This window comes from Delphinus delphis, chromosome 1 (genome assembly GCF_949987515.2).
Source record: "Delphinus delphis chromosome 1, mDelDel1.2, whole genome shotgun sequence".
Lineage (NCBI taxonomy): Eukaryota > Metazoa > Chordata > Mammalia > Artiodactyla > Delphinidae > Delphinus > Delphinus delphis.
In genome coordinates, this window is record NC_082683.1 from 144,121,014 (window position 1) to 144,181,961 (window position 60,948).

Genomic DNA, 60,948 nt, shown 5'->3' on the forward strand with positions numbered 1-60,948 from the left:
AAAAACAGAACTAGGGAGATAGGGTTTTAAATGCATTAGGGCAGAAGCTCCTGACTGGAAAAGATAGAAAACTAGGGGAGGTCTCACAGGGCACTAGGGGATGCTCCCGGAAGACTCAGCTCAAACAGCAGCTCTACCCCGAAGCCTTCCCTCCCCAACTCCCTGCCCACCGCACCGGCACCTCCGCCCACAGAGTTCATCCTGGCTAATGTGCTTCAGTGCGCGGCACAGATCCCCTCCTTAGCACTTTCTCACCATTAAAATTCTCCATACCAGACTATGAAAACTGGCATCAGGTCTTGCTTGGCTCTGCAACCCATCCACTGGCCCAACGTACTGTTTAATGTTTGTTGAACGAATAAACAAACAAATCCCATAATTAACCTGTGAGACAGAAACCCAGAGAAGATCTTGAATTTTAAGAGAGAATTTAAAGAAGAAGAAAAAAATGGAAGTCTAATCATACAATTCATTATCCTTATAAATAATAGAGGGAAAACATAAACAGGCAGAGGAAGGGTTAGGCAAACTTATACTTGAGAGTTCTAGAAGTGAATATGTAATTCAGGGAAGTGGTTGTCTTGTGTGGGTCTGACCCAGTGTGGCCATCCCAGATCACTATGTGACTCCTAGACATTAAAAATCAAGGCCACAAGCATCGCTTTCCCTCCTCTAGTCTCTCGGAAAGAGGCTGTAGCATCAAGCCTAGGAGGTTGCCCTGTTGCGAGTGGTGGGTTTTGCACGCAGTTTCTGGGGCAGAGCCTCTTCTCTCCTTTGCTATCTTTTCTCCAAACCAGGTAAGGGTGATTCTTTTCTTTTTTTAAATTTGTTTATATTTGGCAGCACCAGGTCTTCCTTGTGGCATTCGGGATCTTTAGTTGTGGCATGCAGACTTCTTGGTTGCGGTATGCATGCGGATCTAGTTCCCCGACCAGGGATCGAACCCGGGCCCCCCGCGTTGGGAGCGTGGAGTCTTACCCACTTGACCACCAGGGAAGTCCCGGTAAGGGTGTTTCGTGCCTCCCTCCCTTAGTGGCTGCGGGAACAGGGTGTGTGTTAGTGCTGTCTTCACCAGGGAGAAAGCAGCTTTCCTGGAAGCTGGTTTTTCCAACCCTCCTTTCCTTGAAGCAGAGTCCTTCGCTCGCATCTCAAATCCACCCTGTTCTCTGAATTGGTCCAAAAGCAAGGGGAGGGGAGGAAGATAAACGTCTGATTGGGAAGAGCGCCAGCCGACACTCTCCAGGGACCAGCCTGGCCCTCCCCGTGTCTCCTGTGGGTGCTCGGCTTGTTTCTGCACAGAAGCAGGTGCCTGGTGGTGGCTTGTGTCCCGGGCAGGCTGGAGATGGGCCCCCTGCGCCATCTGCGTGCCTTCCCTCCGCAGCCACAGATGCACCCGCCCGCCTTGGAACTGTCCAGGTGGCTAAGAAACCTAGTCTCTACCTTGTTCCTCTTCACCAGGGGAAAGAAAAAAGCCTCCCATCCGGATCATGAAAGAAACAGTCGGGGCCTGTTTCCAGTAAGGCTGGAGGAAGCATTTCTGGGGCAGCCAGGGGACGCATGCGTGGGGAGGGAGTGTTGAGCCAGGGGACGCCCCCCTGAAGAGGTGATGTGCGCTCAGCCCACCCAGGGACGCGAGGCCAGAGGCAGCTACTGTAGGGTGGGAGTTCTCAAAGAGTGGTCCCCAGTACTGGAACCAGCATCTACATAACCTGGAACTTGTTAGGGACACCAATTCTTGGGCCCCACCACAGACGGGCAGAATCACAACCTCTGCAGTGGGGCACAGCACGCTGTGATTTAACAAGCCTTCCAGGGGATTCTGAGGCAGGCCCGGATTGCCGGGCCCCCGGGTAAGGTCTGCCAGGATAGGGAGCCTGAGCCCTGGTGAGGGAGGCAGGGCCAGGGGCTAGGGGTCCCCCCAGGGGGCCTCCAGTCAGAGCAGTCTCAACCATCTGTCCCAGTGTGTTGTACAAAGAGTATCCTTTTCTAGGTGTGCTGGCAGGTGAAAAGCGTTTGAGAGCCCACTGAGAAGCACATGACAGGGAGAAACGCTGAGGAAAGCCACCTACTGAAGGATGCCTTCCCTCTTCCAGGTACAGATGACCGTTTATCCCAACTTGGAGAATGTGTTTCCACAGATTCCCTGGTAACCTGGCTTGGAGACTAACAGTGTGTGCAGATCCTTTTGCCCAACATAAAGCTGTCGTGTTTCATTCAGCACAGGCCCGCTACTTCTTGATATTTGGTCAGCAGGTGTGGAGAAGGGAGAAAGCCCACGGCCAAGCTGAGGGGTGTCAGTGGAAGGAAGCCCACCATTGGGCTAGCGGGCTGGGTCTGGAGCAGTGTGGCCAGAGGTACCCCGAGGGCCACTGGAGCAGCCTCCAGTGAGAAAACACTGTGGTCTTCCCAATCTTAAAGAAATTGTGCAGGACAATTAAGAGAAGTCAGCACGTTCACCAACCATCCCATTATTTGGCTTGGAAGCGTCACTAAAAGTATGAGAGATTGTTGTTGCCCCGTGATGTGATGTGTGTGTGTGTGTGTGTGTGTGTGTGTGTGTGTGTTTGGGTTAAGTGACTCCTGCTGGCCTGGATATGGTTGAAATGAACCCCGCACATCCTATCCCCCACTCCCCAAACAGCGAGATTTCTGCATTGCCTGAAACGGTTTGTGAGACCACCCAGTAGAGGGCGTGCTCGCCCCAGTTTGGGGCGGAACCGGCTCTCCGGGCCCTGAGCCCGCTATGGGTCTAGCAGGCAGGCTTTCAGTGCTAAGGAAAACCGAGATTGACTCAGAGGTCAAAGAGGTACCAGCCTAACGCAGAGTGACTTCAGGGACACAGGGAGGTACAAAGGCTCGCATAGTCTGTCTTCCCAGACAGTTGAGACTGTCTGAGGTTTATGCATTTAAAATGCAAATATAACCCAGGATTACACTTCATGGCTTCCTGTCTCCTTGAGATGGAGGGAGCTGAGTGGGTTTTGACAAACTAGAAAGTGAGGGTGAGTGAGTGCTGGGGTGGGCAGAGAGGCGTTCGGGGCATAAAACAATGAGATTGGGACCTCGCAAGCATCACAATCCTCTTCTGTTCCAGAGAAAAGAAAAGCCTTGTGTGGTTCCCAGGGTGAGAGCTGAGTCTGCCTGGGTGTCTGCGTCCCTCAGGAGGGACGCCACCTCCTTGCGGGTCCATTATTATTTGCACGTGGACAGTCTCTGATCAAGTGCTGTGGATCCTGATGATTTATTGTCCTGCCTTTGAGCATTATGAGAACGGGACACTGCTTTGTATTTCTAGCTCCTGTCATAAACCCTGACACAACTGTAAATGTTCAATAAAAGTTGACTAAATGAACAAATGAATGGCTACGAGCAGGGAACCGTTAAGTAAATTATGGTGTATCAGCCTTATTGGAATATTAGTCAGTGATTTAAAATAATGGTTGTTTCAGGGACTTCCCTGGTGGTCCAGCGGTTAGGACTCCACGCTCCCAATGCAGAGGGCCGGAGTTTGATCCCTGGTCAGTGACCTAGATCCCCCATGCCGCAACTAAAAGATCCTGCATGCTGCAACTAAGACAGGCACAGACAAATAAATAAATAAATGTTTAAATAAATAAATAAAATAATGGTCATTTGAGAATTGCTAAAAGAGTAGCTCTTACAAGAAAAAAAGATTGTAACCATGTGAGGTGATGGATATTAACTAAACTTACTGTGGTGATCATTTCACTGTATATATAAATCAAATCATTATGTTGCACACCTTAAACTAATACAGTGTTAAATGTCAATTATATCTCAATAAAACTGGAAAAAAATAAAATAAAATATTGGTTACAAAGGCCATGTAGCAACATGGGAAATGCTTATGATATTATGTTGAGTATACAAATTGCTTTATATCTACGGAAGATTACACTTTCATGTGAACAAAAAGAGAACAAGGAGAAATGGAGAGTTGTGGCAGGGCAGTGGACTTGTGGGTAGCTTCCTTCCTAGCTTGTGATTTAATCTCCTTTGTTGTGGGTTGTGCAATAAACATAAAAACCTTTTTTTCCTGCTCACAAGAGCGTCTCAGATTTGTTCTTTGGTGCCAAAGTACCTTGACTCCCATCCTGTTTGCTCAGATCTCTGTCTCTTCAGAATTCATTTGTTCCGTGTGCTGGTCACAATGCCCGGGGCTGCACCCACATGCACACAGAAGTAACTAAATCCTTTGGATGTTAATGATTTTATGGCAGCTGCTGTGAATAACATTGAGTTCAAACACTTAAACAGAAGTTCTCCCAAATCAGTCAACTGCTTCTCAAGTGTTATCTGTAGCAAGTCCCTATATGCCCCATTTCTCAATGAGAATAATAATGGATCTGAGTTTTTCAGAAGCTACCATGTGGCTTCTACATAAATTTAATCCTCACCACAAACCTGCAAGCAAGGAAATATTATCCCATTTCATAAAGGAAGAAACAGAAATTCAGAGGGTTTCAATTACTTCCCCAAGACCATAGGCAGTTGGGTTTCATACCTCAGACTAGGCTCCCAAAGGCTGTGCATGTTTTTACCCACCATACCATGAGGGATGCTTTCAAAGGGCTCACAGTGCAGCAGAGGCAATAAAATAACACACATGAATAATACAGCCTAACTATACAAGAAAACTGTCATGAATAATAGTACCGAAAAAAATAATAATAATAGTACCGAGCACTGCATAGGTTTGGAGGCAATGAGTCTATGCCTATGGGTAATGTCTCCAGGGACCCCTTCTCTAATACTGAGCTGCTGATTGTGTAACAGGAAGCTCTGTCCACTCATAAATCGCGCCCTAGCTGATGATCTGGAGCTTAACCTCTCTTGGTTTTCGGTCAAAGTATGTTTTGAAGGATTAGGCTTTTCACTGAAAAAGAAATCACTGTCACTCTTTTTATTTATTTATTTATTTATTTTTGGCTGCGTTAGGTCTTCACTGCTCTCTGCGGGCTTTCTCTAGTTGTGGTGAGCAGGGGCTACTCTCTTCATTGCGGTGCACGGCTTCTCATTGCGGTGGCTTCTCTTGCTGCGGAGCACAGGCTCTAGGCGCACAGGCTTCAGTAGTTGTGGCACTCGGGCTCAGTAGTTGTGGCTCTTGGGCTCTAGAGCACAAGTAGTTGTGGTGGACAGGCTTAGTTGCTCTGTGGCATGTGGGATCTTCCTGGACCAGGGCTCAAACCGGTGTCCTCCGCATTGGCAGGCGGATTCTTAACCACTGCGCCACCAGGGAAGTGCCCACTGTTACTCTTATTTCAGCTTCACTCCTTTGCATTCTGAAGCGTTATGAAAATTTATTCTATCCATTCATCTCAGGGGGTTAGGGGTCACTTCAATCCCTGGAGGAATCAGATGTTTCCCTGAGAAAGGTGTACTCAAGCAGCATGTGTCAACCGAAACCTGGAGGCTGCAACCAGAAATCAAGGGTCTACTGGTTTCTGACATTTCTCTTTAGAGTGACCATTTCACCATGGGCTTAAAATAATAGGAATGAAGGGAAAAGTGCAAATGAATACATGGAACAGAACTGGACAGAAGCCTGATCTGTCATTTGTCTAAATAGGAAATGAAGCTCATATACGTTTTTTCCTCTCTCCTGAATCTCATTCTCCTCTTTTCTCAAGGCTCTAGGGCCTCCAGACCCATGTCCTCCTTCCTCCAATTCAAACCTGCTCACAGGACATCTATAGATCTTAGTACAGATTTAAGATAAGGTATTCTTCCTTGATGGTCAGTGCACTTTGACACCTTATCTCTCTTTAGGAACCCAAAGGTATTTTATCTCCTGTGAGATATTAAGAATCTGCCTTCCAATGCAGGGGATGCGGGTTTGATCCCTGGTCGGGGAACTAAGATCCCACATGCCACAGGGCAATTAAGCCCGCATGCCGCAACTACTGAGCCACAACTAGAGAGAGGCCCGTGCACTGCAACAAAAGATCCCGCATGCCACAACTAAGACTCACCACAGCCCAAAATAAATAAATAAATAAAAATGTTTAATTCTAAAAAATATTAGTTTTTAATTGGCCTTGGCCTGTTTCAGCTCCGCAACGCTGGGTAGGGACGGAGGTGACGGGACCCGAAGAGGTGCGAGAGGAGGAGCTGTCCCTGCGGCATCGAGGCGGGCCTGAGGTTCGGCGACGCCGCTCAGGGTGCCCCGCGCCAGGCCCGGGAAAGGGACCGCCATGTCCGCGTCCCGCCTCCTCTCCCGCCGCTACCGGCCCCGCTCCGCCCACAGAGTCCGATGACGGCGGCGGCGCTGAGGGACCCGCCTGAGGGCAGTGTGACTTTTGCAGATGTGGCCGTGAACTTTTCCTTGGAGGAATGGGGTCTCCTTGGTGAGGCTCAGAGATGCCGGTACCATGATGTGATGCTGGAGGACTTGGCACTTACAACTCCCCTGGGTTGTTGGCGTGCAGAAGAGGATGCGAGGCACTATCTGAGCAGAGTGTCTCTGATCAAGGAAGCTCACAGATCAGAATTGTTAAGGCGGGTCAGTCTCCCCAGAAGGCCAACCTCTATGAGATGTGTGGCCCGATCTTGAGTGACATTTTTCACTTGACTTGGCTGAGTACCAGGCAGCACGCTGTGGGCAGAAACTACTCGCGTGGGGCCTGTGAGAAACCATTCTATTTCAGAGCAAACCTCCATCACCAAAAGCAGCACACTGTAGACAAGCCATTGAGAAGTGATGTGAGGAGAGCACTGTTTGTGAACAGCTGCAAATTCTATGTATCAAGGAAGCCCTTTACCTTTGGGGATGTCAGGAAGGACTTCCTGGGCAACTCAGGATTTCTTCACCAACAGGCCACATGCACCTGGGAGAGAAGTCGAATAGTGGAACTGGGGCTTCCCTGGTGGCGCAGTGGTTGAGAGTCCGCCTGCCGATGCGGGGAACACGGGTTCGTGCCCCGGTCTGGGAAGATCCCACGTGCCGCGGAGCGGCTGGGCCCATGAGCCGTGGCCGCTGAGCCTGCGTGTCCGGAGCCTGTGCTCCGCAGTGGGAGAGGCCACAACAGGGAGAGGCCCGCGTACCGCAAAAAAACAAACAAACAAAAATAGTGGAACTGAGCGTGAGGCTCCCTTTCCAAGGGGAAAAAAATCATTATAAATGGGGAGTCTGCCCAGAAACTTTCAGTGGCAAACACACTTGTTCAGCACCAGAGAGTCCTCACTAGAGGAAGATGTTACACGTGCAGCGAATGTGGGAAATCATTTAGCAAAAGCTCCCATCTCATTAGACATGAGAGAGTTCACACTGGAGAAAGGCCTTATGAGTGCAGTGAATGTGGGAAATCCTTTAGCCAAAGCTCTAACCTCATCACACATCGGAGAGTTCACATTGAGAAAAGGCCTTACAATTTGGGGAATATGCTGAATTCTTTACCTACAGTTCCAGTCTCTTCAACCACTAGACTGTTCACACTGGATCAAGGCCTTGTTAATGCAATGAATATGATAAGGCCATTAGCCCAAGGTTTTGACTCTGGAACCGCAGATTTCAGAAGGAAAAAAACATCTTACATGTGCAGGGATGTACAATTTCCTTTTTCAGTATATCCACACTTGAGATCCCTCCTTGTGGTACCATCTGAATTGAACCTCATACATCCAAACATCTGCAGACATCCCAGGCATGTGGGAGCTGCACTGTACTTTTTAACCTGCCCAGGCCCCTTGCCAGATTTCTGTCACTGCCAGTTTCTGTGGCCAAGCCATTTCACCTCTCCCACCTGGCAGGTACTCACAGTGCACAGCATTGACCCACCACAGTGTGTTCAGGAAAAGAAACCTTGGTTTTTCCCATTCACAGGAGGGACTGTGAGAATCCTGAGCACTCACTCCTTTCTCATGTTTTTGATGAGTTAAGTCACTGACCTGACCCATTTTTGGCCCAAAGGACTCTGCTTGTGACTTGCAAAAATGGACGACCTTATTCAGGGATATTGTTGGCCTCACATTAACTCCTATGATAGGATTTTCTAGCCATCAAGTCACCAATCCAGGAGTAGCTTCCCTCCCATTGCTCTGGTTTGTGCAATTATAAAGGTCTCACTGTTTAAGCCACATTAAATCTTGAGGTTCCATTCACTGTATGGGATGATTTGAAAACAGTTGGGTTCTGCTAACGTAAAGGAGTGATCAGCTTTTGTTGGGAATCCCATGCTTTGTGTGCCTCAAGGGCACAGTATGATAGCAGATATACCTCTCTCCATTTTGGCCTTGTTTGCATTATGGCCCAAGGCTTCCAAGGGAAGCCTGAGTGCCATATTTTCTTGGTTCAGAGGTCAGCCTGGGGAAGGAGCAATTGTTGTGACAACCTTCGTTGCTTCTGAGAGTAACATAAAATTATTGTCTTGTTCACAGGGGATATTGCCTTGAGCTCAGCATTAGTGAGGAAAATATTCTCCTAGGTCCTTCAGTAGAGCCATGTGCCCTTATGTGCAGAATTCTGTAGCATAGCACCACTGGTTGTAAGATTATAGGGGGAATGATAATTGTTACAGAAAACATTGGATTAATAGTGGGAGGAGGACACTATTACAAGCTGGCTGGAATGTGCCTCATTTAAAGGGGCATCCACAATGACAATGTTCCAGTCATTGTGGCTGTGAAGGATGAGCATGTATAGAAATTCTCAGATCTCCTGAATTGTGAAGCTTGTATAGCAGAGGACATTACAAGAGAAAATAATCCGAAGGTTTTGTGGATTTCTGTAGCCTCTGTGGGCTATCCTCCTCAAGGCCATTTCTGTGCAGACAGAAAAATGAGAATAGAGAGAGGGGCTATCTTTTCATCGAGTAATGGACTTTGTGACCCAGACAATATTCTTGTTGAATCAGGTGAGAACAGTCTTCATTGCTTATATATATATATATATATATGTTTTTGTTTGTTTGTTTTGTTTTTGCGGTACGCAGTCCTCTCACTGTTGTGGCCTCTCCCGCTGCGGAGCACAGGCTCCGGACGCGCAGGCTCAGCGGCCATAGCTCACGGGCCCAGCCGCTCCGCGGCACGTGGGATCTTCCCGGACAGGGGCACGAACCCGTGTCCCCTGCATCGGCAGGCGGACTCTCAACCACTGCGCCACATGGGAAGCCCTGCTTATTTATATTTTTGACCACTGAGGCAAGGTGACCCTCCCAGGGGGTGTGGCACAAAGTGGTGATGTCAATATAGGGGATTTTACAAAAACAGTAAGAAATCCAGATTTTTATTTTGGATAATATTTTTAAGCTTTAATAAGGTATAAATACATGCAATAAAATGCACATGGTTAAAATAAAAAAATATGTTAAAAAAGAAAAAAAAAGAAATGTGCTACTTACCTATATATCTTTGCCTGCTGTGGAAAATGAGAATGGTATTTTTTTTCTGAAAGGAAGTCTTTTTTTCCACTGAAAATCTAAATGTAATTTTAGCGCTTTTCAATAGGATCTAAAAAAGGGCTTAGATTTTGAAGTCTCTGTTTATTATAGGGTAACTAATAAAACTACCCAGTTCTGCCTTTCTTTCTCACAGACTCTTCTGTCTCCAATGATTCTCCTTTCTTCTGTCTCCTTATTAGACACCTTTGATCCTTGACCCCCTCTTACTCTCCACTCTTCCTTTTTTCTCACACTGTCAATCATTGATTGAAAGCCAATCTCTTTTCTAGAACAGTGGTTCTCAAAGTGCGGTTGGCAGAAACTTGGGAGTCCCCAAGACCCTTTACAGGGAATCCATGTCAAAATTCTTGTAATAATAATAATACAAAGAAGTTACTTGCATTTTTTACTGGGTGACATTTGCAAAAAGCGGTAACTGGTAAAACTGCTGGCATCTTAGCCCGAATAGGGCTGTGGCACCAAACTGTACTACTGGTGGCCACTGGATCCTTCACCACCACGCATCTGCAGTTTAAAAAAAGTCAGTTTCGCCTAAGAATATCCTCAGTGAAGGAGTAAGAGCTATTGAATCCCGATCCTTGGGTATATGACTTTTTAATATTTTGTGATGACATGGAAAGTATGCATAACACACCCTGCCACACACCAGAGTATGAAGGTTGTTTCGCAGAAAAGCACTTGTACAGTTATTTGAGTTGCAAGCTGAACTAGAGCCTTATTTTCACAGAAAATCATTTTCACTTGAAAGAACGATTGACATAAATTACGGTTACCTAGACTTGGGCATTTAGTAGATATTTTCTCAAGAGACAATGAAGCGAGTCACTTCAAGAAACAACTGACAGAATATTTTTGCCAATGATAAGAATCAAGTTTTCAAACTAAAATTAGTGTTTTGGAAATCCTGCCTCTGCCAAAACAAGGTTCAGAAGACTTGTATGAACTTGACTGCTTCCCAATACGTGAAAGACTTTCTGATGAGATCAGAGGTGATCTGTCTGGCATCATATAATGAAATATATCAGTATTTGGAAGAGCTGCATAATTCAGTGAAATCCTATTTTCCAAATGTCAATGCATAATATTACAAAATCATGCATGGTTATAGATCTCTTTAAACAAGAAGACAGACCATTAGATTTTAATGTAACAAAGTTTCAGATTCCACATAGCAACTAACTTTTAAGACACTACCAGTTCGAATTTTGGTATAGTATTAAAGAATATCCACAAGTACCTGAAAAGACTAGTACGTTTCCCTTTCCAGCTCCAGATACCTGCAAAGCTTTCCTTCAAACATGTCAATATAGCGTATCTTTACAGATTGAACCCAGGATCTAAGAACCCAGCTGTCTTCTATAAAGCCAGACATTAAAGTTTTGCATTCTTTAAACATTTAAAAGAGTCACTCTTCTCACCACCTTTATTTTGGGAAATAGTTATTTTCATAAAGATGTAATTCATGTTAAGATATAATGAAGTTATTTTTAAATGAATAAAGTAGTTTTGTTTTAGTTTCTAATATGATACATATTGATTTTTAAGTGTAAAAGAATTTTGAGATCAAAACCTTTGGGAGTCACTGCCCTAGACCAATCTTTCATCTGGCCTCCAGTCTCTATTACAGTTTCCTTAATAGACACTAACCCATTTATTAGTACACAAGACTAGCTTCGGGAGGATTTGGAGTGGGCAGCACCCTGCCCGGTTTGATTTGAATGGTGCAGGCCATCACTTCCCTTCTCCCCAAATATCTTCTCTGTTGACCCTCCACAGGACTTCAGATTTTCCTCATTGGTATTCTTTTGATATGTCACTTGAATGTCTCTCTTCAAATTTAAATACATGTAAGTGGTAGTCGTTGCTAGTTACCAGTCATTAATGTATTAGAATAATGCCCCTTTTTAAAAAAGAAAAATCTTTTGGCTGCACTGCGTGGCATGTGGGATCTTATTCCCCGACCAGGGATCGAAACTGCACCCCCTGCATTGGAAGTGTGGAGTCTTAACCACTAGACTGCCAGGGAGGTCCCAATACCCAACTTTTGAGTGTTGACTATGTCAAGCTTAATTCTAAACACTTTTCATGTATTATCTCACTTAATCTTATGAAGAATGAACATTTATCCTATCCTATTTTCAACAAATAAACTTGTAGATTGATATTATTACATTAATCAGCAAGGCCTTGAGGAACAGTGACACATACTCTAGGATATAAGGTCCCATACAGGCACATGCTACCAGGAGAAAAAGGCAGAGAACAGTCTGGAGCTTAGATGTAGTGTCCATGATGGCTCATGGCGGGCCACCCATCTGGCCAATGAGAGGCAGGCACCAAAGTAAGGGGAAGAGATTGAGCCCTGGCTACTTTGCTGGTTCAGCCCTGAACCTGATCTGGACCCTGACCCTGGTGGGCTTTGTTACCTTGTACAGTTAAGTCCCCTACATACAAACCTTCAAGTTGCGAACTTTCAAAGATGCGAATGTGCATTTGCATGTCCAATCACGTGCTTTTGTGCACCTTACTGTACAGTACTATATAGAGTACAGTAGTATAGCGTATTTACTTCAAGCCTAGGATGTCTGGAAGCAAGCGTGAAAGCAGCAGGGATGTAGCTGGTACTACTGCTAAGAAGCGCCAAGCAATAACAATAGAAACAAAAGTGAAAATAACTTTGTTGGACTTACAAACAAATTGGACTTAGGGATGAGCTCTGGGAAGAGAACTCGTTCATATGTAGGGGACTTACTGTATTCCACAAACCACCTCTCTCCCTTGGCCCATTCTGAAATGTTATAATCCCTTTCCATTCCCCATGTGTACTAAAACATCATAACTTAAAAAGAAAAAAGCCACACAAAATTAGCCTTAAAAAAATAAATTTATCTCAAGTCTGAAATAACTGAAGAACAAGAATACAGCTAAATAGTACAAAAAGCAAAAATCAGAACATGAAAAATGACTTAAGACCGACAGGCATTCTTCTGGCAATACTCTATGTTTACACATATTTTTAAAACACATTTTTAAAGACATTTCTCCAACATTCACAAAAGGCAAAAGCTATATTTGCAACATTTATAAATACAAGAGCTTTTGAAAGCATCCAGTTTCTTTCTAAAATCACTTGATTAAAATTTACACAAGTGATAGTTACCAACTCCATATTCCAAAGCTACGACATAGAATTACATGACATTCTTGTTTGATGTATTACAGACAAATTTAATTCAAAATACAGAAAAATTATCAATTCATTTTGTGTTTTGTCACATCATATTTCATTCTTTTTCTAATCAACAAGGAAAAATACATATGACATATATGTATATATGCTTTTTAGAAATAAAATATTCCAACTTTTATCTGTAATTTATTCAAACCTCAGGAACTTGACAAGTATATGATTATTTGAAATAACATTGACTGTTTAAAAGTAAAAACAATTATTTAGAGGAGGTACCTTAAAATATATTTTTGGCCATAAAATCTGTGACGTAAATATCTAAGGAAGTTAATGATTCAGCATATTCTGCCTGAGCTATCACCAACTGAACAAAAAGGCTAAAAACAGATTTGATTTTATTTTTTAAAAATTTTGTCATGCATATTTTTTAAATTAATTTATTTTTGGCTGTGTTAAGTCTCGTTGCTGCGTGAGGGCTTTCTCTAGTTGTGGTGAGCAGGGGCTACTGTTCGTTGTGGTGCACAGGCTTCTCATTGTGGTGGCTTCTCTTGTTGCAGACACAGGCTCTAGGTGCATGGGTTTCAGTAGTTGTGGCTCGCGGGCTCAGTAGTTGCAGCTCGCGGGCTCTAGAGCACAGGCTCAGTATTTGTGGTGCACGGGCTTAGACGCTCCACAGGATGTGGGATCTTCCCGGACCAGGGCTTGAACCCATGTCCCCTGCCTTGGCAGGCGGATTCTTAAACACTGTGCCACCAGGGGAGTTCTAAAAACAGATTTTAAGTTCCCTGTATCTACAAGGTAACAACCACAGTTGTTTATTCAACTGTCCAGGGAATTTTTCTACAGCTAGATTTAAGTTCCTGTGGTACAATGATTTGGTCTATCCCCCCATGAGTGCATTTAAAATTCAAAAAAGATCTCTGAGATCAAATTTTACACATTCATTATACAGATGAGGAAAGTGCTGCCTGATTTACAGGGAAACTAGAAACAGATCCAGGACATAGACCTGAAGTTCCTGATTCCCAGCTAAGTTCTTCTGGTAACACGTTCTCCAAGGTAAGATTCCACATAATTTACTGTCGTTTGGTTACAGAGAATGTTATAATTTCAGTATAAAGCGATGCATATAGTACACCCAAATCAGAATTGCTAATTCACTTCAAGGATATTCAAGGGAATACCTGATTGGCTTTTTGTGTTTCTGTGGACATAATATAAATATTATGGCTGTTTAAATGCCATTACTCTAAAGATATTCCCTATCAGCTTAGAGAGCCAGGACATGAACAACATTGAGATTCTCACTGTAAACAAAACGCAGTGGTAGGCACTGTGGAAATGCATTTGGTCCTATTCTCCTTACCCTGAGCATGTAAAAGAGCAGATGTTCCAACAGTTTGGAGCCTATGCACATTCTGTGGTGAAGAAAAGAATCCACTCCCCCAACACACTGAGGGAGCACAGACCTGGGCACAGGATTCCTCAAAGAATGATAAAGATTCCATAAAGAATGATTTTCTGAATTAGAACAGACAGCATTTCAAGAGGTCTCCACTAAATGGGAATACCTAGGCTACCTGAAGTTATTACAGAGTTCCTTATCTCAGGAATCTTCAAGGCAAAAGTATAAGGTGTGATACAAAAAATCATGAAAAAGCCAGTAACACATAGGATGAAATTTTCTTACTAGAAAGTTATATATTGAAGAAAAAAAGAGTAAAAAAAGGTAGTGGATACAAAACTACTCTATATCAAGTTGGAGTGGAAAAATATAGTGTTAGCATTCTTACGATGAATGGGAAGGCAGCACAAAGAAGAACTCAAGGTAATGAGTCTGTCTGAGCTACTTCTTCGCTTAATGAGAACATATGCCTAAGACCAAAGTTATGGGTTCCGTCTGCACACAGAAAAGTTTTTATGGTCACTGACAGTACCTGTTACAAAGTATTTTCTAACAAGAATGTAAGAAATGGGAAAAATCTTAAGAGGTCATCTGGAAGTCTCATCCCAATAGTGTCATTTGGTGGGTTAGAAGTGTCATATTCGTAGACTGTATTCACACTGAGGGGGCTTGGACAGCTGGTCTGAACAATGGAAAGGGAGATAATTAGGAATACGTTGTACACTTGGTTCCACTGCATAGTTTTATATAAAAAAATTGCATGTACTCCTATGTGACCTGAAGGGATTGGACCTCCATATGATCATTTTAGAAAGCCTTCTAAGCTTCCATTTTCTACAAAAAGAACATTCACTTTTAAAAACCAAATGTCAAGAAGCTTACTTTTAGGTCAATAATATAAGATGGGACACTCATTAGATAAATGGTAGTGTTAAAATGAGGTAAACAAAAGTATTTTAAGCAAAATATTGCTTAAATTAACAAATAAGAACAGTAACTGAATACAGGAGTCATACAATAATTTTCAAGTAAGTGTCCATTCCCCACAACCTATAAACTAAGCTTTATTACTCAATTATCACATGATATTAACTTTTCCTTTCACCTCAAATTGCTGATTCTGATTGCTTGGACATCAGAATAGTTTTTGATTCTTCATCTGTGGGGCTATCAACTGGTACCTGTAGAAAGAATAAGAGGATAAAAAATTTACAGTACGTATCTGGCATATGCCATTATGACAGAGCCACAGGAATTAAAAAAACAGCTGATGGGGCAGACGGGTTTATACTCACTCTAGGCACACATTTCCCAATAGTATAATCATAAAAATATTCACTACTTACAGCTTTAATATCGCCATTTGTAATTCCTTTATTTATATTGTGTCTTTTCAGATCGGACTTGATTAATGCTGCAAACAGAGAAGCATCAATGGAGTTACCGTAGAGTATGTATAAATATACTTTTTTCTAAGCAGTACAAAATCTTTTTTGATACTGTCAAATTTAGCACTCTACAGTACCATAATATGCCATAACATTCTTGTAGCCTGAAAAAATAACAGTATCTCTCTAAGCCATTAACTTAATTAGCAAGTCATTCATTAGTGAACAAATACAGGATGCTAAGAACCAAGACACAAAGATGAAAAGCACCATTCTTTCCCTAAAGGACACTCCAGGCTAGGGAAACACTGACATGCAAACAATTATAACACTGTATAACAACTCCAATAATGCAGGCATGCACAGTGTAGCGGAAGTGTGGGGAAAAAAATGCCTATGTCAGAAGGAAATCAGGAAAGGCTTACCAGAGGAGATATGTTTGAACTGAAACTTGAAAAATGAGTTGGAACTTGTCAAGCAGATAAGAGGAGAGGGGAAGGCATTCTAGGCAGGCGGAAACCAGTACATGCCAAAAGACCAGGACAGGAAGAGTACAGCCTATTCTTGGCACTAGAGGTAGTTTGGGATCATTGGAACATCAAGTACAAGAGGCAGGTGGCAAGATGGGAGGCTGGGTTGGCAGGATGACATTGCGTCTGAGTAGAGGAGGACATGATCAGGTCTGTGCGTTAGGGAACTCAGTCTGGCAGCTGTGCGGGGGATGTCATCAGCAACAAGGCTAGAGGCAGGAAGGCAAGTCAAGAGGCTTTCATCCTGCCGAGAGGTGGGAAAGCCTGCATGTGTGAGAAATGGTGATATAAGGACAGGTTTCAGAGATATTTTAGAATCAAACCAATAAGACTCAGTGGTTTGAGGGACTTCCCTGGTGGTCCAGTGGTAAAGAATCGCCTTCCAATGCAGGGGACACTGGTTCGATCCCTGGTCGGGGAACTAAGATCCCACATGCCGCGGGGCAACTAAGCCCGCATGCCAGAACTACTAAGCTCGTGCGCCTCAATGAGAGAGCCCGCGTGCCGCAAACTACAGAACCCACATGCTCTGGAGCCTGTGCGCCACAACTAGAGAAGAGAAAACCCGCACGCCACAACTAGAGAGAAGCCCAGCGCCGCAACGAAGAGCCCGCATGCCTCAGCAAAAGCCCTGCGTGCCTCAAATAAGACCCAACGCAGCCAAAAAATAAATAAGTAAATAATATTTTTTAAAAAAAGACTCAGTGGTTTGATAGGATATGAAAAATGGGGATTAGGGAGGGGGAAGTGGGTGACTTGCTTGGGCAATTGAATGGATGGAGGTCCTAGTTATTGAAACTGAAAATACAAGACGAATTGGTGTGCTTGGGAAGGTGGTGAGTTCAGTTCTGCATAGGTTGAGTATAAAATCCCATGGGACATCCAGGTCCAGAGATAAATAGATGATTAGACATATTGGTCTGAAATGTAAAAGCGATCAGGGTCTGGAGGTACAGATTAATGTGGTAGTTAAGGCCACAGACTGCAAAAAGAGAGTGTAAAACAAGAAAAGATAAAAGTTTGTGGGTAGTTAACTAATCTAATCAGTCATAAAGCAAAGTCTGAAAGGTGAAAGTAAAATCAGTCTTAAAAATTAGACTAATGCTTCTTTAGAAATCCACACTGCCCCTTAGAATTCTGTTCCATTACTGATACCAATATTTTAGAAATTCAGATATTTACACTGAACTAATTGGACATATGTAAAATGGCCTTTCTGAATGCATTTAAATGATTTTAAAGTGATGTTGTATAACAAGCTCATATTTACAAGCAGCTTGATATTAAAACGGCATGCTTTAAATTGCAGCAATGATCGATATCGGCTGATCCGTTCGACACTGTTGTATAATCCACCAAATCAAAGAGGCTACTTAGGGGGAAACTGTGGATTTCTTTACCATTAATATTAATCATAGAATTTAGAAACACTGTGAAGTGTTTAGAAACTTTTTTTAATGGACATAAATGGGCTAAGGAGCCTATATAATAGACTTTACAGAGAGCTGTCAATACTGGAAAAGCAGAATGCACTGCATTTAAATGGTAATTCCCCTGTCAAAACAAGATCTGCCAACAATTCTCAAAAAAATGTAAAAAGAAAAGGTACCACCTTCACCACACCTCAGGAATTTCCCAGCCTTCTTTCCTCTGTTTAAACAAATAACTACTGGATATAAATCCATCATCTCTCTCCAGTAAAACATTCAACATATGAGAGACATTAATTAGCATTTTTAGGTGGCAAAAGTATCAATGTAAAACTAATTTTAAAGATCTTTTTTTCACTTCTTAATTAATTTTCTGTACTTCACCTGTTTGAATGAACATTTATGAATCTTACTATAAGATAATGTGAAAAGAGAACACAAAACTGTTCCCTTTTTTGGTGCAACAGAAACACTCTATTTGATAGCTAGGTGTTACTTCCCTGGAAATTAAGAATAAATATGGAATTATTTATGACAGATCAGTAGTTAAGACAGTTAATGTATTAAATTACATACATTCAGTTACAGAACATTCAGTTTTGTACGCTTTGTTTTACTAACTGAAGAGAATAAGAAGAAAACACTTCCGTGGTAGGATGTTTTTCTTTGAGGAAATGGTACATTTAGTCCCTTTGAGTGTAATGAATGAATGATAGTGACCTTAGGTGGTTGTGTATTTCCAAAATAAGTGCTTATCACTGGTAAGCATTTATCATATTGGGGGTTTCAAAAAGAATGATCAGGTATTCAAACGAATATAAAAAGAAGCCTTGATTCATATCTTTCTGCTAGATTCTATCCTTGAATCAAGTTATAGCAGATCAAAAAAATAATCCCTCTTCAAGTCTCCATGGTTTCTGTCTCTCATGTTGACAAGGGGACTCTGAAAGAAATTAACAAAGTGAAATAACAGTTGAGGCCAACATGGGCCTGGAAGCACTACTGGATATAAATCTTGCTTTTTTTTTTTTGGCCACGCCCCACAGCTTGTGGGATCTGTGCTCCCTAACCAGAGATCGAACCCGGGCCCCGGCAGTGAAAGCTCAGAGTCCTAACCACTGGACTGCAAGGGAATTCCCTATAAATCTTGCTCCGAAATTCATCCTTACACCCGTGTGCCTGGACAAACTATGGATAAAAGTTCTTTTACATGCTCTTTTTCTGGAGATCGGGCACTCTATTCTCTTTCCTGCCCATGTCTATTCTGACTAAACCTAAGAAGAACTGGCAAATAATTCCACACACTATTTCCACCACCACCATTTGACTTCGTCCCATGGTTACCACATTATAACAGCCTGGGACTTCCCTGGCGATCCAGTGGTTAAGACTTCGCCTTCCAATGCAAGGGGTGTGGGTTCGATCCGTGGTTGGGGAGCTAAGATCCCACATGCCTCGCAGCCAAAAAAACAAAACATAAAACAGAAGCAAAAATTCCATAAAGACTTTAAAAATGCTCCACATCAAAAAAATCTTAAGGGGACTTCCCTGGAAGTCCAGTGGTTGAGAATCTGCCTTCTAATGCAGGGGACATGAGTTTGATCCCTGGTAAGGGAACTAAGATCCCACATGCCACAGGGCAACTAGGTCCATGTGCCGCAACTACTGAGCACACAAGCCACGGGCCACAACTAGAGAGAAGCCAGTGTGCTGCAACAAAGAGCCTGCACGCCACAGCGGAGGATCCCACATGCCACACAACTAAGACCCGACGCAGCCAAAAAAAAAAAAAAATCTTAAGAAAAAAAAAAGCAGGGCTTCCCTGGTGGCGCTGTGGTTGAGAGTCCGCCTGCCGACGCAGGGGACACGGGTTCGTGCCCCCGTCTGGGAGGATCCCACATGCCGCGGAGCGGCTATGCCCGTGAGGCGTGGCCACTGAGCCTGCGCGGAGCCTGTACTCCGCAATGGGAGAGGCCACAGCAGTGAGAGGCCCTCGTACACCCAAAAAAAAAAAAAAAGCAGCCTATGTGATACATGATCAGGCATGTCCTAGGTGCCAGACACTATACTAGGAGCTCTTCATCAACCATCTCAGTTAATCCTCACAGCAACCCCCTAAGGCAGCCTTTTTTTGTTATTGTTTATTTTTTATTCGTTGCTCTAGGGAGTACACTGTGCATCTTTAATTTATCACAATCTTCTTAGACTTTATATAGAATTACTTCAAGAAAGATGTAGAAATCTTGCAATAGTATAGTTGCATTTCCCCCTTTCTTTTTGCTATTTTTACCATATTTATATTACATCTATATACATTTTTTTGAGATACAATTCACATATCATAACATTTACCCCTTTAATGTATACAATACAGTGTTTTTAAAATTATATTCAAAAAATTGTATAACCATCATAAAGCAGGCTTTTAATACCCTATTATATAAATGAGAAAGGGAGGATGTGAGAGGTTGAGTAACTTTTCAAAGTCACACAGCTAGTGAGCAGCAGAATCACAACTTGAGGCCAGGTCTGTCCATTCCAGGCCTTTACTGACACTTGTTACAATGGTTTTATTTTCTATGCATAGTAATTGCATTGAATTTGAAACCCGAAAAATGAATTCATAGATTCATCTCCTTGAAGGGAAACAATAATATCCTGCTTTTTATCTCATTTTTTCCTTGAGTTCTGTCAAGCCTTGAGAAGCAATATAAATGAAAATTAAATATAAAGACAACATGACACGAGTACTTTGGCAGGCAAATTCCCTAATTTACCTGTTAAAATGATGCCTACAAACATCCAAACACAGAGGAAGATGTTCCCTCCCGTAGGACTATAGTCTGATGTGAGCTTTCCTTGTGCCAATGTGAATAAAATTCCAAATATCTAAAATAAAGTAAGAGAAATATTTTTATTGTTTGCTTCTTTAAAACAAATATAATGTTTTCCCCAGAACTTTTCTTAACTATTTTATTCAAATGATTTGGCTTCTAGAAACATGCATTGAAAGGTAGAATTTTTAAAACAAAAACTATGGTCAAACTCATTATCCACTAGACTATTTGGTAAACTAATGGTCTCAGATTTAAGAGAAATCAGAGGTTTACCTGTGCAGCAGCATTAAGAAGACCAGATGAAGTACCTTCAGACTCAGGGTAAGTGATTTCAACAGCAAATTCAAAACCCAAGGGGAGGTAACCAGTCATGAAGAAACTAAGAAAATAAATCCAAAATCACAGAAAGAATCATTAAAAGGACAATATCACATATTGATGCAATTGCTTAACTTCTCAGACCTATTCTAATTACCAAGTAAGTGAATGTTTTGAGGTTGGTATGTGAAAGGAAGGCACTATGATGATTCACCAATTAACCCAAGGACATGAGAACTGAGAAGCAAAACCATGAACTAGGAAGCAAAACAGTTTCTAATTTTTTTTCCTGAGAAAAATTTACCCCTAGTTTTCTAAGTCAGTTGTCTTTCTAGCCAAGTAAAGTTACTTGGATTAAGTAAGGCTTATCCATTTTTCACCTACAGTATAGCAAAAAAATAATTTTAAGCTAATTTTTTATAGTTGTAAAGAACTACACATTGACGTGCACAAGACAGATTTTTAAAGTTTAAAATATTAAAGAACTTTTGAGCAATTATACTCCAACAAAGACGTTAAACAAATAAAAATAAAAAAATAAAATATTAAAGAACTTTTGGATGAACTTAAAAAAGTTAAAAACCACCGTAGTGGTACTTCAGAATTATAACAGCATGCTATCATTCCTCCTAAATACATGTGATGCTTACCCAAGCAACCCTCCAGTGACAAACACGATGATAATGTGTCCAAGGTTTAGTGTGAAAGTAAATATAACCATTCCAACAAAAGACAAAATGTAAACTGTCAAAGTAGTATGTCTAAAACAAAAACAACAAAATTGTTAGTAATTTGTCCGATTTTCTTAGGCATATAAAAATCATGTCTAGCTATGCTCTGTCCATACGGTAATAAATTGTTCAGATTTCAAGATTAACCCCTTCTTATCTATGGAAAATGTTTCCACCAAGGCATGGACTTGAAAGATTAAATTTAAGTTTCAACAGCAACAGACAACAAAACTCACATCATATCCAATGCTCAGACAAGAAGGAAAACTCATAAGGATAAAATCATTTTTGTGCCACCAAATGGGATAGTTCCCTATCCGTATTTCAAGATACAGATCAAATTCCGCCTCTTCCAAAATGCTTTTCCTAACCACTGCAGCTTACAAGATTCTCCTTTCTTCCAAACTCCCTAATCATTTTCTATCTACATAATTGGCACTTGACATCTATTTTAGTCTGTTATATTATTATTTAACTGTACATATGTGAACACCTTATCAGGAACACCTGATCCTAAGGACAGGGATCAAATATTACTTCCCATTGGGCTTCCCTGGTGGCGCAGTGGTTGAGAGTCCGCCTGCCGATGCAGGGGACGCGGGTTTGCGCCCCGGTCCGGGAGGATCCCGCGTGCTGCGGAGCGGCTGGGCCCGTGGGCCGTGGCCGCTGGGTCTGCGCGTCCGGGGCCTGTGCTCCACAACGGGAGAGGCCACAGCAGTGAGAGGCCCGCGTACCACAAAAATAACCAAACCAAACCAAAAAAAAAACCAGGAACTTGGTGAATGAATGGCAGTTATCCTGAGAAGAAAGCCAGGGCAACAAAGAAAATTTCTATGCCAATCCAGTTTCCTAATTATAAAATGGACCAAAGATTTTAATAAATATAAATCCTTTACATATGCTCCCTTCATCTACAAATTTAATGGGTCTTACTCTAAGCTACCATTACGTAATAATGAAGCCACAGTAAGTGCTGTCTTAAATTACACGAGAACTATCTTGGAGAATTTCAAGATCAGCAGTACGTTGAAAGGGTTTAGATAATGGTATCAAATATATCTTAGGCCTTGAAAGGCGCAGAGGACATAGTTCCATTACTTCATTCATTCATAGTTCCATTCATTCATTTCTCCCAAACAGATGGGAAGTTTCTGTCTGTTAAGAAATGTAGCTATTCTTCTTCTTCTTTTTTTTTGAAATATAGCTATTCTTTTAAGGCCCAGTGCAAAAGATGCTGCCTCTGAAACCCCTTTCTCAGTCTCCTAGTTGGTATTACTCACTTTTTCTTTTGTATTAGCATTTTTCTGGTTCCACATAGATGTACAATTAATATAGCATCCTCATATTATGTATTACAGTATAATAGTTAAGTGGAACTACAGTTTGGGGGCATTTTAGCCAAACAATTTTTACCAAAAAGTCTTCTGATAGGAAAGAACAACTTTTTGTTTGTTTTTAAGTTCATAACATGAGAAAAGAGCAATATAAAGTCTCTGTCAGAAGTCAAATGTTTCTCAGAAAGGGCCCTTTTTAGAATAGAAATGATCCATTCTGAAGAGGTATATGTGAGTATTATTAGAGGGGAGGAGAGTTCATAAAGTATCCAAGTTCTCAAAGTTGAAATAAACAAGACCGATAAGATAATACAGAGACTACTGTATTCAGAAGTTAAGGGAACCTAAGAGTGTCTAGAATCCAAGTCTTTTAGTAATAATAACTGTTTGTAAATTTCTTAAAATAAAAAGTAAAGGTTCCTTCAAAACCAAAATACCTTAGGTTGTACACCATACATTTGCCTACTTTCACTTACTTGTATGTTTTGGTATAATCCAGCCATAAACCACAAAGAATAGAGCCCACCATTCCAGCTAACACTAGCGTCAGCCCAATCCTTCCAGCATTCACTTCTTCTCCCTTAAAATGTTTTTCAAAAGAAGTTGATCAGATACTTCTAATTCAAACAGATCCTTCACATTCCAATACCTTCTCAAAGTCAACGGAAATAGCAGATAAAATTAAGCATACAATATAACATGAAGAATTCAGTACATGTGTTAAGGTGAATGGGGTAGAGGAAGGTAAAGCACATGTTAAAGGACATTCTACATTAAAACAGAAAAAAAAACCCTGATATATGGGAGAAATCAAAAAGGGAATTTTTCTTGATCTTTCATGGTTAGAAAGTACAGTAATTTTTGTTAGAATTCTTAAGTAATTCACAGATGTCTGAAAAGGAAGTTAAGCTGATAGCTTTTACATACTACAACTGCATTCTCCTTTCAAAAGCAAAGAGAGATCAGAGCTTGATATTTACATCTTTATATTTGTGTTGGTTTCTTTTAAAGTTTGTTCTTTGTCTTTTTTCATATAACCAGTCACACTACCTCTTTAAAAAAATTTTTTTAAAAAGACTGAGGTATTGTCAAAGCAATAATGACTTCTGCTTTCCATGTTGTTTTATAAACTGGATTAAATGTATTCTCAGTGAAAACAAATATAAATCTTTTACAGCAACAAGGTCATAAATCTTTAGCCTTATGATCATGCTAACAGGAATTATATTGCTAAAGAAAAATTCTTGGCCAAGCATGCAACACAATATAGGCAGAAGCTTACCTTATAGTATGTCAGTATAATTTGATTTAATAATGTTGAGACTGAATAAAATGCTCCAGTCATGATACCTACAATAAATAAAGAGAAAACTATCAATGTACCATGTACTAGTTCATAAAGTAATATGGAACACTCTGTGACAGCTGTGAAAATATAATGTCTTCTTAGACAGTTGACAGAAAAAATTAAGACCTCTTGCTATTCCCTTTCAGGATGTGGACTGATCAACGTAACACCTAAACTTACTAGAGATTGTGATTGTAAAATTCTGTCATTACATCATTTACTATTATTTAGATTCAGACAATATGGACCAGAAATCACAGTCCCATGCATAACATTGTATACAGCAATCTAGCAACGGATTGCTTCCTGAGCGCCTACACAAGCTAATGAATGTTTAAGCATTAAGACAGAATCCCTCTTTCAGAGATCTCACCCCTGCATCGAAGACTTATAAGGCAATTAGTAAGACAATGTTAATTAAAGAATACTTAAAAAGGAAAAATAAAAACAGCTGGTTATCAGGAATCATATGACTAGGTTTGAATCATGGAGTTTCTTCACATATGTTGTATAACTTTAGGTCTAAGTCTTTTAACCTAGCTGAAATTTAAGTTTATTGTTTTTCTATTATTAAATATTTCAAGCATACAAAATAGTACAGAGACTAGTTTAACAAATACCCTTACTCATCACCCTCTTGCTAAACATTAACATTTTGCCATCTTTGCTGTAGATTCATTTTTTTAGACCTTCCTTAATCCTATTCTTCCTCAGAGGTAATCCCCATCCTGATCTTGGTGTTTATCATCGTAGATATTATAACATATGTGTATCAATACACAACAGTTAGAATTATTCTGCATGTATTTAAATTTTATATAAATAATATGGTATTAGTACCCAGCTGCAATTTGCTCATATCACTCAATATCATGGTTTTGAGATTTAACCATGTTGATACTTTTAGTTCTAGCTCATCAGTTTTCTCTGGTGTATAATAGTACATTGTGTGAACATACTTCCATTTAATTATCTCTTGTCCTAAGCCAATAGACATGTTAAGGCTTTTTCCAGTTTTTTGCTATTTAAAACAATGTTGCAATAAATACTATGTTTTTGTTCTTATGTATAAGGGTTTCTCTAAGTATGTACCTGGGAGTAAAACTTCTACTTTCTAGATATAGCCAAACTACTCTTCCAAATGGGTGTGCCAGTTTATATAGTAAGTCCCCTACATATGAACGAGTTCCGTTCCGAGAGTGGGTTTGTAAGTCCAATTTGTTCGTGAGTCCAGCAAAGTTAGCCTAGGTACCCAAGTGACACAATCAGCTATATAGTACTGTACTGTAATGGGTTTATAATACTTTTCACACAAATAATACATAAAAAACAAACAAAAAATAAAGAAAACATTTTTAATCTTACAGTACAGTACCTTGAAAAGTACAGTAGTACAGTACAACAGCTGACATACAGGGGCTGGCATCAAGTGACAGGGAAGAAGAGTTACTGACTGGAGGAGGGAGAGGAGGTGGGAGATGGTAGAGCTGAAGGATCGTCAGCAATAGGAGACGGGGGATAAGCTGCAACTTCACTCACACCTGACATTGATGGAATGCACGTTTGCATCTTTGAAAGTTCACAACTTGAAGGTTCATATGTAGGGGACTTACTGTACTACCAACAGAGTTCCTTTACTCTACATCCTTGCCAAATTTGTTTGCATCAGATTTAAAAAAATTTTTTTTTTGCCAATTTGAATGTGTGGGATATTGTATCTTACTTTGGTTTTGATTCGGATTTCCTCAATTACTAGTAAGGTTGAGCATCATACATGAGCAATATACACACACACAAACATATAAATGCCTTCTGATTTCCCCAGACTGTTTGCTCTTTTCTTAGTGATTAATAGGGGTCACTTTTATATTGTGAGTACGAAGCCTTTGTTGGTTATATGCATTGCAGACATTTTCTCATAGCCTATGTCATGTCCTTTTAGAAAATATCATTAGTTTAATGTATATATTTATCAATCTTTTTATTTAGGGTTTATGTTTTTTGCATTAGGAAATTCTTTTAAGAATACTAAAGATGGTTCCCTTCCCTTCCCTTTATTGCTTCTAAAACATTAAAGTTCTGGGGACTTCCCTGGAGGTCCAGTGGTTAAGACTCCACACTTCCACTGCAGGAGGCACGGGTTCAATCCCTGCCCTGGTCAGGGAACTAAGATCCTGCATGCTGTGCTGCGTGGCCAAAAAAAAAAAAAAATTAAAGCTCTGATTTTTACCCTTTGATCTTTAATCCACAACTCATTTTCTAATTTCACCTTATTTTTCCTCTATGGCTAATTGATTGTCCCAGGACAATTTACTATGTAGATTCTCTTCTACAAATATCAAGTTTTCATATATGCATAATGTTCTAGTCATCACAGCTGTCTGCAAATATTCTAGTTTTTCTCTATACAGGCACTTAGTGGCATGGCCATAGGACTTTAAAGGTGAGTAAAAGTGATACTTCTCATTTCCTACCTGAGTAATCATGGAGACATGTGCCTGGATCCCTGAGTAATTTGCTGCCTACTCACAGTGAACAGGTAGCATCGGCAAGAAATAAATTTTTGATGTGTTTGGCCACTAAGATTTTTTTTGGTGGGGTTTCATTGCTATAATACAACCTAGCCTATGCCAACTGATACACAGGGCTAGGTCCCTGGGCTCTCTATTCTGTTCCAGTGATCTAATTGCCTATCCCTTACTAATACATGACATCTTGATTACCACTGCTCTATAAATCTTGATATCTGAGAATTAGTTCCTTACCTTGTTCTTTATCAAAATTACCATTGTTGTTCTTGGCCCTTACTTATCTCACAGTAATTTCAGAATTAGCCAAGTTTTATTACAAACCCTGTTTAAGTTGGAGATTGCAAGATGAGGCCTAGGTCTAAAGATGTTATCAAAAACCCCTGGGTAACTAGCCTTTGTTACTCTCTTCCCACTGAGCTCAGGAATGCACAGGGACCCAGCTAGGTTAGCCTGAGGAGGCCAAGGAAAATAAAGGAGGCCTGTGCTGAGGCTTGAGTGTACTCTACTGCACTGTACCCTACGGTGATCTCAAATCTATTCCAGACCTCAGTGAGGATAGCCAGAATCTGGAGAAAGAATTATAATAGCAAAGAATACTGTTAGCTGAATCTAGAGTATGGTATTTGTCTGAGTTTCAGATAGCAAGTAGCTACAGATGGGAACAGTGAGGGATCATGCTTTCTCCAAATAGCCCTAACTCAAAAAAAAAAAAAAAAAAGTTTCTTGGTTTATTTGGTTCCTGAGTTTTGGACACTAAAATATCCTGAAAACCTGTCCTAGGAGTGTAGTGCCTATCCAGACTATCCCATGTACAAGTCTGCTCCAATCTTTTGTATATAATACTAGGCATGGAGGGGAACAGGAACAATTCCAAAAGGTGTGATATGACTCTCACTCATTCAGACATTATGATCCCTAACTATGCACCCCTTCGGTGATGAATAAGTCAAGAAACTTCTCCAACTGTCCTGGGGAATATTATTGAACTCTCCACAGGGTTTCCCAACTCCCTCTTTCTAATTCCTTCAACAAGTAAACTCTGTTCAGTTTCTGAAGACTGTGTCTGTGTCTGGCCTTTCCATCAGTCCAAATCCATAATTGACATTTGTTAATACAGTGGTCCTGTAAGGTTAACTGACATTATTACAATCTTGAGTCTTCCAAAAACATGGTATATCCCTCCACTTAACTGAGGTCTTCTCTTATGTCTTTCAATGTTTTATAATTTATAAAGTTATTTTTTAATATTTAAGTATAGCTGATTTACATTAAGTTCTTTTTGGTAGATTTATTCCTACACATCTTATACTTTTAGTTGCTATTATAAAATGTATCTTTTTATAAGAATGCAATTGATATTTTCACATTGTTAGGTATCTCATAATCTTTCTGAACCCATCCTTATTAGTTCTAATACAGTCTGTAGGTTCTCTTGAATTATTTTGTAGACCATGGGGTTAGCAAAAACATTTTCTGTAAAAGACCAGACAGTAAATATTTTAGCTTTGCAGGCTATATGGTCTCTGATGTGGCTACTCTGCTGCTCTTGTAGTTCAAAAGCAGCCATAGACAATATGTAAGCGAACACAACTTTATAAAAATCGGCAATGGCCAGATTTGGCTCCTAAGACAGTTTGCTGACCTCTGGTATACATGATCATATTATCTGTGAATAATAGCATCTTTTTTCTTTCCAATTCATATACTTTTCATTTTTCCTGTATTAGTGCGCCAGCCAGAACTTTCAGTTGGATGTTGAATAGAAGTGGTGACAATAGGCATCCTTGCTTTAAGGGATACTTCTGATTTTTTTTTTTTTTTTTTTTTTTTTTTTGCAGTACGCGGGCCTCTCACTGTTGTGGCCTCTCCCGTTACGGAGCACAGGCTCCAGACGCGCAGGCTCAGCGGCCATGGCTCACGGGCCCAGCCGCTCCGCGGCATGTGGGATCTTCCCGGACCAGGGCACGAACGCGTGTCCCCTGCATCGGCAGGCGGACTCTCAACCACTGCGCCACCAGGGAAGCCCTTCTTATTGATTTTTAAGGGTAATGTTCCTAAGGTTCTGCCTTTGGAATGATGTTTGCTATAGGGTTTTTGTAGATAAACTTTATCAGGTTCAGAAAGTTCATTTTTCTCACAATTGGCTAAGAGTCTTTAACCAATGGGTATTGTATTCTATCAAATGCTTTTTCCTCAGCCATTGGGTAAATTTTCCTCTTTGATCTCTTACTGTGGTCAATTATATGCATACATTTCTAGTACTAAATCATTTCTCACTCCTGAGATAAACCAAACTTCATCAGGATGCACTATCATTTTTATAAATAGCTGGATTAGGTTTTCTAATATTTTATTTTGGATTTCTACATCTAGGTTCATAGGTAAAACTGGCCTAAAATTTTTCTCTTACACTGTCCCTGTCTGATTTTGATATCAAGGTTATACTAGCCTCACAAATAAATTGCAGATGATAACAAATAAGTTGCAGGTGGTAACAGTGATTCCTTCCAGGGAGTGGATGACCTGGGGATAAAGATGGGAGAAGACTGACTTTTCATTGTATGTCCTTTGTACCTTTTAAATCCTATACAAATAAAATTTAGAATTAAGAAATGAGAACTCAGGGGACTTCCCTGGTGGTCTGGTGGTTAAGACTCCATGCTCCCAATGTAGGGGGCCCTGGTTCGATCCTTGGTCAGGGAACCAGATCCCGCATGCCACAACTAAGAGCCCACATGCCGCAACTAAAAGATTCCCGCATGCCACAACTAAAACCTGGCACAGGGACTTCCTTGGCGTCACAGTGGTTAAGAGTCCGCCTGCCAATGCAGGGGACATGGGTTCAGTCCCTGGTCTGGGAAGATCCCACATGCAATGGAGCAACTAAGCTTGTGCACCACAACAGCTGAGCCTGCGTGCTGCAACTACTGAAGCCTGCACGCCTAGAGCCCATGCTCCGCAACAAGAGAAGCCACCGCAATGAGAAGCCTGCACTGAGCAATGAAGACCCAATGCAGCCAAAAAAAAAAAAGACCTGGCACAGCCAAATAAATAAATATTTAAATATATTTTTTTAAAAAATAAATGAGAACTCAGAGTCTTTATTTTTAAAACAAGTATAATAATCTTTCCATCTCAAAAATTTAGCTGAAATAATATATATGGAAGTCCTTTACAAATTTCAAACAACTAAACAAAATTTTACCTAATTAGTTATGCATAACCAGGTGCTAAATAAAACACATAAAAGCTCCACAGAAATCAGAATAGTCAGAGACGGTGCCGTCTAAGGCCCTTGCTCATGCCATTACCCTCTTCCCCCTTGTCTATCCAAATCTAACCTGTCCTTCAAGGCCAGCCTCAACCACCATCTTTGCTGTGATGCCCTCCCTGCCACCCACACCCCTTCCTTTCTTGTATCTTGTCCCAATTATGTATTCTGAAGGCCTTTAGCATGCACTTGCCATACAACTTCTCTTATGTCGTTATCTTTCTGATAAATAACTTTTACACTATTGTTTACTTTTCAGAGGTTTACATAATCTCCTCAATTGAATTATAATTATTTCAGGGTGGAAATCATGTATCATGCTTCTTTCTAATCCACCCAGCATCTAGGGCACTATTATACATTTAGTAGATACTTGATAATTATTGGTAGGATAAATGAATAAATGAATGAATAATACAATGAACAATAAGTGAGGTAAACGTTAAGCTAGCTCTTATAGGACTGCTTAAGGAAAAAAAGGACACATTTCAGGTAAAAGAAATAATGGCACAAAATGTATTACAGAGATGAGAATTAACAGTGTATGTGCATGTGAAGGCATGTTTGTGTGTCTGTGTATGTGACACAGGGTTGGTTATAAATTTGGCTAAAAGAGAATTTTGTATTGGGAAACAATGAGGTATAAAAGAAGGAAAGAAGCCACCTTAAATGATAGGCTAAAGAAATGAATTTGCTCTACTAGATAACAGTGAGCCACTATATTTTCTCTGCTTCCTAGTTATGAATTTTAGGTTTAAGTTAAGCAGTGGAGGTAACCAAAATTAAGAAAAGGAACTGAAGTATTTAATTATGAGATGATATAACATCTGGTATTTGCTTTAAAATATTCCAGGGAATTCCGTGGCTGTCCAGTGGTTAGGACTCTGTGCTTTCACTGCCAAGGGCCCGGGTTCGATCCCTGGTTAGGGAACTAAGATACCACAAGCTGCAGCGTGGCCAAAGCCAAAAAAAAAAAAAAAAAAAAAAATTAAAAAGGTAAAATATTCCAGGAAAAATGCAGAGGAAATAAAAGCAAGATTGGTGAACTGTTGGTAATTGTTGAAGCTGGGTGATGATGGGTACTTAGGAATTCATTAAATTAAATGTTCTACTTTTGCGTTTAATAATTTCCACTAAGAAAAGGGGTGGGGGGAAGTAACCCCAGTAAAAGGGTAAGAGTTTAGGTCACAGCATAACTTGTTACAACTTATAAAACAATTATGTACTCTTGTGTGCACTGCCCCCCAAAAATATAAAGAAAAGAATAGCAGTGAGTGACTTCTGAAGGCAAGTAAGACAGAAATAGGGGGTATTGGTTAATAAACAGTGTTAATATAAGGACAAAAGAATACTGTGTCAGAAAACTCTGAAGGGAACACAATGTGTTGGTGCCTGCAGTCAAAGCTACAGTGTTAGGAGGAATATCTGTCTGCTATGCTGAAAGATCTAGGATGAGACGTTGATACAGTAGTCAAAATAGATGACAGTTTGCACGGGGTCAAAGAAAGGAATTATTGATGACACTTTCCATATGCTTATGGTGGTCACAACTATAATTTATAAAGGACCTAAAGCACCCTGGGAGAACTCACAAAAGAAGACAGCGCTGGCAGACAGCAGAAACAAGAACTACAATCCTGCAGCCTCTGGAACGAAAACCACATTCACAGAAAGATAGACAAAATGAAAAGGCAGAGTACTTTGTACCAGATGAAGGAACAAGATAAAACCCCAGAAAAACAATTAAATGAACTGAAGGTAGGCAACCTTCCAGAAAAAGAATTCAGAATAATGGTAGTGAAGATGATCCAGGACCTCGGAAAAAGAATGGAGATCAAGAAGATGCAAGAAATGTTTAACAAGGATCTAGAAGAGTTAAAGAACAAACACCTAGAAGAATTAAAGAACAAACAGAGATGATAATACAATAATTGAAATGAAAAATACACTAGAAGGAATCAATAGCAGAATAATTGAGGCAGAAGAACAGATAAGCGAACTGGAAGACAGAATGGTGGAATTCACTGCTGCGGAACAGAATAAAGAAAAAAAAAAGAAAACAAATGAAGACAGCCTAAGAGACCTGTGAGACAACATTAAATGCACCAACATTCTCATTATAGGGGTCCCAAAGGAGAAGAGAGAAAGAAAGGACCTGAGAAAATATTTGAAGAGATTATAGTTGAAAACTTCCCTAACATGGGAAAGGAAATAGCCACCCAAGTCCAGGAAGCACAGAGTCCCAGGCAGGATAAACCCAAAGAGAAACATGCCGAGACACATAGTAATCAAACTGACAAAAATTAAAGAAAAATTATTAAAAGCAACAAGGGAAAAATGACAAATAATATACAAGAGAACCCCCATAAGGTTAACAATTGATTTCTCAGCAGAAACTCTACAAGCCAGAACGGAGTGGCACGATATATTTAAAGTGATGAAAGGAAAGAACCTACAACCAAGATTACTCTACCCGGCAAGGATCTCATTCAGATTCGACGGAGGAATCAAAAGCTTTACAGACAAGGAAAGGCTCAGAGAATTCAGCACCACCAAACCAGCTCTACAACAAATGCTAAAGGAACTTCTTTAAGTGGAAAACACAAAAGACAAAAAGGACCTACAAAAACAAACACAAAACAGTTAAGAAAATGGTAATAGGAACAAACATATCGATAATTACCTTAAACGTGAATGGATTAAGTGCTCCAACCAAAAGGCACAGGCTCACTGAATGGATACAAAAATAAGACCCATATATATGCTATCTACAAGAGACCCACTTCAGACCTAGGGACACATACAGACTGAAAGTGAGGGAATGGAAAAAGATATTCCAAGCAAATGGAAATCAAAAGAAAGCTGGAGTAGCAATACTCATATCAGATAAAATAGACTTTAAAATAGAGAATGTTACAAGAGACAAGGAAGGGGCTTCCCTGGTGGCGCAGTGGTTGAGAGTCTGCCTGCCGATGCAGGGGACACAGGTTCGTGCCCCGGTCCGGGAAGATCCCACATGCCGCACAGCGGCTGGGCCCATGAGCCATGGCCGCTGAGCCTGTGCGTCCGGAGCCTGGCTCCACAATGGGAGAGGCCACAACAGTGACAGGCCCACATACCGCTAAAAAAAAAAAAAAAGAGACAAGGAAGGACACTACATGATGATCAAGGGACCAATCCAGAAGAAGACATTACAATTATAAATATATATGCACCCAAAGAGGAGCACCTCAATACATAAGGCAAATGCTAACAGCTATAAAAGAGGAAATCGAGAGTAACACAATAAAAGTGTAGGACTTTAATAACACCTCACTTACACCAATGGACACATCATCCAGACAGAAAATTAATAAGGAAACACAAGCTTTAAATTACACAATAGACCAGATAGATTTAATTGATATTTATAGGACATTCCATCCCAAAACTACAAATTACACTTCCTTCTCAAGTGCACACAGAACATTCTCCAGGATAGATCACATCTTGGGTCACAAATCAAGCCTCAGTAAACTTAAGAGAATAGAAATCATATCAAGCATCTTTTCCGACCACAATGCTATGAGATTAGAAACCAATTACAGGGGAAAAAACATAAAAAATACAAACACATGGAGGCTAACTAATACACTACTTAATAACCAAGAGATCACTGAAGAAATCAAAGAGGAAATAAAAAAATACCTACAAACAAATGACAATAAAAACACAATGACTCAAAACCTATGGGATGCAGCAAAAGCAGTTCTAAGAGGGAAGTTTATAGCAATATAAGCCTACCTCAAGAAGCAAGAAAAATCTCAAATAAACAATTTAACCTTACACCTAACGGAACTAGAGAAAGAAGAACAAACAAAACCCAAAGTTAGTAGAAGGAAAGAAATCATAAAGATCAGAGCAGAAATAAATGAAATAGAAACAAAGAAAACAATAGCAAAGATCAATAAAATTAAAATATGTTTCATTGAGAAGATAAACAAAATTGATAAACTTTTAGCCAGACTCATCAAGAAAAAGAGGGAGAGGACTCAATCAATAAAATTAGACATGAAAAAGGAGAAGTTACAACGGACACTGCAGAAGTACAAAGCAGCCTAAGAGACTACTACAAGCAACTCTATGCCAATAAAATGGACAACCTGGAAGAAATGGACAAATTTTTAGAAAGGTATAACCTTCCAAGAATGAACCAGGAAGAAATACAAAATATGAACAGACCAATCACAAGTAATAAAATTGAAACTGTGGGGCTTCCCTGGTGGCGCAGTGGTTGAGAGTCCACCTGCCGATGCAGGGGACATGGGTTCATGCCCTGGTCCGGGAAGATCCCACATGTCGCGGAGTGGCTAGGCCTGTGAGCCATGGCTGCTGAGCCTGCGTGTCCAGAGCCTGTGCCCCGCAACAGGAGAGGCCACGATGGTGAGAAGCCCACGTACCGCAAAAACAAAACAAAACAAAACAAAACAAAACGAAAAATTGAAACTGTGATTAAAAATCTTCCAACAAAGAAAAGTCCAGGACCAGATGGCTTCACAGGTGAATTCTATCAAACATTTAGAGAAGAGCTAACACTTATCCTTCTCAAACTCTTCCAAAAAATTGCAGAGAAAGGAACACTCCCAAACTCATTCTATGAGGCCACCATCACCCTGATACCAAAATCAGACAATGATACTACAAAAAAAGAAAATTACAGACCAATATCACTGATGAATATACATGCAAAAATCCTCAACAAAATACTAGCAAACAGAATCCAACAACACATTAAAAGACTCATACACCATGATCAAGTGGGATTTATCCCAGGGATGCAAGGATTCTTCACTATATGCAAAGCAATCAATGTGATACACTATATTAACAAATTGAAAGATAAACATCATATGATCATCTTAATAGATGCAGAAAAAGCTTTTGACAAAATTCAACACCCATTTATGATAAAAACTCTCCAGAAAGTGGGCATAGAGGGAACCTACCTCAACATAATAAACGCCATATAGGACAAACCCACAGCAAACATCATTTTCAATGGTGTAAAACTGAAAGCATTTCCTCTAAGATCAGGAAGAAGACAAGGATGTCCACTCTCGCCACGATTATTCAACATAGTTTTGGAAGTCCTAGCCACGGCAATCAGAGAAGAAAAAGAAATAAAAGGAATACAAATTGGAAAAGAAGAAGTAAAACTGTCATTGTTTGCAGATGACATGATACTATACATAGAGAATCCTAAAGATGCCACCAGAAAACTACTAGAGCTAATCAATGAATTTGGTAAAGTTGCAGGATACACAATTGATGCACAGAAATCTCTTGCAGTCCTACACACTAACAACGAAAGATCAGAAAAAGAAATTAAGAGAACAATCGCATTCACCACTGCAACAAAAAGTATAAAATACCTAGGAATAAACGTACCTAAGAAGGTAAAAGAGCTATATTCAGAAAACTATAAGACACTGATGAAAGAAGTCAAAGATGACACAAACAGATGGAGAGATATACCATGTTCTTGGATTGGAAGAATCAATATTGTGAAAATGACTATACTACCCAAAGTAATCTACAGATTCAATGCAGTCCTTATCAAATTACCAGTGATATTTTTTACAGAACTAGAACAAAAATCTTAAAATGTGTATAGAGACACAAACGACCCCAAATAGCCAAAGCAGTCTTGAGGGAAAAAACAGAGATGGAGGAATCAGACTCCCCAACTTCAGACTATACTACAAAGCTACAGTAATCAAGACAATATGGTACTGGCACAAAAACAGAAACATAGATCAATGGAACAGGATAGAAAGCCCAGAGGTAAACCCACGCATCTATGGTCAACTAATCCATGACAAAGGAGGCAAGGATATAAAATGGAGAAAAGACAGTCTCTTCAATAAGTGGTGCTGGGAGAACTGGACAGCTACATGTAAAAGAATGAAATAGAACACTCCTTAATACCATACACAAAAATAAATTCAATATGGATTAGAGACCTAAATGTAAGGCTGGACACTATAAAACTCTTAGAGGAAAACACAGGAAGAAAACTCTTTGACATAAATCACAGCAAGAGCTTTTTTGATCCACCTCCTAGAGTAATGGAAATAAAAATAAACAAATGGAACCTAATGAAACTTAAAAGCTTTTGCACAGCAAAAACGAAACTATAAAAAAGACAAAAAGACAACTCTCAGAATGGGAGGAAATATTTGCAAATGAATCAATGGAGAAAGGATTAATCTCCAAAATATATAAACAGCTCATGCAGCTCAATATTAAAAAAAAAAAAACCCAATCAAAAAATGGGCAGAAGATCGAAATAGACATTTCTCCAAAGAAGACATACAGATGGCCAAGAAGCACATGAAAAGCTGCTCAACTTCACTAATTATTAGAGAAATGCAAATCAAAACTACAATAAGGTATTACCTCACACTGGTTAGAATGGGCATCATCAGAAAATCTACAAACAAATGCTGGAGAGGGTGTGGAGAAAAGGGAACCCTCTTGCATTGCTGGTGGGAATGTAAATTGATACAGCCACTATGGAGAACAGTATGGAGATTCCTTAAAAGACTAAAAACAGAATTACCATATGATCCAGCAATTCCAGTACTGGCCATATACCCAGAGAAAAGCAGAATTCAAAAAGACACATGCACCCCAATGTTCACTGCAGCACTATTTACAATAGCCAGGTCATGGAAGCAACCTAAATGCCCATAGACAGACGAATGGATAAAGAAGATGTAGTACACATATACAATGGAATATTACTCAGCCATTAAAAGGAATGCAATTGGGTCATTTGTAGAGACGTGGATGGATCTAGACACTGTCATACAGAGTGAAGTAAGTCAGAAAGAGAAAAACAAATATCGTGTATTAACACATATATGTGGAACCTAGAAAAATGGTACAGATGAACCGGTTTCAGGGCAGAAATAGAGACACAGATGTAGAGAACAAATGTATGTACACCAAGGGGGGAAGTGGCGGGGGAGGGTGGTGGTGTGATGAATTGAGAGATTGGGATTGACATATATACAGTAATATGTATAAAATGGATGACTAATAAGAACTGCTGCATAAAAAAACTTTTTTTAATTAAATAAAATTTTTTAAAAAACGAGTGCTTCGGGCTTCCCTGGTGGCGCAGTGGTTGGGAGTCCACCTGCTGATGCAGGGGACACGGGGTCGTGCCCCGGTCCGGGAAGATCCCATATGCTGCGGAGCGGCTGGGCCTGTGAGCCATGGTCGATGAGCCTGCGCGTCCGGAGCCTGTGCTTTGCAGCAGGAGAGGCCACAACAGTGAGAGGCCCGCATACCGCAAAAAAAAAAACAAAAAAAAACGAGTGCTTCTCTAATATCCACCCATTTTTTTTGTTCTAAAAACATGTAAGGAAATCCATTCTGAAGTTTTTGCTTTTGGTTAAAAATTTAAGTTTATGACTATGCTATTATTATAGAGTTAATAAACCTATATCATTATCTCATTAATTAAAGCTCAAACCACTAGATTATAAGAAAATAATAATAATATAATATAATATATTATACATTAATGATATATTATTGTTAATATTATTAATATATTATTATATATTGATAATACTATATAATATTATATAATAATAATAATCTAGCTCAAACCACTAGATTATAAGAAAATAATCTGTAATGCTCAAAGGTTTACACAGACATCAACAAAAATAAAACCACTTACCATAAGTGATCAATAGAAGGACAAAAGGAATATTTTTAAATAGGTTCCTTATTGATTTCCCATAGGAATACTCTCCAGGGGGACTGTCTTGGAGAACTGCTTGAGCCTGGCTTGGTGGATACTGAGGTTTTTCTTTGAATGCTGGAAACATACATGAAAAGATAATTCAATATACAAGTCTTCTTTAGTGAGCAGACTAAATTCAGTTTAAGTTTAAAGAGGTAGTAAAAGTCTTTTATAGTAAGTCTTTTCATTTTCACTAATTTCTAAGTGAAGACTAGTTTGATATTATCATCTCAACCCTCTGAGATGGACTAAAACTCAGAGATCTGGCCAATTCACAGAACTGAACTGTAAAACCATCAATACTATGTCACAACTTTGCCCAGTGATTATTCTGTTTTTAGTTAAGCAAGATTAATTTTTATTATATTAAGTATTCAACAATTCTATTTCTAAATTTGGTTCAATCTGTAATTAGAGGTAATATCAGATATGAGCAAGCCAGTAAATTGAACTTTTAGAGGACTGTCTTGAGTTAGTACCTATTTTCTTCTGAAATTTGATAGAAAGTTTATCATCTGATGCAATTACCCCTCTAGAACTGAAAAGGTCCATGTGGATTCATGGGAGCAGAGCTAGGTCCTGCTTGCTGACTCACTTCAGCTGCATATGGAAAATCTAGGGGTAGAGCTGGGAGACATAAAAGTGTGATACATAGTTTCTGATACTGTAAGTTCTAGCACTGCCCATTACTATGTAGTTAGAGAAAGATCGCACAGCCTTCTCAGCCAGATATTTAGAGACTGCCCTTTTGCTGGGCAGGGAAGGATCTACTAATTTCCTACAACAGATGGCTAGGCAGAGATTTCTGTAGGGTATGGCTAGCCAGGAGTCAAGACTTTCTGATAGAAGAGCTGACCTGCTAAGAGTGGTACATCAGAAACTAAAATCTAGTTTTAGTACTGACTCAAAATTTTAAACTCAAATACATACAGGAAAAATGCTGTATTTCACTGAATCTAAAATGGTCTGAGGCTGGCACTTAATGATCTTGGCAGGCATCAACAGAAGGTTTTCACATAACCATACCTCAATTGACACCAGTGTTACATGCCATTGGTATTTTTTTATTGTGATAAGAACATTTAACTTGAAATCTACCCTCTTAACAAACTTTTAAGTGTACAATAAGTATTGTTAACTATAGGCATAATGTTATACAGCATATCTCTAGAACTTATTCATCTTAGACGCCATTGATTGATTACTAAAGGCACCTCAATTTCAGAGACGCCATGAAAAAAATGTACACTTTAGAATCAATAAAGTAGGGTAAATTCAAAAGCCAAAAAGAAGGTAAATGGATTCAGAAGAAAGTAATATTTTCTAAAATATTAGAATTTCCTCCTTCTCTTTCTCTCTCTCTCTTTTTAAATAGTGGCTATTTCTTTCTTCCAACAAAGAAGCCTGCTTTGTAGTTTGAAAGTGGTCTAGATCTGATGGACCTGACTGTCAACTGTAATCATGTAGAAATTTTTTAAAAATACAGATTTGGGGATTCTAGAGAAGGCTCAGTGAATCAGAACCTCCAGAACAGAACCTTAGAACTGTATTACACAAAACTCAACGCTCAGCCAGGTTTGAAAATCACTGCAAAAGAAAGAAATGATTCTTAAAACTTGCACACAATATTGTAATTCTCTTAATTCTCCTGTTTGCTGCTAAAAATAAAAAATTACAGCTCTTTGCTCACCAAAACATGGATTAATTATGATATAAATAAAACAACAACTAGACTTCTATTTTTATAGGTCTTACAACTAATTGAAGTGGAGACATAACTCATATTTACTTTTTAATATCCTTATATTGGAGGACTGGTAGACATAAAACGTTTTAAGTGGTTGCAATCCCTCCCCTTCCTTTCACCCTATCTGCTCCTTGCACTGTTGAGGACGCCTGTTGTCCTCTCCTGAAAGTCTCTTTGCTTCCTAGTTAAGATAGGAGATATCTCTCTTTATTAATATTGGTAAAACAGAACTCACATGTTGTAAAACAAAGTTTCAGAATGTAAAAACTATGCTTACAACGTAGTCATGGGTATTGAATGAGTCCTAAGTCTCTTACTTAGATTTTTATTTACTACAATAAAATAAGTCTAAATGGCTCAGATCTGAACTCAAATGCAAAATAAAAACAAGTTCTGGTAGTCTTTAATTCCATTAGACTTGTTTTCTGAATACAAGTGTTATGTCTTAGTTTCAGGAAGTTAACTGCTTTCTTGGACAAAATCAAGATTTTATCTACCAGCTACACAATATAGTAAAGTCAGGCTTAAGTCTATAAAGAAAAAAAAAAAAAAAGAGGAACAAAAAAACCATTGGTCTATGACCCTGTTTACGCCTCATTGCTCCTTTCAAAGGATGAAATATGGCTTTTTCTTTCTCCTTTGAAACTGAAAAATAGACTTCTAACTTCTCTTCTCCCCACCAAAAAGTTGTGCAAATAAAATAATTAACTAATAAAATAATTAATTAGTAAAAGTTATTCTCCACCCTTAGCAATAGGAATGGAAAGTAGCCAAAGGATTTTGGGCACCACATTCAAACTTTTTCTCCCATGATGAATAAATAACAAATCTATTGTGTTTAGGACCACTTCTATTTTTTGAAATCAGGTTATAATATTATCTTTTGATTTCATTATTTGTGCTTTTGTGATTCAAGCGGACATTACATATATTAATTTATTATAAGACAAACACAGGTTTGAATCCTGGCTCTGCCTCATCTCACTATATGACTCGAAGAAATCAATTCCTGCTTCTCAGCTATTGCTTTCTCATTCATAAAATGGAGATAATAACAACAAGCTGGTATGAGGACTATATGATATGTGTAAAAGAATTTTGTAATTATTGAGTACTACACAAAATACATTGTCTTTTTGAGGAATATTTATTTTTAAAAATCAGAGACTTTTCAGGGAATTCCCTGGCAGTCCAGTGGTTAGGACTTGGCTTCCACCGCAGGGGGTACAGGTTGGATCCCTGGTCAGGGAACTAAGATTCCACATGCTGTGCAGTGCAGCCAAACATAAATAAATAAATAAATATTTAAAAATAAAATAAAATCAGAGACTTTTCTCAGGGCTTGAAATTCTTATACACTAAGTAAAACGTACTTCTATTAACAATTTATAATAGGAGCCAATATATAAATATCCTGAATATAAGAATCAAAAATAAAATTATACATGCATGTTTTATACTCATGTATTTAAATACCTTAATATTAAATATTTTGACTGCCATTACTTTTGGTTTCTGTCATCCACTCATTTTAGTGAATCAGGATGATAAGGATTTTAACTGACATACTTAAGTGATATAGTTTACTGCTCTGCATAAAAAGAACAGCTTTCAAATACAACGGCATTACCACTTATACAAGAGGAATTGAAACAAATAATCAGACTAAGTACAAATTAAAATGATATATTTGTATATGTAACATTTTATTAATGGAGTTAGATTGCCCAGGCTCAAATTTCATCTTTAGCATTTATATACTAACTGTGACCATGGGTAAGTTAAATTTACTTAAATTCTGTGCCCAGTTTCCTCATTTATAAAATGGGAATGATAATAATAGTACCGCCCTTATAGGGCTTTGAGGATTAAATGAAATATAGCATGCAGTTGTGCTTTTAAACATGTTTGGTACATATCAATCAAATGTTAGAGACTGTAATAGTATTCTCCCAATAAGAATGGGGTATTAGCGTGAAATTCAGTGGAAGGTTGGGCTTAATTCCTAGAAATGTTAGATGGATTACACTTAGGGAGGGTAATAGGATTACATGACATGAACCCTCCTCAAGTTAGTATTTTAGGAAGACTTCTGAATACCAGTTTGGTATATGTCACATTGCTGAAAAGCATCAGCACAAAACTAAATTATTTTATAAGATTTGATTGGGCTTCCAAAATATGTATGGGTAGAATTTAGAAGGAAGTAGCATTGTCTCTTAGTAATTAAGGAACTATAAGAAAGTTAGGATTTTTAAAATAATCCATATTTTCCTTAATAGCAAATATTTAGGTATAAGGAAAACAGGTAAATTTTTAATTTAAACGTCACAATTTTCAACCTAGACTTTCATATCACAACTGTATATTATCTTGCTTTTATACTATGCTTAGTATCATAAGATTAAGTTTATAGGTCACCAAGCAAAACTTGACAATGAGCTTTTTTTTTTCCTATTCTATTTCCATTCCATTCACCCCCCATTTCCATTTCCACTGTCTACTCATAAGCCATGAGTACGTAAATAATTATGTACATGAATAGCTCTCTTTTAATTTCTTAAATAATACAGGGTGATACGCCAATGGTCATACCTATGTTTTTTGTCCCACTCCTTTGACAAATAAAAATCTTATATTTGTAGCATCTCATATATATATATATATATGTTTAAATACATGTGTCTTATATATAATTTTTTTTTCTTATATATAATTTTGTATCTATAGATATCTTATATACAGTCTATTACTCTCACTTCTTCCAAAGAGACAAGCAATTGAAGACGATAAAAAAAGGAAAACCAGAATTTATGCAAAGATACATAGCAATCAAAGGAAAGAGAATTATATATATATATATTTCTTTTTTTTTTTTTTTTTTTTTTGCGGTACGCGGGCCTCTCACTGTTGTGGCCTCTCCCGCTGCGGAGCACAGGCTCCGGACACGCAGGCTCAGCAGCCATGGCTCACGGGCCCAGCTGCTCCACGGCATGTGGGATCTTTCCGGACCAGGGCACGAACCCGTGTCCCCTGCATCGGCAGGCAGACTCTCAACCACTGCGCCACCAGGGAAGCCCGAGAATTTTATATTTTAATAATCCCTATTGCTAATGGAAGATCCATTTATGCAAAATGTATATAAACTATATCTCATACTTCATCTAGCACATCAAATATGGCTACCAGAAAAGTAGATATAGGAATTTGTTTTTTAAAAATATAGATTTCTTTTAAAACCTTGTTAAACTGACAAAATAGTACAAGGGATAATTTATCCTTTTTCAGTAGTCAGCACACAGCAAATATGCCACTCCCTAACAGAAACATAAAAACCAATCATAGGTAGATTGGACATGTCAGAATATTTTAAATGCTACCATGAGAATATTTTGTTCATTATCTTAAGGAAAATTAAAAATATGTGGGCTGAGTTTCCTATCCCTGGGTCCAGCAGTTCATCTCTAAAGGCATCTGTGGTGGTGCAGTGGTTAAGAATCCACCTGCCAATGCAGGGGACACCAGTTCGAGCCCTGGTCCGGGAAGATCCCACATGCCACCGAGCAACTAAGCCCGTGCGCCACAACTACTGAGCCTGTGCTCTAGAGTCCACGAGCCACAACTAGTGAGCCCACGTGCCACAACTACTGAAGCCTGCACGCCTAGAGCCTGTGCTCCACAACAAGAGAAGCCACCACAATGAGAAGCCTGCGTACCGCAACGAAGAGTAGCCCCCTCTCGCCACAACCAGAGGAAGCCCGCGTGCAGCAACGAAGACACAAATCAGCCAAAAATAAAATAAAATAATTAAATAAGTAAAATTTAAAAAAATAAAGGCATCTCTATCAAAACACTCCATAGTCTTTAACATACACTTTCTTTGAAAACTGAGGATTTTATATCTGGTGATCATAAAAAAAAAAAATTGCATTTTTCATTACTGTTATAACCATGGTAAAAATTAACATATAAAATTTAAAACTCCAGCTATAATGAAATTTAATTATAAATTTTAATGATTGAAAGATGGCCTTTCAACTTTAAAGTTCCTTTCTTCTTCAAATCAATTTAAGATATACTGAGTGCCCACAAGGCAATATTATAGTTATGTTAGCAGCTTATTACTTAAATAAGCCTCACCTATTCTTTTCCCTGAAATCAAAATTGTTTCCCATTAAAAATAAACTTTAAAAAGCAGACCTTCCCAAACCTTCTTCCAAACTGATGATGGCTGCTTGCAGCTGATTTTGACTGACTGCTTCAAGAGACAGGCCCGGACGAGAGGACTCGGGGACGAGTGGTGGCAGCAGTGCTTTGCTGGAGTGGCCTAACAAGCAGATAGTTGCCACAGTTTGAAATTCTGCTGAACAGCTTGCTGCTGCCCAGGATCATTCACTGGTCAACATTTTCAGATCCAGTTAACTGTTAAATTGGGGATCCCTAGAAGGATTTATCATTTAAAGGAAGGTTGTAGCCTATTCGCATCATTTCAAAGCACGACAAGAACTTGTTCCTGGCGAGGTTAGTGTAAGATGCAGACACATAGACGGATAGGCAAAGAGGAGGCAGGTAATATGTTTGAAACCAACAGTTATCAGGAAAGAAAAGTTAGTAGGGAGACAAATGAGATGAATTAGTCTTCAAACCCTTTACAATATTAAAACGGATGTAGCGGACCATAACATATCCTTAGGCGGTAGCATTCATTACCTAAACAAGAAAGTGAACAGCAAGAATGAAACAAGCAAATAGCACTTGAGATATTACCAGTACAAATTTTCAGGGTTGGTTATTTTTATTTTCATATGTTTGTCATGCACTTATCTATATAAGCTTTAGGGAAAATAATTCACTTACCAATTACCGTTAAAATAAATAAAAGTGTGGAGACAGCTGAAGTTCCATAAAACATGGTACTGATATTACAAGCCAGCAGTTGTGTGTTATTCTGTGTGTTCGGCACCAAAACTGGTGGCAGCAAAAAGCCAACTGCAGTTCCAAGCTGTAAAATAAACAGTCCTGTTAATTCTTTCTTCTTATTATAAGAGAAAAAAAAGTAATCAACATAAAGACAACCACTATTGCAAGGTCCTTTCGTAAGCTCTAAAGCACCATGTTCTAATGTCTTTTTACCATACCATTAAAGGAAAATTGTTGTCAAATGTCTTCCCTAGTTAATAAACATTTACTAAGCTCCAACCATCCAAATGATGCTGCTATAAAGTTGTGTAAGACACACTCCTTACCCTTTGGCTACTTACAATAAAAAAGGAGAATAAGGGCTTCCCTGGTGGCGCAGTGGTTGAGAGTCCGCCTGCCGATGCAGGGGACACAGGTTCGTGCCCCGGTCCGGGAGGATCCCACATGCCGCGGAGCGGCTGGGCCCGTGAGCCATGGCTGCTGAGCCTGCGCATCCGGAGCCTGTGCTCCGCAGCGGGAGAGGCCACAGCGGTGAGAGGCCCGCGTACCGCCAAAAAAAAAAAAAAAAAAAAGGAGAACAAAAATACACACATATACACAAAAAAATGCTGAGAAAAGACAACATACAAAATGGGAGAAAATATTTGCAAATCATATATTTGATAAAGATCTACCATCCAGAATATATAGAGAACTCTTACAACTCTACAACAAAAAGACAAATATCCCAATTCAAAAATGGGCAAAAGACCTGAATAGACATTGCTCCAAAGAATATGTATAAATGTTCAACAAGTACATGAAAAAATGCTCAATATCATTAGTTATTGGGGAAATGCAAATCAAAACCATACCCGCTAGAATGGCTATAATTTTTAAAAAAAAACAGAAAGTAACAAATGTTGTCATGATGTGGAGAAATTGGAACCCTTGTACACTGCTAATAAGACTGTAAAACAGTGCAGTCACCATGGAAAACAATTTGGCAGTTCCTTAAAAAGTTAAACATAGAATTACTGTATGACCTAGCAATTCCTCTCTTGGGTATATACCCCCAAACTGAAAACAGGTATTGAATATTGTGCATGAATATCCGTAGCAGCCTGATTTGCAATAGCCAAAAGGTGGAAAACAGCAAATTGTCTATCAATGAATGAATGGATAAACAAAACGTGGTATATCCATTCAATGAAATATTATTTAGAAAGAATGAAATACTGATAGATACTGTAACATGGATGACCTTTGAAAACTTGCTAAATGAAAGAAGCCAGACACAAAAGGTCACATACTGTATGATTCTATTTATATGACATATCTAGACTAGGGAAATCCATAGCGAAAAAACAAATTAGTGGTTGCCAGGGGCTAGAGAGCGGGCAATGAGGAGTGACTGCTTAGTGGGAACTGGGTCTTCTCTGAGGGTAGATGAAAATGTTTGGGAACCAGATATAGGTGATGGCTGCACAACATCGTGAAGGTACTAAATGCCACTGAGCTGTACACTTTAAAATGATTAATTTTTTATGTGAATTTTACCTCAGGAAAAAAAAAATTAGGCCGACTATGATCATCACAACAAGAGAAATAAAATCAAAGTATTAAAGGAGGATCAGTGGAGGGAGATTTCAGATTCTTTGGGGGACAGAGGTGAGACAGAAGGGCCCAAGATAGGTTTCAAAGAGGAGGCTGAGGCAGAGAAGTAACATTTACCAAATATTGCATTTGCTCCCTATAAAAAGCTGGATAGAGACAGTTAAACCGGTAATTACAAGTGTAGTAAGAGCAGTACTGTGATGAGAGGTAGAGTGCCATGACTGGGAAGATCATGTAGTTGATCATTCAAGCAAGAACACTAGTTAGAGTGAAAGGGACCCCATGAGCAGTTGTACTGGACAAGATGTACACCTGGACTATTCTAGGCCAGTTGGAGCATATGGTCACCTTAGCTAAGAGAGTACTTTAGAGGAGCACCCTGTATAGACGTGGGGTTCAGGAAAAATTTCTGAAGGCACAAAGATCTGAATAAGAAATTAGAGTTAGCCAAGTGAAATAGAAACGTTCCCAGTCAAGTAAGTCAGAAAGAGAAAAATATCGTATATTAACACATATATATGGAACCTAGAAAAATGGTACAGATGAACCGGTTTGCAGGGCAGAAATTGAGACACAGATGTAGAGAACAAACGTATGGACACCAAGGGGGGAAAGCGGGGGTGGGGGTGGTGGGATGAATTGGGCGATTGGGATTGACATGTATACACTGATGTGTATAAAATTGATGACTAATAAGAACCTGCTGTATAAAAAATAAATAAAATAAAATTCAAAAAATATATATATGTTCCCAGTCAAGGGGACATCATGTACAAAGGAAGGAGAGAGCATGGCCTTGTGAGAAACTGTAAGTAGTGCACAAGTCCCCTCAGAGCAGAGCAAGTCTGTATATGAGGAATGGAGGCTGTGCAGAGAGGTGATGCTGAGGAATTGGCAGGAGGCAGAACTGGAAGGTCTCACTTGACACTTAAGAGAGTTTGAATTTTTTCCTAAGGGCAATGGAAGACACTGCAGAGGGCAAGGGAGTGTCCAGGACAGATGTGCACATTAGAAAGACCACAATGGACGAATGTGGAGAATAGAGGGAAGATAGCAAGAACTGCAGATAGGAAAATCAGTTAGCAAGCTCTAGGTGAGAGCTACGGGTGGCCAAGGCTAAGATGGTGGCAGTGGAAATGAAGAGTAATGAGCTGGGAGACAAGGTAAATTTTGATTGGTGGGGTCATATGGGATAGTCAAGTGGAAATATCCAGCTGACCAGTATCTACATAAGTCTGAAGCTCATTAATTTATTGAATAAATTTTTATGGAGAATCTACAACGTGCCAGGCACTCTAATGAATGCTGGACATTCAGACGATGTGCCTATTTCATGAAACTTACAACCTAATGGTGGGGATCGGAGAAGAGTAATAATTAACAATTAATATATAAACATAAATATATCAGACAGTGATAAGCACTACATAGAGGATTAAAGTACAATGATGTAATAAGCCAGTGACTGGGCAACTCTAAATGGGATCCTCAAGAAATGCCACTGAATGATATTTAAAATGAATTTAAACTGAGAGCTGAATGATAATAAGGATATAACAATGTGATCTTAGGAGGAAGATCATTCCAGACAGAGAGAATGTTTTTGCAAAGGCCCTTATGAAAAATGCAAGCTTAGTGTTGTTTAAGGAAGCAAAAACATGTTAGTAAGGTTTTGTAATCCACAGTAAGGAATTTAGATTTTATTTTAATTACTATGGGAAATCATTGGAGAGTTCAAAGCAGAGCTATGACATGGTCTGATCTATGTTTTAAAAGGTTCTCTCAGGAATTCCCTGGCAGTCCAGTGGTTAGGACTTGGTGCTTTCACTGCTGGGGCCTGGGTTCAATCCCTGGCTGGGGAACTAACATCCTGCAAGCCGTGCGGCATGGCTAAAAAATTAAAAAAAAATTTTTTTTTAGAAGGTTCTCTCAGGTTAGAGACTTGGCACAGTAGATGGGTAGTTAAAAGACAGGATTCAGGAATCAGACAGACCTAAGTGTGAATTCTGCTGCTAATTAGCTGTGTGACTTTTGGAAAATAACTTTATCCCTTCAAGTCTCAGCTTCTGTATATATAAAATGAGGAGACTAATAGTTCCTACCTTACATAATGAAATTAAATGAAACAATGTGTGTAAAGTACTTAGCATGGTGCCAGGTTTAGTGAATGCTCAATAATGTTGAATATTACTATGAATGACCACTCCATAATCTAGGCTAAAGATGCATACTTGGGGGTCGTGAGCAAGTGCAGAGCTACTAGAGTCAAGGAAGGATTCGAACACTTAGGGAGAATGTGGGAGGAAGGCCCAGAGGTGTGCCAAGTGTTAGAGGGATATCTGCCTATGAGAAAACATTTCCATTTATTATCCATGAAATAGATAATCCATAGATATGGAGTTGATAATATTTCCATCATGCTCAATGAAGTATTAATCTTGCATATAATTTTGTAAATGAAAAAATAGTTGAAGGAAACAGTTCCTATCCAAACATGTGGAAGCAACCAACTAAAATATCAGTCACAAATTATTTTGGATATACAACTATATTTCAAGCTATTCCTTCTTCTGTAATTTTAAAGGAAATAAATATAAAGCAATAAGCCCACATGTAGAGTTAGTCTTTACATGGAATTTAAATAGATCTTACTGTGATCTTGAAACAAGTGTTAGACCAGAAGTAAAAGAGTAACATTCTTTTGTTACATAGCTACATGATATATGTATAGAAAGAGGTAACATTTTTGTTATACAGGTCTTTTTTTTTTTAAGCAATTTCTTTTAAAAAGTCTTTATTGAATGTTACAATATTGCTTCTGTTTTATGTTTTGCTTTTTTTGGCACCAAGGCATGTGGGATCTTAGCTCCCTGACCAGGGATCGAACCTGCACCCCCTGCATTGGAAGGGGAAGTCTTAACCATGGGACCGGCAGGAAAGTCCCTTGTTATACAGGTTTTTAACTTGATTCTCCTCGAGCTGAATGAACACTCGATATAATTTACATAAAGTATCATAGGACTCCATATGCAAAATTTAAATTACAGTAAAAGGACCATTCTGCAATTAAAACACACACACACACACACAAATTCTACCTAATAATGCTACTGGAACGCTAATGAATTTGAACCTATGGTGTTGGCAAGTCTAGGAAACAGTTTAATGGAGACTTGGCAAAATAAGCCACGCTTTTGCAATGGATTCTATGATCTATGATTTGTCTTGCATTTTCTTACCGTTAAAATTTGGTAATAGGACTCAGTAATGCTGTGAAGTCTTTATCACTAGATTTATTTAGGGATCATTTACAAATGTCTGTTATGTACCAGGCACTCTGCTGACTGCTAATATATAAAATTAAACAGAAGCTGTTTACATGGACCACTCAAAATAAGAACAAACTTCCCAGAACACAGCACCTTCCTTTTGCAAAGAATACACTGATGACAAAAATAATACCTACTTTAGACTCATTCATTATTGCACTGACAAGTTTTCTATGATGTTAGGCCTAGATATGGGCCTGTACAGTTAATTACTTTACAGGTAATTCTCAAAGATGACCAGGTAGTCATTTTAAACTGGTTTTGAAAGGTCTGTCTTCACAAATAAATCAAAACCCCTCTTTAATCCAAGACTGCTTCCTATTTTATGACTGCTCACCTCCTGCCCTTCATTTATAGAATGCCTCCTAAGGGTCCATCCATATACCTAGCTCACATGGCCTATGACGTTTTATCCGGTCCTTCGGGATCCGATTTTCATCTATTACCCTAGTCCTTACCTGATTACCTAGCACGGCGGTGGCGCAAGCTGTGGACACCTCCTTGGGCCCAAACCACACTGAAGCGATGTGGGAGGGCAAGCCGAGGATGAACACCTGGGCCACAGAGCACAGGCACTGGCCCAACATGGTGACCCAGAAGAGATGCTGCTGCACGCTGCCGCACTTGATCCAGGCGCCCAGGCAGTTGAGGCCGGAACCGAGCAGGGCGGTGAGCCGCAGGCCTCTGGTATCCAGCAGCCAGGTGGCCGGGAAGATGAGGGGCACGTAGGCCAGCATGTATACCATGGACAGCCAGTCAATGTGCAGCGAGGAGACGTTGTAGAAGCCCTCGAAAACGTTGCTGATGATGCTGTATTGGATCCACTGAAACGCGTTCACCATCGAGTACAGGCTGAAGATCAGTAGCACCAAAAAGCGCCGCGCGGAGAGCGCAGTCCGGGGCACCAGGGTGCCCTCGACCGCCGGCGTCTGCTCGCCGGGGTCCTTGGGCAACAACCGGGCCTGGGTCTCCTCCTCCGGGGCCAGCGGAGTCTTCGGCCTGTCCAGAGCTCCCGAGGGGGCCTTGGGGCTGTCCCGAGAGACCCCATTCAGGGCCAGGCAGCCGGCTTTGGGCCCGTTCTGCGTATCCGCGCTCACCTTTCCAGCGGGCGCTTCCCCCGGGACCGGGAGGTATCCGTTCGCGGGCGGGTGCCCGTTCGCCACCGTTGTCCCCTCCTCATCGTCGGGCAGTGCCATGTCCCTGGGCTCCCCGGAGCCGCCTGGCGCCCCCGCCCTCCTCCCAGCCCTGCACCCCCAGCCCAAGACCCGAGGCCCTCCCTGCACCCCAATCCCTACCCCTCGGCCCACTGCTCCTGCGACCCTCTCCCCGGCCGAGTGAGCCTCGGTCTGAGCCGGGAGCTGCAACCCGCGCTGCCTGAGCCCGCAGGCGAAGTCCTCGTTCCCGTGCGCTGCCCGGCGGGCGGTCACTCAGGGCCAGGCCGGGCCGGGATAAAGCAGCGTCACTGCGCGGTGAAGGCCCGCTGGCCAATCAGCGGCACCCTCGCCCGCCGGAGCCAATCGGGGAGCTTCCGGAGGGGCGGGGCGGGAGTGAGTGTGCGGGGCGGTAGAGGAGGAAGGCCAAGCTGGAGGTCTACGCTAGGTGTTCTCCTTCTGGATGGATGCTGTGGCCAGAAGTCCTCCGACCTGGGCGTGGGCGGGCGGGAGGCGAGCTTTGGATTGGGCAACTCGGGACTGCGAACGAGGGGCTAGGAGAAACGGGGGAGACAAAGAGGCAGACATGAGTCTCTCCACCTAGGGGGGCTCCTCTAGGGACAGGTCTAACACTGGCAGAGGACAAACTTGGCCTCTCGGCCCAATGCAGCTCTCAACATCGGACGCTGCCTTTAGAGCAGACAGGAGCACGTTTCATAAATTCGTGCTGTCTCGGCAGAGGGAGAGCACCGGAAAGCATTTTGATCCAAATAAAGAGATTTCTTCAGAAATCTGCCCTTGTGAAGTTGGAATCTCTGGGACGTGCTGTGCCTGAGCAGGCCCTGTTGCTCAACATTCTCCCTTGCACCAACACTTGCAGTTAGTATTTACTGGACACACATTCAGTGGCTTCCAAGCACCACACTTGCTTTGAAAGGTATGTGCCCCACACTGTCATGGACTCTGGGGAATAAAAAATAAAAATGAGACATATTGCCTACTCTCAAGAGCACACGTAGCCTTGTAAGTGTTCCTGGACTACAGGAAAAGTCAGTCCTGCTACTTCTTGGGAAACTAAATTTGAAGGAAAAAAAAAAAGACTCCAAGTATTCATTATTAAAGTGGAATTGAAACTAGGGGTATCTCACAATGGATTTAATCTTAAACGGTAGGGCTTCCCTGGTGGCGCAGTGGTTAAGAATCCGCCTGCCAATGCAGGAAAAAGAGGTTCGAGCCCTGGTCCAGGAAAATCCCACATGCCGCAGAGCAAGTAAGCCCGTGAGCCACAAATACTGAGCCTGCGCTCTGGAGGCGGGGCCCCGCAGCTACTGAAGCCCATGCGCCTAGAGCCGGTACGCCACAGGAAGAGAAGCCACTGTAATGAGATGCCTGTGCACCTCGACGAAGAGTAGCGCCCGCTCTCCACAACTAGAGAAAGGCTGCTCGCAGCAATGAAGACCCAATGCAGCCAAAAATAAATAAATACGTTTACTTTTCTAAAAAAGTGTTGCTACCTAGAACTCTAAAACCCAGTACACTTTCTTTTTATTGCCTCTTAACATCATTATTTTGGTAGCATATAAAAATATATCAGATACGTCTCAGTGCAGGTGAAATACTACATAATCCTAAACCTGAAGAAATATGTGCATTTTATGTCTTCCTTGGTCATCCTATATAAATTGCACATTCCACTCCTAATCCCCTTCATTTTTCTTCTTAATGCTTAGCACTCTAAAATGTCATTTTGTTGTTGGTGGTGGCGGTTATTTCCTCCTTCCCCACTAAAACGTCAGTTCTGTGAGGGCAGGGCTGAAAGTTGTTTTGCTTTGCTGCTGTTGCTGTATACTGAGAACCTGAAACAGTACTTAGCAGTAGGTGTTCAATAAATATTTACTGAATGACTGCAACTAACAAGCATTGGACATTTTAAATAATTACTTATTTTTAAAGTGAATCCATTTCTTTTTTAAAAAAATTGTAAAGTTCCTCTGCAAATATGATTTTCTAAACACTGATTTAGATATTATTTTAGATGACTGAGTGATGTCCTCTGAATGAACAAATAAATGTGGAATCCAAAGGACTTCATTCTTAGTTAAGATGTCTATTATATGGATTTCTGAAAAATGAACTAATTGCATTGCTTAATATTCAGTACAACTCACTATTCATTATTCTGAGGCTTTTTTTTTTAATACCTTCACGAACCATGAAACCTTCTACATAGCTCACACACACACAACAAAAACCTGTTCAGAAAGGGAATCAGGGACTTCTCTGATGGCGCAGTGGTTAAGAATCCACCTGCCAGTGCAGGGGACACGGGTTCAAGTCCTGGTCCGGGAAGATCCCACATGCCACGGAACAACTAAGCCCGCACACCACAACTACTGAAGCCTGTGCGCCTAGAGCCCGTGCTCCACAACAAGAGAAGCCACTGCAATGAGAAGCCCGTGCACATCGGCGAAGAGTAGCCCTCACTCGCTGCAGCTAGAGAAAGCCCGAGCACAACAACGAAGACCTAACACAGCCAAAAATAAATAAATAATAAAATAAATAATTTTTTTTAAAAGTAATCCAATGGATAGAATTTCATTTTATTTTTGATTCTTTTTTTTTGATGCATTATTGACGTACAACACATGTTAGTTCCAGGTGTACAACATAGTGATTTGATATTTCTACACATCTCAAAATGATCATCACCAATGAGTAGAATTTTAAACGGACCTTTCTTTACTTGCCCCAGTAGTACCTCCAATCCACATGTTCACAGTAAACATTCAGGTATCTGCAAACTTCTCACCCCCTTCCTGAAACCAAAAAGTGGCAAATTGTATTAGGCTTCATTTCCCCATTATCCAGTGAAGATTGGAGATTGTCTTCTACCAGACTGGAAAGATAACTTTCCTTTCTGCACAGAGGCAGCTTCCTGAATGTACTCCTGCAGGGAGGCCATTCTTTCTGATTCTTTAGGCTCCATCTGTTCAGAGATAATTTGTCTTCTCTATGTCCTTAGCAAGAATGATTGGGGTTGGGAGTTGGGAGTCCTCTGAGTGTCCCGGATACCAGTTAGCATCTAACTTCCCTCCATGGTGGACTTCCCTGGCGGTCAAGTGGTTAAGACTCTGTGCTTCCACTGCAGGGGGCACAGGTTCGATCCCTGGTGGGTGAACTAAGATCCCTGCATGCTGCTCGGCACCACCAAAAAAAAAAAAAAAAAAAAAAAAAATTTCCCTCCAGGCTTTTACCAGCTGGTGCCTATCTTATTCTTTTCCACCTTGTCATTTATCTTCCCTGCACTTAACAAAGTTCTGTATCTGACACCATCATCATCTACATGGAGCATACCACCAAGAGGATCTAGAATAGTGGAGAAGAGTATCAGATCTAGAGCCAGGCTACCTGGAGTTGAATTCCAACTTCAGTACTCACAAGCTGTGAGAACTTGGGCAATTTACTTAGCTATTCTGTAATAGTACATGCCTCGTTAGATTGTTGTTGTGAGGATTAAGTGAGTAAATAACACCTCGCACATGGTTTAGGCATTCTTTTTTTTTTTTTTTTTTTTTTGCGGTACAGGGGCCTCTCACTGTTGTGGCCTCTCCCGTTGCGGAGCACAGGCTCCGGACGCGCAGGCTCAGCGGCCATGGCTCACGGGCCCAGCCACTCCGCGGCATGTGGAATCTTCCCGGACCGGGGCACAAACCCGTGTCCCCTGCATCGACAGGCGGACCCTCAACCACTGCGCCACCAGGGAAGCCCGGTTTACGCATCCTTAGTTACAGTTATTGAGATAGTCTACTATAGTGGTTAAGGATCCAGGCTCCAGAGCCAAATGACCTGGATTCAAATCCTAGCTCTTTGACTTACTAGTTGCATGACTTTGGACTAGTTACTCTGTGCCTCAGTTCCAACAGAGAAAATGAGGACAATATTTTTCATGAGATGGTTGTAAGAAATAAATGGCTAATAAATATAAAGTACTTAAATGGTTCCTTGATCCCTGATGTACAGTAATACTCAGTAAAATATTATCTATAGCCATTATTATCAACTCATGTCTCCTCAAAGTCATATCACATTCTCGTGTTATCTTAGATTTGATCCCATCTTGTCTATTTAAACCTGCTTGGATTGTCCTGGAGCTACTCCAAGATCTTTTAGACGGAATTTATGGTGGCAAAGTCCCTCTCTGGAAGATGCGCTGAGGATGTCCCTAAAGGGCAGTACACAATGGCAAATGCTAATTACTCTTAGCCTCACAAGAGGGAGATTTCTTGTCATCGGAAGTGGCCAGGGCTTCCCTGGTGGCACAGTGGTTGAGAGTCCGCCTGCCGATGCAGGGGACGCGGGTTCGTGCCCTGGTCCGGGAGGATCCCGCATGCCACGGAGCGGCTGGGTCCATGGGCCGTGGCCGCTGGGCCTGCGCGTCCAGATCCTGTGCTCCACAGCGGGAGAGGCCATGGCAGTGAGAGGCCCACATACTGCAAAATAAATAAATAAATAAAAGGAAGTGGCCAACTGTTGAATGCACCACCACGTGACATATCTAGACAAGAGTTAGATGAAATATCTGTGTTGGACTAGGTATGTTGTAGATAAGATTCCCAAACTCCATGGAAAAGTGAGCTATGTTAGATCTAAGATTTTTTCTGACTTTAAGTTTCTATGATTTATGAAAAGTAAGATATTTCCAATGAAAGGATTTGACAAAATTTGTATGCCTCTTTCAACAAAGTTCCATAAAGGAACAAATGGAGTACAGAAAGGGGAAAGTTCAGCAGTATCTCTTTGTATTATCATTTTAATCTCTTAACCTTGCCTCTTCTCTCTTGAGGCTTCAGTGGTAGATACTTATGTTCCAGTTTAGGCATGAATCATACTTTATATCATGCATATATAACATAACACGAACCTTAACCTCTGCCATAGAGGACAGTACTGAGAACATCACTTGGCTGGGAGTCAAGATGAGTTTGAGCTACATTATGGATGTGAAAATGCCAAGTCAGACCAATTTGAATGAGTAATAGTTCAGTGATATGAGATCTGAGTGACACCCAGGAGACAAGGTCCAAGATACTATTAACAGTGATGTGGCTATTCCTGAGCAAAGGTTTCCTGAAGTCTAAGAGGGTAAGATACAAACCAGAACAAGGTCCCTAGATGTAAAATCCATGTTTCATGGAGACAGGTAAATTTTAGCAACATTGTTTTCAGTTGGCACCACTATTACCATGTCTGTTCACCTGAGTGGCCAAGGCAATGCTGTTCTACGTTGTGGAAAGGTTAAGTTGGAATAGAGGCATGGAGGAAGCTGGAAATCAGAATCCTCCCGTGGTGTATTTTTCCCCCCATTGAAGTGATTTATCTGTATCTATACGTTACATTCCTAGAAAAAGAATCCTAAGGATTTTCCCTTATGTGTGTTTTTGTCTTGCTTCCTCTTGGTCCATGATGTCAGCTAAGTTCATCAGCACGATGAAACCAAACTGACAGGATAGGAGCAGATTATTCTGCCATTTTTCTAGATCTTTGAGTTACACACCTAATCTAGGGCTGATCACTGCACACTTTAACTGCCCAGGAGGTTCACAATTCTCCCAGCACTGTGATCATCAATGACTTTGAATTTACCAATGTCACCATGCTTCAACATCAGTTAGAAGCCAGGCAATGACTTTGAAGCGATGCCTAGTAAGGATTTGACATTTGGGCCTCTTTTTGGCATTGTTGATGCTCCTGAGAGCATCAGCCAGGACATTCATGCCTACCATTGTAGTGGCACGGAAAGATGGTGGAAACCATGTGTACATTTTTGTGCAGATGTGCTAGGGATTTAATTCTGAAGTGGGAAGAGCGTTCTGCCCTAAAACATCTCCACGGATTTACTAAATTAGATCCTGCCTCTCTTAATCTGGCTTAAAATTTGCCTATTGAGTGATTTAAGTATAACCAATGTCAAATCACACTAAATTATCCATATTACATCTTGTTCCTATTCCCTTTACCTGAATGAATTTATCAGATTTGGCATGTTGGTTTTAAAGATGGTGAGATTCGGGCTTCCCTGGTGGCGCAGTGGTTGAGAGTCCGCCTGCCGATGCAGGGGACACGGGTTCGTGCCCCGGTCCGGGCAGATCCCACATGCCACGGAGCGGCTGGGCCCGTGAGCCATGGCTGCTGAGCCTGCACGTCCGGAGCCTGTGCTCCGCAGCGGGAGAGGCCACAACAGTGAGAGGCCCGCGTACTACCAAAAAAAAAAAAAAAAAAAAAAAAAAGATGGTGAGATTCATAACAACAAATTTAAAGAAGAGATTTCCATTCACACATTTACCCCTGATGGCTCCCCTACCCCCAGCCATAGTCATTTGAGCTTATTTTGTTTGTTTTTTAATGTTAAGGGAGCGTTTTGTGCTCAGGAAAACAAAAGAAAACATGGTTACTTGTGTTTAAATCAATACAAAATTTATTAAAGTTGTTAATTTCAAATTTCAATCTCAGCTTCAGTGACATCATGTAGGTAGCGTGAAATTGACCATAATGGGAATATGTACACAGTGAAACTGGCAAATGCTACATCTACCAATGCACCACTGCTAAAAATCTAACAAAACAAATCATCCGAAGTATTTTAAACACCACTTACAAACTTAATAAGTCCAAAATTTTTGATTAAAACAGATTTTCTTAAACAGTGAAATACTGTTTGCAAAGAAACTCTTTTACAGCTGTGAGATAATAGAAATATATATATATATATCGGTCTCTGTCACCGCCCCTCACCCCATTCCTGGCACAGATCTCCTAAAACCCTTGTAATTTCCTAGTTGATAAGAGCACTAGGAGCATCTTTTGTTTTAATATTTGGTCTTTCTAGTTCCTAACACAGAGTTGATAAATCCCTTGGAATTTCCCGGGTGATAGCAGTGTCATTAGTCACTTTTAATGAGGTACTCTTGGTGGGCTGCTGGATGGGGACTGGCCACCAGAAAGACCAAGCCATGATTAGAAGCTTGGACTTTTCAGTCTCACTTCCCATTCTCCAGAGAGGAAAGAGGGGCTGGAAATGAAATTAATGATCAATCATGCCTACATGATGAAGCATCCATAAAAATCCCAAAAGTACTGGATTAGGCGAGTTTCTCTAACACCCAGCGAACACCTGCAGGTATGGAAGAGTAGTGCTTCTGGAGAAAACATGGAAGCTCCACATCATTTCCCACATACCTTGCCCTCTGCATCTCTTCCATCTTGATGTTCATCTTACCCTTTTATAATAAACCAGTAAACAGTAAGTAAACTGCTTTCCTCAGTTCTGTGAGCTGCTCCAGCAAATTAATCGAAACCAAGGATGGGGTCATGGGAACCTTGATTTAGAGTCAATCAATTAGTCAGAAGCACAGGCGACAACCTGGACTTGCATTTATTTGTCATCCGAAGTGGGGAGAGCAGTTTTGTGGGACTGAGACCTTTACCTGTGGGATCTGATGCTATCTCCAGGTAGACAGTGTCAAAATTGAGTTGAATTGTTGGACACTCAGAGGGTGTCACAGAATTGCTTGACATGGAAAAAAATCCCACACATCTGGTGTCGGAAGCGTTGTCAGTGTGATAGTAGTGTCAAAGTAAAGAAGAAACACATGGGAGGAAGAGTTTTCCCTATACAGAGCTTTCCAATAAAAATACTACAAGTGAGGCTTCCCCGGTGGCGCAGTGGTTGGGAGTCCGCCTGCCGATGCAGGGGATACGGGTTCGTGCCCTGGTCCGGGAGGATCCCGCGTGTCGCGGAGTGGCTGGCTCCGTGGGCCGTGGCCGCTGAGCCTGCGCGTCTGGAGCCTGTGCTCTGCAACGGGAGGGGCCGCAGCAGTGAGAGGCCCGTGTACCACCAAAAAAATATATATATATACTACAAATGGGGGACTTTGCTGGCAGTCCAGTGTTTAAGACTCCATGCTTCCACTGCAGGGGGCACAGATTTGATTCCTGGTCAGGGAACTAAGATCCTGCATGCTGTGCGGATCAGCCAAAAATAAATACGTAAACAAACAAACAAAAGGACAAAAAAAACTACAAGTGGAATAGCAATTAAACATAAATTAAAATCACAAGTCTAGTAAGTCAGATTCTCTAATATATCAGGATCTCTTAGCCATTCATATATTTAAACTAACAAAATTCATACTGATTATTACGATTACAAAAACATTACCAAAAATATTATGATTTCTTCATTTTCTTGTAAGCAAAAAAATTAATAAACAGAAACCGCAATTAAATAGAGTTGGGAGACCAGCAGGGGGCGCTCTCACACCCTGCAGCAACAGCAGAACGCAACAGGAAGAAGAAAGACTCCTTTCCTGAAAAGGACTCAGCCAGTGAAAAGCCACGGACTCTTTGTCTACTATAGCCCTCCCAACTTCTTTCTCCCCTCAATAAAAGCATTCTCCTTTCCTTACTGTACAGGGAACTTGCATGTGGCTCGCCATGGTTGCAGACCCTGAATTGCGATTCTCTACTGATCTGAATAATCCCACCTTTGCTGGAAAAATATCTAGCAGTCTATTTGTTTCAGGCCAACAAGTCATGCAAACAAAGCTCAATTCAGTCCACTTTGTGAGACCAATACCATCTGGGTCCTCTTCCTTGCCTGCCTCTGGCTAAACTTACCAAGGTCAATAGGAGACAATCTCCGGATCCAACCCCATCATCTGAGAAAATTCCCACACTATCAGTTTTTGATAAATCAGTCATTTATGGGAAATCAGTCTCTTAGTCCTTAATTTTGTCTTCCTGAGGGCACACGCGAAAGATTCTCCATTTTATCTCCTCCAGTTCTATTTTGGATTGCAATTCTTTCACACTACCATAACAAGTCAAATTCCTCATGTCCAGGCTTGGGAGGGTGAGGTCACTAAGACAGTGCCCCTTTGGTCAGGAGTGGTGAAGGAGCTGGGCATGGCTGAGTGTAGAGTGGAGACAATAACTAGAGCAGAGGAGGACTGGCAGAGCAGAAAATAAATCACACCACATTAATCCTCGCAGTGCAGCCAGGATGCCATGTGCATGTTTATCATGCAATCGAACTCATGATCTGCTAAGATTTGCTCTCCATATTCTCTCAGTTAGGCCTAACTACCCATCCTTTAGGGTCCAAGTCAGCTCAGCTCCCACCTCCTTCCTTAGTCTTTCTCCGTGACTGGAGCCCCTACAGACTTCTCTCTCTTCTGACCTCGTAGCACTATTAGAGCCACTAGCCGAACTCTTCCTGGCAATGTTACTTAGCTTCCCTTTGCATATTTTATCCCTTTTCTGGATTTGAGCTTGCTAAAGCCAGGGACTGTATTATATAGTATCTTATTTTATAACTCCCTCAGTACTTAAAAAGGCTTTTTACTTGGCAGTTCATGCTGTATGGAATCACTTGCACGTAACTTGGTAAATGCTTTTAGATGGCAGTGACTAACATTAGGAAGATAGCCTGCTCCATTATTGTAAAATTTTAATCTATATTACACATTAAATCATGCCTCTGTCCTTCTGAAATGTAACTAAACACAGTTTAAATTTAATTTTACATAGTTGGCCACAATTGTGCATGCCTAGTGTTGTATCCTATAACCTTAGAGTGGGAATGAAGTAAGACCTTGGTAAGGTTTGGTGAAATGTGAAATAAAATAGATTCACTTATGTCAAGGGGTTTTAAAATGGAGCCAGGAACCCATTAAGGAGGTGAACCTCACACACGGATGGAACCATGGACTTCTGAATTGGGCCAAACCACAAATATTCCAAGGACTCTGCAAGAACACCTGAAACTTGTCACAGTTATGGACCGGACTTTCCCCTCCCTTTAGTGTTAGCCTTATCAAACCTGTTTAGTCAACACTAGCTTCTGCCTCCAACTACAATTAAAATTCTTTGTAATACAAATCTCCCGTCTTTGCCTTTAAAAGCTCCTGACTTTTACTCCCCAGCAGGACGCTGTTTAGGTTGCTATCAGAATCTATGTGACCTGAATTACAATTCTTTGATCCCCAAATCGGTTCCTTCCAAGACACAAATTCTAAACTTTCTGAAAAAGATTTCTCAGTTACAAAAGACTGGTAACTCTTCTGTCACCCCCTCCAGCTCCTCAAGTCTGTCCTCCACACTTCCCCCCATCTCCCTCCTTCTTTTCCTCTTCCCTTGCTGAACTCCCTTTTTACTCCCCAAACCCTGAGGCCTCCCTTGATCCTCCACCCCCAACCTCTTTCATTCAACCAATTCAAACTCACAGGTTTAGGGAATTCCCTGATGGTCCAATGGTTAGGACTCCGCACTTCCACTACAGGGGTCACGGGTTCGATCCCTGGTCAGAGAACTAAGATCCTGCAAGCTGTGCAGTGCAGCCAAAAAATAAATACATAAATAAATAGACAAAATCATACATTTAAATTGAAACCTAATAATGAGAGCACCCTTTTAAATCTGATTTACATACTTGGGACTAAGGCAGAATTGCTAGCTATAGCCAAAGGGATTTCCAAGCTTACTGAGAACCCTCACCATTTTGCAAAGGAATTTAACATTGTCATTCAAATCTATGAGCTTGTGTTTCCTGATCGCCCAACTTTGGATGGCTAAAACTAGCTGGAATAATCCTTTAGAGGATCTTCAATGTTTC

The 60,948-nt window shown here is 40.4% G+C and overlaps 1 protein-coding gene and 1 pseudogene across 2 annotated transcripts; both read right to left on the bottom strand.

Annotated features, from left to right (window-relative positions):
* Positions 1-12,290: 12,290 nt before the first annotated feature.
* FLVCR1 (FLVCR choline and heme transporter 1) lies at positions 12,291-50,324 on the bottom strand. Of its 2 annotated transcripts, XM_059994980.1 has the most exons (11): positions 49,584-50,324; positions 44,138-44,282; positions 37,468-37,608; positions 23,865-23,932; positions 23,059-23,162; positions 21,168-21,278; positions 20,473-20,578; positions 20,140-20,251; positions 15,361-15,428; positions 15,120-15,195; positions 12,291-14,696 (listed from the first exon to the last, which is right to left on the bottom strand). In XM_059994980.1, the coding sequence occupies exons 1-10, from the start codon at positions 50,319-50,321 to the stop codon at positions 15,121-15,123; spliced, it is 1,668 nt and encodes a 555-aa protein (XP_059850963.1). In that variant the 5' UTR covers positions 50,322-50,324; the 3' UTR covers positions 12,291-14,696; position 15,120. The 2 variants fall into 2 exon arrangements, with proteins under 2 accessions (XP_059850963.1, XP_059850952.1); XM_059994969.1 differs by lacking the exons at positions 12,291-14,696; positions 15,120-15,195 and having other exon boundaries at positions 15,250-15,428.
* A 260-nt stretch (positions 50,325-50,584) lies between these two features.
* On the bottom strand, positions 50,585-56,059 carry LOC132429437 (small ribosomal subunit protein uS8-like; annotated as a pseudogene).
* Positions 56,060-60,948: the final 4,889 nt, after the last annotated feature.

Excerpts from the sequence above, each read along its gene's own strand:
- FLVCR1 (XM_059994969.1), bottom strand. The coding sequence starts at position 50,321 with ATGGCACTGCCCGACGATGAGGAGGGGACAACGGTGGCGAACGGGCAC. Across the intron at positions 37,609-44,137 it reads ATTTATTTTAACGGTAATTG|CATTCAAAGAAAAACCTCAG; the intron begins GTAAGTGAATTA and ends GTATGTTTCCAG. Across the intron at positions 23,163-23,864 it reads TTATACTGACATACTATAAG|GGAGAAGAAGTGAATGCTGG; the intron begins GTAAGCTTCTGC and ends AAACATTTTAAG.